Source organism: Coptis chinensis, chromosome 9, assembly GCF_015680905.1.
Source record: "Coptis chinensis isolate HL-2020 chromosome 9, ASM1568090v1, whole genome shotgun sequence".
NCBI lineage: Eukaryota > Viridiplantae > Streptophyta > Magnoliopsida > Ranunculales > Ranunculaceae > Coptis > Coptis chinensis.
The window spans coordinates 55,077,643-55,138,590 of NC_141464.1; the positions used below are offsets into that span (position 1 = coordinate 55,077,643).

Genomic DNA, 60,948 nt, shown 5'->3' on the forward strand with positions numbered 1-60,948 from the left:
TAAAATGACCCCACATTAAGTCTAGGGGAATCTGACTTTAAAAGACCCACATTTAAAACAAATTATTGTTTTCAGTTTATAACTCATGTTGAGGTGTTATGAACAATTATTTTTTATAACTCATGTTGAGGTGTTTATACCCCAAATAGGTATGAACAATCATTGTTCATACCCCAAATAGGTGTTCTTACTGATCATACGTTATGTTGAGGTATGAACAATGATTTTTCACAGCTCATGTTGAGGTATGAGCAGTGATTGTGCATAACTCATGTTAAAGTATGAACAATGATTATTCATATGAATAGTGATTATTCATAGCTCATGTTGAGGTATGAACAATTAATGTTCATATATATAACCCCAAATGGGTATGAACAATTAATGTTTGAAATGTTGATGTAATTCAATTGATTGTTCATACTATAAACATCATTGAGGTATGAACAATTCAATGATTGTTCATACTATAAACATCGGGTCGTTTCAGTTGGGCTCGGCTGTTTATTATTTTACGTTAGGGGTATACTTGACCTTTCATCTATCCAAATATGTATTTTTTATTTTGCGTCAAGGGTATACTTGACCTTTTATCTACCCGGTCCTTGTGAGTGATTAAAAAAAAAGTGGTGTTGAGAGTTATACTTTTTCGGCCATTTTGTCGTTGAGAGTCACTCCCTGAAGAAAAATTTGCAATACTATTGTTATGCCATTAGTAACTGTTCTTTTCCAATTTAGGTAGGGGGAATTGACCAGTGTATAAATTTTCAATATTTATTAGAGATTTGTGTACTATTTTGGGCAATCATGAATATATTCAAAATTTAGTTTTGGAGGGAGATGTTTTACAATAAGTGCGACATGCAATGGTGTGTTTATAAACATGGTTCATGGTCCAAAACATTTCTATAGATGTGTATTATCTCCACCACATTAAACAACCCCAAGATTGATTTTATAAATGCCTTAAGACCTTAAAATCAGCACAATACCGGGGGTTGTTCTTTTCTCTATGCCTTAATATCATTACAGTCCACAATGAGTTAGTCTCAAGTCCGTCTAATGGAAGTAATACCATGTCGAAGACAACCTTGTAGCCCTGCCTCAATGCCCTTCAACTCCAGGTAAAGAACATTTCTAGATTTGCAAGCACTACTAAAGGAAGGGCTTTTTGTGTCCCTTTTTAAGTGACACAAAAAGTCACTTGTGTCACTTTTGAAATGATTTCTCAAGTGACATAATAGTCCCCGACACATAAAGTTCAACTAAAAGTGACACAAAAGCCTTACTAAATATGTCACTTTCTGTTAACAAAACGACACTTAAGAATAGCCTCTTCTGTCACTTTTAAGGAAGAGTGTCACATGGTTTGTCAAAAACAATACATTACGTATACTAATTGGGCCACTTTTGGGCAAGAGCGTGACATAGGTACGTCAAAAGCGTCATGAAAGCCCCCCACTTCTTGTGTCACTTTTGAAAATTAGTTGCATGCAAATCGTATGAAAAAGAAAGCGTCGTATAAGAGTGGTTAGTTGTGTCAATTTTAACATATATTATGTTGCTTTTCCCAAAAGTGAGATTAATGTACATTTTATTTTTATTTTTTTTCTCATTTTTGTATTTAATCATATACATTCATTTCTCAACCTGCATCCTGTTACATCATAACCAAAATCTCATTAACTTGCTTTATGACATAAATAACATCCACATTATCAAAACATCACAACCAAAATCGCATTAACCAGCTTTATGATTGAAACATTCACTCGGGAAAAAAGAGACAACATTCAAAACAATTGACTTATATTGATTTCACCGATCAAACCAAGTATCTATCATCTAGTTTGACTCCCAACAAAATAAGTCATTCCAATACCAAAAGAATCACAATAAAGCAAACAAAAAATAAATTACATGACGCTAACGTTATCGTAGATATATCTTAGTTTGTTGTGCACACTTCCAGCTCCAAAAAACCTAGCTGCCATCTATTCATCTGTTAATCGATCCATGCATCCGCATTACGAATTCCTCATTTTACTATGACTATACAAAATTAAAGAGCAAGTGAATCAAGAAGGGTACGGTATATTGCACAAGTAAGAAAAAAAATCGATGAAAAAAGTATACGTGAGCAAGAGAGTCTAGTAGTAAGTAACTCTGGTTCTGCCATATCCTAATTATCACGTTAGCAAATAGCGCTATACATATTGTATTGGGACTTATAGATAGTGCATAGGAAGAGAGGTGAGAGCGTTAGTGAGGATGGTAAGGAATGTTCATATTCGTACTTTCTTCTATCAGTAGAGTTGTCTTCTTTCTGATAGTTAATTTTATACGTAATATATATGAAAACCGTCAAGTTCTAGAAAACCTGGTATATGTTCACATGCTTTTACCAAGATTGGGTGACCATTTGGTTTTTTTTTTATTGGATTTCCGCAAACATTGTTAATTGCATTGTCGTTGTCGGCAGAGCTTTCTATGACTGATGAACAAGTTAATCTGTCAACAATATTATTTCAATGAAATACTATTAATTACTTAAAGTAGGGTTTCAACTTGGGTGGAAATATAACAGATTCTATATTAATTGCAAGGGTTTTAGGGGAAGGAGAAATTAATTTACGATGACATGTCCACTAGAGAACACTGCTTTAGCTATAACAATTATATGGGTAACATACTACTGTAAATCTATATGTATATGCCTTTCAAAATGAACAGTTCTACCGCTCCATGAAATGTGCTAGTAACTACTAACTTCTAACAAGCTGAAAATATCTGAAACTGGATGACTTTTGGTATGTAACATTTCAGACTAGATACTATACCGATGAGCTAAATGAAAAAAGTAGGAGGTAAATTGATTTGAGTCTTTGGAAGATTGAAGAAGTTAGTAATCTCCTCGAGTAGAAAAACAGGTATGTGTCCTATCTTGAAGCAGGATCCACTTTTTATTGTTGTGACACCAGATTGTCGAAAAATTAAGGTTCGACTTATTAGTGAATATTATTTCTTAACCATGGTTGGGAATTGGGATGGAGGAAAAATTATATCTCTAAAGAAAGAGGGGAAAAAAAAGGAAAGAAATAAATAGAGAGACTTGTCGTTTCAAACAAAGTAAAGAGAAGAAAAAACACCAACAAATGAGTATAATAGCTGATTGTACGTCATAGAATTGATATATTCCCATATTGCATAGTTTAAAACAATATATACTGTAATGATGGCTCTACACTAGTGTCAAATGAGGGCTATCAACTGAAAAACTCAGGACCACCAGACAATAAAGAGTGATCAAGTAAGTCGATCTTACCGCATAGTAGATAACGTCTAGTACAGTATAGACACACACACACGCTCCCACACATATCCAATAAATACAGGAGGGCTATCTCTAGTCATGAAGAAAGTAGATAGGAATATATCAGTTGACTCTACCGAGCATTTACTGTAGGTTGACCCAAGTTGTTTAGCTTTTGATGATATATTGATCTATTAAATCCAAACACAGAACTCTAAGGGCGTGCTTGATATGGGATTTTCCCACTAGCAAATTGGTCTTTTCCCACTTAACAGGCTATTTTCCACTGCTTGGTACCATTTTAGGACTTGGCAAATTCTTTTCTCATTTGCTGGCAAACATATCACGTGACCCAATTTTCCCACTTCAAGAGGGAAAAAAAATCCAAGTTGGGGCTGGATATATTTTGCCATAGGAAATCGACCAAAATTTTCTCGCTCAACCCTACTTCCTGGCAAATCACAATCACTATCTCTCACACACAAAGAGAAACTAGGGTTTCATTATTTCCAAATAGACAACTCAATTCATCAAAAAAGAATCAAACTTTTTGGTTCCTCACACGATTCGATCCAAGGTAACTAACACCAATTATCTCATTTCATCTTTTTGTTATTTGTTTTGAATTATTTATTGTCTGTTTACTTAATTATAGTGAATGTTAGTTAGAAACTTGTTTTACTTAAAAGGGTACTTGGAATTTAATTAGTTCATCTTATTTCTTGCATATGTAGTTGGAAAATGTGAATGATTTAGTTGGTCTTTTCGGAATTTTGTTTTGCTTATTTTTTCATCTCATGAGAGTGTTAGTTAGTTAGCTAGTTAGAATACTTTCTTCTGCATTGTGTGGATTAAAATGTTCTAGTAAGTGATTTAGTGTAGGAACTTCAACTTAAATTTAGATATTTTTTACCCCATTTTAGTAATGTAGGGTTTTGCTTAGAGTATAGAAGATTAAGCTGTTTTCTTTTTGTTTACAAGTCCCATATGTTTGTAAAATTTTTGCTGAATTAACACTAGCTACAAGGTTATTTGGGTAAAAATGTGTGAGTTTTTGTGCTCTATATAAGTTAGCTAGTTTGTTAAAGCTGCATTTCTTTCTTTACCTTTGCTTTGGACAAGATGTTGTTGTCATTGACTTAATGTTATGCACTTAAGTGCTCAGGATTCACATTTTGCACCACCAGAGATTCCCACTCTCGGTATGTCGGTATATAATCTTAGAGGCTTAGGAAATAATTTGGTTGAATGGAAGCTTTCGCTGTTATTGTTGTAGTGTGTGTGTTCATGTGGCTGTGGTGTGTGTGTTCTTGTTGTTGTGGTTTCTATGCTTGCTTGTCTGTGGTCCCTTTGATATACATTGTTGGGCCTCTCTCCAGAAGCTCAGGCTTTTGGAGTGAAGGGGCTACTAGCAGTAAGAGGTTACAGGTTTGGGTCAAGGAGCATATACCGGTAGATGGTAGTGTTGAGGGGAAATATTCTGTGGAGCTTACTCTTTGTTACACCTGTGGATGCTTTCTTATTCCTTCTATTCTTCTTTAAGTCGTAAGTTTCATTATCTCTCACACACACTTTCTCTCTCTCAAGCGCCAACGGTGACTTCTCTCTCTCTCTCTCTCTCTCTCTCTCTCTCTCTCTCTCTCTCTCTCTCTCTTTCTTGAATTTTGTTTTCAGTTTAATCTGCCACTCCATGGTTTTAATCGACATCATGTTCCGTCCTTTTTCCTTTTAAGTGTAAACAATTGGTTTTATTCTCGAGAAAAGTATAAAGAGGTTTTCCAAGAGTATATTCGCACATCAGTGAGATATGAAGTCTATTATGTTGATTTGTTTGTTTGGTTTACTATAATGGTATTTAGAATATGTTTTTAGGAGCAGATTAAGTAGTGGTTTAGTTTCTGGAATGGTTTTTATTTGGTTTCGAGATGGCAAGAAATGGTAGCTTAATTGTTCTTTGTTGAGGTGAAATGGTTTCTCATGTATAATAATATGTTTCAGTATAAGAATTCTGGGACTCTCATCGTCAAGTTACGCACAAACAAAGCACATGAATATATAACTTTGGACTCACCATTGTTATTAGCTTATCTATGTAAATGCATGTTATGTGTTATTGTTTATGAACTTTAAGTGGTTTGTGCTTACTAGAAGCCTACAAGCATGATCCACAGTCAATATTTAGCATAAGATAGTTATAGTGTGTACAAGATGAACGAAAAAGGTGAGCAGTTCAGCACAATGTAGAACACTATCAAAAAATTGACTTGATTTGCATGTGATGTTTTTACATTTTTGGGTTTTGCTATAGAAGACTGAAATCGAGAAAATTGATTGTCTTTTAAAGTTTCATTGTGGGTTGTCAAGTTGAATGTATTCTAGTCGCAGACCGTTTTGAACCTGTGCTTTTGTTGAAAGAGAAAGGATTATAGACTTTACTTATAATAGTGAATACTGTTATCACAACAAAGAAATGTGTTGCTTATATCTAGCAAATAAAATTGTGTGTATATCATTGTGTATAATATCTTTTAATTGTTATTATTATCATGCCATAGGCGCATTACTACCCCTCCTTTAGTGAAGCGCAAGAGGTCTCGTCTTGGTCTTGAGGCCATGCCTCCACCTCCAGATTTCAAGGAGTTGACGGAGGCAGTGTGTCAACTAACTAGTGCCTTCAGTCCTGTTGAGCATACTAGTAAGTATAGATTATAGACCCCCCCCCTCTTAATTTGTTTCCAAAGATGAAACTGTTTGAATCAGTTATAGACTATAGAGAGTAAATGTTGATTATGTACAAATATTTTGCATTAAATATGAGAAGTGCTCTACTAAATGTAGACTTCTCTATGCAAAGTATATGAATGGCTTTATATTGCTAGTCATTTCGTATATATACTAGTTAATGCCCGTGCCTTCAGCACGTATTTCATGAAGTTATAATATATTGTAGCTGCCTAACAATCATTGATCTCAAAGTACAATAATTAGGCAAAGGAATAAATTTTTTTTCTTGGCTTTTACACTTACTTGCCTATGGATAGACTTCAACTTTGGAACAACATCCAAGAGCTACACCTCTTCCTCCGAACACGATAGTAATTAACTATTAGAAGTAATTAAAAAAATTGAATCAGCAAATACTTGAACATCACTGAGAACTATGTACTTTTCACAAAGTACTATGTTTTATAGCAGTATGTGAAAGACCATTATCTTCTTTAGTTTCGTTACTTTTTGCATCTTAATCAGTAACTCTTGGTGATTTTCCGAGTAATTCTTTGATGCTATATACTTGTAAGTTATGTTCATTTATGTCTAAATGGTAAAATCCAGCAAAATATTGTATAGTGATGAATTTGTGTAGAAGGCCCCAACACCTACAATGAATATCATTAGTGGTTGCTAGTTGCTGGTACTGGAGAAGTGTAGATACTCTTCATTGTTCCAACAATTGGTCTGTGTGACAGTAAAATACAGTAGCATGTAACAATTCAATTGCTTGACAACTTTTCACAGACTACAGATACATTCAAATCTTACGTAAAAAAAAAATCACAGAATAGATATTGCGCTGAGCACAAATTACATTGGATCTCACCTTTCTAACTCACAGTTTTACTATTAAGATTGTGTTAGTAGTATCTGTATAGATTACACTTTTTCTCACATTGTCAATCGTACTTTTACTCTATAAATCAATTTCAAAGAGGAAGCAGATTTTTAGGTAGCAACGGCAGTACAAGCCCCAACACCAACACTACTTCCAATGCCGATTCCAATACCTCCATCACTAACGACAATGTGAGAGGTGTAACAGTCCAGTGAATATATTTGATAATAGTATGCCAAAGTACCAAAGTCAGAACCAGCTACTACCAAAATCAAAGCAGACGACCCCTAAACATACGCAATAAATGCATCATTTTAGACTGTTAGATGAAAACAATATATGCACTAAGTAGCAATCAAAGGTGTAACATATATCAATTTATTAACTGTGCCTATATTGCTAGCAGCATAGCTATCAAGGATCGGGAACAAATGCAACAAAATATAAGTTATTTGGTCAAGCGGTTTGATCTACAAATCGTGTAACGTTTCACAACAGTGCAAGAATTTTTAAGCAATACACTATGCCCCAAAGAACAACGTATAATATGCCTCATTTCCATGAATAATTAAAATGAAAAAAGTGGGGAAAAAAAATAGTTGCCATGCAATACAATGTATCTAAACCTTAGCAAGAAAGAATAATAACAAAAACCCAACAATATACAAAAAAAAAAAACCCTATTAAAGACCATATATGATTCTTACTATGCAAAAATGGAATAAACATCCCTGTTAACCTACACAACTTTCATCTAATCGTTGCATGTGTAATGTACTTAGCTAAGATAGTATTCACTAAAAGAGCAATGAAATGCTTATAAATAGTCATGCCAAGTATACATAGATTAGTGTCTTGGCATCAATAATGTTAATTTGATGAACATAAAATCAGTGCACATTTGCAATTTGGTCGAATGGCTTTGCCATACCGCTATAAGTGTACATTTTTCCTAGGCATTACAACCTTTTTATGTATTTGCACCTCCATTTTAAAACACAACATGAAAATAAAATAAAATACCCTAATAAGGTGTACCTTTGTAGCACCTCCTTATTGCTTATAGAGCCTGCAATACAAACTCCATTCGCCGGTGAAAGAATTATAAAATACCATACAAATGGAAAAGAATAGTAATAGAAACAACAAACACAATAAATGCAAAACTTTAAACAAAAACAAAAATAGCGAAAACACACAAATACAAACAAACAACGGTTCCTAAGTTAGGAGGACAAAGAACTAAAATTAAGTACATAGAACTTAGATTACTTTTAGAATTAGTGTGGAATGATTGTTGGGTCCACTTGGGATTGACTAAAGAAGTTACACAATCGGATGTAACTAAATGAAAGAAACAAAAACAGATAAAAAACCTACAATGTAAAACTATTACAGTCTAAAAATGGAGATGAAGAAACATAGTGCAAGGTTATGATAAACAAAGTGCAGAGTTAAAAGAAAGGCACTGGAGCGTTAATAACGTGAAAAGGATATTACCTTGGTGCAGTTGACCCAAATGAAAGAGATGTGACTTCAAAGTTCTGCAATTGGCAATGAAATCATATTAACCTAAGTGGCCTAAAATGAGGGTACAATCCATTAAGCGCGTATAAATTTTAAAGGGATTACAGAAAGGTATAATACCTCAAGTGTAATCAATGTCTACCTCAATGACATAACTGAAAGCCAAACAAAAATATTGACCAAATTGGTATAAATCTTAACACACGATTATGCAATAAGAAATTCAGTTTATTACAGAGTCCAAGGAACAACATAGATTTACAAATTTCTTTTTTAGGAGGGGAAGGTATCAAAAGCTAAAAGAGAACAAAGTGATCGACATTGGTAGTTGGAGAATATTTCGATTCAATAGGAATGTATATGCAATATTAGTATAATAATACCACTTTGTAACGCCCCAAATCTCATGCAATTACATACCTAAGATACATGACTTTTCTAGTAAATTTTCGACAGAGTCTCCTTTGTATATTCGACATTTTATATAAATCTGTCATAACCTGAAAATTTAATAAGAATACATCCAAACCAAATATAAAACCTCATACCTCAGTCGTAAATTCAACTACAGAAAGATATACTAATTCGTAGAACCAGCTACTTAACCATCTCGACCAATGCCAGTTAAGTCAAGTAACCAATCCTCGAATAAGAATAAAACTATAAATATACAAACATCCTAGAAACCCTAATACACGACTTATACAGTGCAACTAGCATACATACATCTCCACGTTACAGATACATTCAAATCTCACCGAAGCAAAAAAAAAAAAAACATCACAGATTACAGATTACAGATCGCGATGAGCACAAATTACACTTGATCTCAGTCACTAACTCACAGTTTTACTATTAAGATTGTGCTAGCAGTATCTGTATAAATAACTCTATAAATCAATTTCAAAAAGGAAGCAAATTTTCAGGTATCAACGACAATACCAGCCCTAACACCAACACTACTTCCAACACCAATTCCAATACCTCCATCACCAACGGCAATGTGAGAGGTGTAACAATCCAGTGAATATATTTGATAATAGTATGCCAAAGTACTAAAATCAAAACCAGCGACCACCAAAATTAAAACAAACGACTCCTAAACACACACAATAAATGCATAATTTTAGACTATTAGATGAAAACAATATATGCACTAAGTAGCAGTCAAAGGTGTAACATATATCAATTTATTAACTATGCCTATATTGCTAGCAGCATAGCTATCGAGGATCGAGAACAAATGCCACAAAATATAAGTTACTTGGTCAAGCGGTTTGATCTACAAATCGTCTAAAACATAATAATTGTTTCTATGTATTTGTGGATCATAGAAAGAGTTTTTAATTTTATCAAATTGTGTGCAAATTTAAAGAATATAAATGGAATCTTAAGTTAGTTTGGCCTTCTTAAAATACATACACAATTCGAATGAACAACTAAGGCGACATCACAACAAAGAAAAGATGGAGTTTAAGGAAACAACATTCTTAGAAAGTTAGAATATATACTATATGGAGCTTGGATCTTTAAGTAGCTAGGCTTACAGATGGATGCCATTAAGCTTAGGAGAAGGTGGGCGAAGGAGAAACCAAACTAACAGAATTTTCTATGAATGACTTTATTTACCACCTATTCAACAAAATCCCTCCATTCAAACCAAGCGGCTCTATATATATAAGCATAAAGCCAGCATAACTCAATTTGAAAATCACTACAAAAAAAGAATTAAGAAAGATTGGGAAACATATATTCTTTTATATAATTCCATACAATGCAGATCAAAGTTAAAATTTTCAACACAACAGCTTAAAGATAACGTTGTCTTATTCTGATATAGATAAAGTGATAAACATGGTTACAAATAAACCTATTTCAAAAAATGTAAATAAACCCCAAAGTAAATCTTCAATGAAAAAAAACCCCAAATTATGTATGAAAAAAATAATAAAACAAAGGAAATAGAATGAAAAAGCTTACCAGCTTCGAGTACAATGGGCTGCGCTGTAACAAAAAAATGGTCAACCTGATACAACAGATTAGAAGAGATAGGACTATGGTATTCCAAACCATCAGAAGCTTTGTAGACATCTGATATTCCCCAATGAATTATAGGGGTATTGTTTTGTGGGTTTTGATTGAGCAAAAGGGTTTTTAACCCCTTACATCAAGCTGAATAAGTTGTTTTTAATCTACAATCTAAACGAAACAAAACTAATAAGAAAGCAATCAGAAACATTAACAAAATTGAGAGATGGTTACCGGATAGGCATGAAATGGGAGAGAGAGAGTGAAAAACAACATGTGTACAGGAACGCAAGTGCGATGATGTTAAAAGTACGAAAAAGCATCGAGTGTCTTACAACAAAGAAAAAAGATTACAATAATGGAACATGCATATACACTGTTCGTTTACTTACCAGAACAAACACTATTCGTTTACTTACAGATGATATTCATCAAACTACATGTGCAAACATTGATCTAGAGAATTACCAATAACATAATCTGATATTCAAGAGAAATTCATTTAGCCATGAGAAACACACAATTGAAAATAATTAGAAGATTAAAGAGAAATACTAACCTGTTATGTGAAACATGATTGCAGACGCAGCAAGAAGCACTATATTAGAAAAAAAAATGAAAACTATGAAGCCAATAGCCAATCCAATGAAAGCCGGTCAACCATAGGAATCTCAAAAGTTAATTTAATAGAATCCAAACAAATAAAAAAACATGCACAATTTCAACTCAACAAGTTTCGCAGTTTTAGCCAAATAAAAACGGCAATAATTTGGGAAAAAATAACAACTGAACAAAAGAAGTAAGGAAGATAAAAAATTTTACCTTGATATGTGTGTGTTGGCTTGGCGTGATAGAGAGTGTATATACACAGAGATCAGAAGTGGAATTGTTCAGGAGTAGTTTGGAGAAGACGAACAGAGAGAATTCTGGAAGCATATAGAATTTGAGGAAGAAGAAGAAATGGGAGGCGAAAGGAGAACATATTTATTATTTGTTGTTGTGAGGGTAGAGTGAAAGAGATAGGAAGAACTTTGGAGAATGAATGGTTTTGAGGTTTCCATTTTTTTTCTCATTTAATTTTAGTTTAAAACCTTTGAGAGTGAGAACAAAGGGTTTGCCAATTCTTTTCCCTTTTAACAATTAAGACCGCTAACTAACCTCTCTCATACTGTGGCGCATTGGAGACCCTCGATTTTTACTCCCTGAAAACGAATCCTAGCTGCGAGTCAGGAAATTGAGTTGTTTTGTTAAGTTGATGGGGATGCTACTATCTGTGTTGACTATGGCAAACCCGATCATATTAAAGCTAGACGTTTCAAGCTCTACTCACATTTTATCTGTTCTAACACTTCTAGATGATCCTCCTTACTTCTGCAATTGTTGAGTCTCCAGATTCCAAGTATACTTTTGCTCTTTCGTCTGATAAATTTCAAATAACTCCAAAACTGTATTAATGTGATACTCAGAGATCATCTTTGCCCCCAGGCTACTACCTCACCATAAGCTGTATATGTTATTACTTCATCAAGCATCGCATCTTCCTTACATATCAACTTAAGCTAGCAGTGTCTCCTACATTAATCAACAAAATGCATCACACCATATGAGGCGAGACTTGGTACTTCCCACCTATAGTATTGTCTTCTATACCTCGCCAGGTGTGCTTTACTGATGGTTCACTTACACCTATCACCAACAAGGGTAATGTCTGCTTGTCCCTTGATGTATCATTATATTTCATTAATCATGCTACTCGGCTTGCCTTAGCCCTTAAGCATTCTCTCTGATAGTTAAGTGATTTTTCCCAGACCATTGTTATGTTCTAAGTCCAACTTAGTCTATGTTTGATGTCGTTGCAAATTTTGTAAAATATTCCTACATAGAATTTGAAGAATAGAGGTGATTTGAGGACATAATAGCCAAAAGTGAGATTTGGAAGTTATCACTCATAAGCAAAGCTTAGACTGAATTAGCATCTTATTTGGTATGTAATTAATGGTGGAACTACCTACCATACCCTTGAATAAGTCCACTCTAATTCTAAAAGATTTTTGTTATCTATCCAATTTAAAATTCTTTGACAGAAAAATTTCAAAACACCTTCATTCTCAAATGATTCTAATTACCATGAATCTTTAGATTTATTTCACCCATATACTCTATCTATAGGAACACCTTTTGCATCACAATGCAGAGGAAAACTACTTGGTGTGGTACCCTCACCCACATTTTCGACATTGCCATATTTAATGAATGAGGATTTAAAAAATTTAAACTGGTTTAATGCAAAACATACCTTGCAAATGAGAACCACATGAAACATAAAGAGTTGTCCCAATGCCGCTGAGCAATATGACATCAACAACACCAATAAAACCTAACAATACATAACACAATCAATGAGAATAAGAAAAAGGATGAGACAATGCAGAATACCTTCTCACTTTTAGATGGAGAACAGAACATGTGTAAGTGAAACATAATCACAAAAAGGTTACCGATATTGCTGCAAGGACTCCTCTTGGAAACTCTACATTGAGTTTCCTAAACAGCTCCCCTCTTCTACCCCTTTCTTATCACCAAAACACCTTATAAATATGGCAACTGACGCTCCTCCTTCTATGATAAACTTCATGACATTAAAGGAGCACAATTAGAAAGTTGGGCCCTATTAATCATTTCAAGGACATTGCAAGTGAAAGAAATGAAAAGGACAGCACCAAATCAATGACCATTAACAGTACAAAAAATAATAGAAGAATAAAGTTGATGTAGCTGCTGCCCATAATTCCTTTGCAAATGGACTGTGATTCTTGCAGGCTTCGACAACTTCTAGGTGATTAATGACACAACTCTAACTCAATTTCAGGACAGATGCCACAGAACATCAGGATATGATGCCTAACTTGATGGCTTTATTACTCTTTGGTAATAATATCAGTGGTAGCATCCCTGCGTCCTTGATATCTCAGACTGGTCCTGGATATCTCAGACAATCATTTATCAGGAGAGCTCCCACAACACTGTTGGAGTGACTCAAGAGGTTTACGGATTATAAATCTCTCCATCAACAATCTGACAGGCGTGATTCCAAACTTGTTTGGTAATTTATCTCTTCTCAATTCATTGCACTTGAACAACAATAAAATTTACGGAGAGCTTCCTTTGTCATTGAATAAATGTGAGAAGTTGAGATTGAATAATGGATTCTCAGGCAACATACCTTCATAGATGGGAGGGCTACCATCTTTGAATATTTTGAGGATGAGATTGAATAAGTTTGATGGTAGTCTTATGATTCCTCAATTATGCCATGTAGCCAACCTTTGTATTCTCGACCTTGCGCAAAATCAGTTATCCGGAACAATCCCTGGATTGTTTTGCAAATTTCACTGGAATGAAGCTGGTCCCAATACAATTGTTTAACCACTGCATCGTCAAAAACCCCATTTCAAGAAACTCCTAATCCCTTCTACAAAAAATATATTACAATTTCCAAAAATAAAGAAAACTAAACACAGCCTCTGACCTTGCAATGATAATCAAACCCGCCAACACAACGGTTGCAAGTCCTACAATGCTTGTTGTTCTTTTTCACCTGCAAAAAAATTGCATGCTATCAATCAAGAAGAAGAAGAAGTGAAACTGGTTCGTACCACTTTAAAAAAAACAAAAAATGAAAAATTGAGAAACTTACATGTGAGTTGCAAGAGTACCAAGCGCGTAAGGAGAATTTTTTGTTAGATGAAGTTGTAGAGGGAGAGAGAACGAAGAGAACCAAAAGGTTTTCAATGGTTTTCTAATCCTACAAAACACGGTCTCCAAGTCTCCCAATTGTAGTTTAAGTCTGAGAAACGAAGGATTTTTTTGTTTAATTTCAGAATTAATGATCTAATTAATTTACGCGCTGCCATCGTGGCACTAGTCCCGACCGTCGATTTATACTTGCTGAAATCGAATCCCAGCTGCGAGTCAGGAAAGCGAGCTGTTTTGTTAAGTTGTTATATATATATATATATTTGTATCTTAACTTTGTGGATATTTTAGTTGTTACTTATTATTACACTTTATGAGTTTGTGTAGAATGAGGAGAACTACACATGAGCGTAGGGCTGTTGCGGCTTTGGTGCTTGTTATTATTGCTCAAGCTATGATGGCATACTACGATTGGTGGTATAGGATATATATGACTAAGCGTAGGGTTGTTAGAGCTATACCTACACCCATACCTAGGGCTCCATGTAGGAATATGGATCTGCAACAGAGTGTTGTGTTGAGGAGGTTTTATATGGACAGTGACCACTATTGTCATAACATGTTGTCATAACAAAAATGTTTCGTTGCTTCTGCCTCCGTTTGCGCGGACTTGGTCTAAATGACAGCCGGTATTTGTCAGTCGAGGAGCAAGTCGCGTATTTCTTGTACACAATCGGGCATGACATGGGACAATGAAATATTGAGTTGCAATTCTTCCGCTCATGTGGAACAGTTCATCGTTATTTCCATGTGGTATTGCAAGTGGTTTTGAGGTTATATAGAGTGTTACTGCTGCAAACTCTCCTCAGCAGTGCTCGAAAACAAAATAATGTCATCAATATTTTTAGGTTAGAGAGATGTCCATCCTATTAAACTTTTGACTTATAAAATTGCCGTTAACAAACGTTTTTGGTTTTAGGACGCTATGGGTCCTATTGATGGTACTCACATTGCTACCAAAGTAGATGTGGAAGACCAGGGTAGATATCGTAATAGGAAGGGTGTCGTCAGCCAAAATGTGTTGGTTGCCTGTACGTTTGACATGAAGTTTACTTATGTACTTGTTGGATGGGAGGGTTCTGCCCATGATGGTTGAGTCTTAAGGAGTGCTGTATCTCGCCCTGGGCACAAACTTACTCTACCCACTGGTATGTCAAGGTTTATAATTGCAATCTATCTTAGCACATGAAAATGTCATATACTAAACTTAACATGACATCGTCCCAGGATCGAAGTACTATCTTGCAGATGCTAGTTTCGCATTAGTCCCGGGATTCCTCACACCCTTTCGTGGCAGACGATATCATCTCCGTGACATAGGCACAGAGGATGCTCAAGATTACAAAGAGTTGTATAATTTTAGGCATTCGTCATTGCATATGGTTGTTGAGAGAACAATCGGGTTATTGAAGAAACATTTTTCATGTCTTAGGCATGCTCCTTATTATGATACGAGTGTACACACGAAAGTAATCTTTGCATGTTGTGCTATCCATAACTTCTTGAGGGAGGAAAACCCAGATAGTACGTTAACCGACGAAGAATCGAGCTCGGATGGGGAAAATGGGGATGCGGGCATTAATGAGGATGACACTAATGGTAATGAAGACCAAAAAGTTCAAATTAATATGGTACATGCCCGCGGTTGGACAAATTAGAGAGATGCTCTGGCTTTAATGATGTGGCAAGATACCATAGGACCACATTAAATATGTGATGGTGTTTTAATTATATTTTATAATGGTTCACGTTGTCTTTTTAATGTGAATTTTTATTAGTGAATTGGTGCTTGTATTAATTATGGTTTGTACTGGATAAAATTGAATGGTTATCTATGATTTTGTTTAATGAATATTTATTAGAGGTTGTTAGTTATTAATGAATGTGATATTACTTTTTTTAATTTATTTGTTTGTATTTTAATGATACTTCCAACAGATATGGATAGGCAAGGTCATAACTCATCCAAGGGTAAGCATGTGGTGACTGAGTGTGAGGTGACCAAACCACCTGCCGCGATGCAGAAACAAGTCACTTGGTATTCCTTGATGGATGAGATCTTAATTGAGGTCTTGTTAGAAAAGACTCTAAATGGTTTAGGTAAGAAGTCGAACAATGGGTGGAAGCCCGAGACTCTAAAAGAGGTTGCTAAAGCTATGAATCAACGATTGAATATGTCAATCGGGAGTGAGAATGTACGTTCTTGGCTGAAAACAATGAAGAAAGATTACCTCGCTGCCAAGGCGGTTGTCGAGGATAGTGGTTTTGATTTTTCGTACAACCAACAAACCAAAGGTATAGATGCTGATCATATGGCATGGAAAGAGTATTGCAAGGTAATATATTTTACTATCTTGTAACTCTAAATTACTACGTATTATTATTATATCTTGTAAGTAATTGCTTATTGTTATAGGCCCATCCTATAACAAAGCCCCTATGAAAGAAGATGTTTCCTCATTTTGAGGAAGCTTGTGTTGTATTTGAGAGTGATGTGGCAACTGGGGAAGGGGGCAAAGCTGGACACGACAATGAGAAAGTAGTGATTCTAGATGAAGAAGTTGGAGATGAAAGGGCAGATAATATAAAAGAAGAGTCAAGTCAGCCTCCAAGTCCACATCCTAATGAAAATGATGTTGATAGTTCACAAGGTGGTGAAAGCTTGGTAGCTGGTTGTACCTCACAAGCTGGGAGTCATCACATTACTACCCCTCCTTTAGTGAAGCGCAAGAGGTCTCGTCTTGGCCTTGAGGCCATGCCTCCACCCCCATATTTCAAGGAGTTGACAGAGGCAGTGCGTCAACTAACTAGTGCCTTCAATCTTGTTGAGCCTACCACCTTGTTACTTGATGTTTTAGGAGCACTTCCTAACATGGAACCTGATATCATGTTGAGGGCCTTTGATTTGTTGGGAGAGAATGAGCAGTTGCTGAAGGTCCTTTTGGGGATCAGTAATCCTCAGTTTCAGTATGCATGGCTTATGAGAAAGCTTCAGCAGTAAGGGAACTAGATCGAGCAGTAGAATGTAGGACTTGAACTTGTGTCTTTTGGATATTAGAATGATATTTTGAATTAGAATTCGCTATATGTATGAATGCATGTCTTTTATATAGTAGAACTTGGTATAGATTAACGTTGGTTATTTTCACTCATTTCAAAATATGCTTAGCAGGAGGGTAGACTATACTAATTTTCACGAGCTGAGGACATGTCTCTACTAGCTCACTAGGAAAACTCTTCTAACACGTGGATTGAGTGACGGTGCTTTTAGCACAAGAACTGGGAATCGTGTTAGTAGAGTTAGGAGCAAAGATAGTAAACTTATGATTGAGTAGTTGGTTTTTTGAATTAGTATATTTTTTAGTAGTTGGGTTTACGACTGAGGTCTAAAGTTTTATATAAGCCTTGGATGTATATTTATTGGATTTTTAGGTTATGATAGGATGTGCGTATATGAAATGTCGAATATACAAAGGACATTCTGCATAATTTTTTCTAGAATGTGATGTTTTATAGTTGGTTTTAGTAAATAGAATATAGTTGGTTGGTCTATATCACGTCTCAAGTTTTGAATATAGTGTGTAGTGTATGATTGTTTGAATTAGAACTTGGTATATGTATGAATGTATGTGGCTTTTGGATACTAGAACTTGGTATTTTATCCATTCTTAATAGAATGTTGTTATACATGTGTATTTGTTTTAATGTTTAAATTCAATTATTATATGCTTTTGTGTGTGTGAATGTTGTGTGAGTGTTTGTGGTGGTATCTGTTTGTGTGTAGGCTGTGTAAGTGTAGGTGAGTGCTCAATGTGTGAGTGGTCTGTGTGTGTGTGCGCTGCTGGTGTGTGTGTTAAGGTGGTGTGTGTGTGTTTGTGCTGCTGGTGTGTGTGTGTGTGTCTGGTGTGTGTGTGTGCTGCTGGTGTATGTGTGTGTGTTGCTGCTGTTGTGTGTGTGTGTGTTGCTGTTGGACTAGTCTTCAATGTTTTAGAGGTACCATGCCAACAACTCAGGTAGTTAGATGCAATATGGTCTACAACCAATTATGAAAGCGATTCTTTACTTGTCCATCAAGCATCTTGTTTAGAAACAATTTCTCGAAGGTCTCTTATGGTTTTGTGTGTGCAGGCTGTGTTAGTGTCTGTGGTGGTCTGTGTGTGTGTGTAGGCTGTGTGAGTGTAGGTGAGTGCTCAGTGTATGAGTGGTCTGTGTGTGTGTGTGCTGCTGGTGTGTGTGTTCAAGTGGTGTGCGTGTGCGTGTGCATGTGCTGGTGTGTTCAAGTGCTTAATGTGTGCGTTCATTTGCTTAATTTGTTCAGTAGGCATGTTGTGAAAAAGTATGTAAGAAGTTAAACCATAAGTTAGCATGCGATACTGACTATTCTATTTGTTTTCGCAAGGACTAGAGTATTAGACTAGAGTAGAGAAAGGAAAATCAACCAAACAAACAGAGTGAATTGTTAGAAGAAGATTGAAACATTTCCCTTTGTTGGTTCACACTTCCAAGAGTTGTTTATATTTGACAGAGATAGCTCGAAATACATATTTGACAGTGGATAGATGATGCTAAGCAAAATGTTTACAAAACATGTTGTGTGTGTGTGAGTGCTCTGTCCTGAGAAAGCTTTGGGTCTGGCTAATGTTAAACTCTAATGCGAGTGGAGTGACATGTGGTGGGACTAGCTTGTGTTCAAGAATGAATCAAAGCTTTGGACATGCTTTGGTTAAATATGTACATATGTTTAGTTTCAAATTTAACATTAGATTTTACAGATATGGGGAAGCATTTTTGCTATGTAGTCCTCGAAGGCAAAACTCATGGAGTTTACATAGATTGGGAAGACTGTAAAGCTCAAGTAAATGGCTACAAAGATGCGAAGTTCTATGGATGTCAGTCCATAAAAGAAGCTGAAGAAAAGTTGGCCGCTCACCTTAGGTGTAGAATGTCTACTACATCTATTCTAAGTAGGTGCATTCGACCCGTCAAAGAGACCCAGACGATGATTGCAACTCCCCAAATTGCTATGAAACCTTCTGACATTCCAAATGCACCAATAGAGAAGATGGGACATAATGTGGTTGAGCAACTTGATGATTGGGTGTACATCCGGTATTTGATAGTTGTGTTTTTAATTGTTTTAATTGCTGTTATGATTAAGTTACTTTTTGTGTTGTAGTCGAATGCGTTGTAATTTAAAGACTTTGAACCAAGTATTAAGTTATCTTTGTTCATGTAAGGATGTACTTATATATTTTCATCTTTGTTGATGTAAGGATATTTGACTTCGTATTCGTCTTTGTTCATGTGTTGTAATTTATTAATTAAAGCTACATTTGAACCAAGTCTTGTTATTTGCATCGTATTCAAATGGTTTGCATCAGTTTTGCAGGTAAGTTCTCTGTAGGAGGTCTTGTTCAAGCTCATCTAGGAAGTTCTCTGTAGTGACTTCTCAGTGCACAATAGGGATATGGTCTGAAGTTGAGGGGGTAATACTTCAAGACAAGGTGGTTGATTTAGCTCAGTGTGAAGTGAAAGATGCAAATCCTAATGCCTCAAATGGTCGGCTGATGCTCATTGATGGTACATCAATAATATACAGAGCATATTATAAGCTTCTTTCCAAATTGCACCATGGTTACCTACCAGATGCTGATGGAAATGGGGACTAGGTTTTGACCATATTTACGGATTTATCTCTTGTTTTGATGTACTTGAGTTTGCTCCTTCTCATCTTTGCAGGTGGTGTTTGACCATGATGGAGTTTCTTTTGGTTGTACTCTTGTTCCATCCACGGAAGTTATAAGGCCAAAGGTTTGAATTTCCGACACACTTTGTATCCCCAGTATAAGAGTCAGCGAGATCCTACACCAGATACTGTAGTTCAGGGTCTTTAATATTTGAAAGTGTAGAGAAAAAAGGGATTTTTTTTTGCATTTCACGGTCGAGCGGCCAGCGCTTCGAGTGAAGCGACCAGCTCATGGTCCGATGATTTGGCGCGACCCCTTCGAAGAAGGCGCCAGCGCTCACTTTCTTGCTTCGAAGAAGGGCGCCAGGCGCTTCAGTCATTTTATTGTGGGCCGCTTCTGAAGAACCGCGATTTTGGTTTTTTTGGTATAAAAACAAAATCAGTTTTTTGGAAAACCTAACTTTTCCAAAAAGAAAGAAAGAGAGAGATTGTAAGAGAGAAATTCTTAGTGAGTTGAGTGTTCATTCTTTGTGAGTGAATTGAGAGCTCTTGTAATCTGTTACTCTGGACTTCTAGTAAAGCTTGGATCTCGCCAGTGTGGACGTAGGCAAATTGCCGAACCACGATATATCCTTGTCTTGTGGTTGGTTCTCTTTTGCATTATTGTTTTACTTTATATGCTTGTTATTCGATATTGAGAAGTGTTGGGATATTGCTTGGAGGGTGTTGAAGTCTTGTCTAGTGTGAAGGATCGATCTTTGTGTAGGATTGATCCTTTTGTTGTGGGTAACGTTGTTTCCGCACTTATATATTTACAACAGAAAGCATCTATCAAAGCTATGTCTGTCAAAGTAATAGAGGTTCCAGGTGTTAAAGCTGATGATGTAATAGGGACTTTAGCTGCAAGCAGTGTTGCTGATGGATTTAAGGTCCGAGTTGTTTCTCCTGACAAAGATTTCTTTCAGATTTTGTCTCCTTCATTACGTCTTCTGAGAATTTCTTCACGTGAATCTGATATGGTTTCATTTGGATTGGAGAACTTTGCTTGAAGATATGGAACCTTGGAACCGACTCAGTTTGTCCATATGATTGCGCTTACTGGTGACAAAGCTGATAATATTCTAGGAGTTGAGGGTATAGGAGATGTACATGCTTTTGAAGTTAATCATGAAATTTGGTACTGTTGAAAATTTGCTACAGTGTGTTGATCAAGTTAAGGAAGAGCGCATAAGAAAGGCATTAATAGCAAATGCTGATCAGGCTATATAAAGCAAGAATTTAGCCATGTTGCGTTCCGATCATCAGAAGAGCATCTACTTTGTGGAAGAAGCTTTGAGTATCACTTTTTGTGCAAGATTTTGTCATACAGTGGCTGAAATGGACGAGATTATTAACTACATTTTTCACAGAAACATCTATTCTGTTCCTGTTTCTAGCTCTGTTTTGTTTCTAGCAAAATGTAGACTTTGTTAACAAGGTTAACAGCATAACCTTCATAAACAAACTAACGACTTTTACATGTACACATCAGAGGGATGCAATAGGAGCTTAGTTGTTCAAATAAAAAAAAAAAAAAAAAAAATAAAAAATAAAAAATAATGTTTCTCCTTTGTCATTGTTCATTTGAGAATTGAATGCCTAGTTTTTTTACTTTTTTCATACTGGACTAACAAGTACGAAGAGAGGAAAAAAAAAGAAACTCTTTGTTTTCCTTTTCATTGTTTGGTTCAAAAGAGTTCCAACATATTTTTTTTTTCACCTACTCGGCTACTCATAGTTAATACTGTGATTCAAATATAAATTACATAAAAGAACAAGAAATACCGAGGTTTTCAAATTTTTTTAAGTCCATGTGAAGGGTGTGATGGGGAGAATGCAATGTATGTATGACTGCCAAAGTTTCATGTTCAGTTAGCTGTCAGGAGTCCAAGAGTGCATTTTGAGTAGATGAGCTAGAGGATGCTCAGTACTAGGGTATCTAGCTTATGAAACCTTATGACTTGTCTATTATTATTTTCGCTAAATCCTCAAGACTTGTCCAGTATAACTTCTGAAATTGATTTTTTTGGTTAAATTTCTACACTCTAGGATCAGGAAAGTGACTTCGCCATTAGAATGGGATTGTGCTGAAATTCAGCATGATGAGATGATCATGACCATCTCATTTAACTTAAGTTTTCTCCCTCAAAGTACTGATCCTAGATTCAGTTAAGTACACAAAATGATAGGTGGTTTGGCGTGAAAAATATCTAATAAAGGTATAAACAATCTAAAACAAAGCTCACTTCCTCTGCATATAGGACAAGAGTCTAAATTCATAAGCTCACTTCCTCTGCATATAGATATCTCAACAACCACCTCTGCAGAGCAGTGAAAATAAATTACTATACATTCAAAATGTATTTAAGATATAAAGTAGTTATACCTGCTCAAGAAGATCCTTCAGGCAGTTTCTTTACCATCTGAGGTCTAAGGACCATACTCAGAGAAAGTGTTATACCAATTAATCTGTTTAGGGGCTCAATAATACAAAGATCGATCGAGGGAAAAAAAATGGCACATTTGGAATTTGGCTTGGGTCCTCAAAATCTTAGGACTACCCTATCGAGGACCATACTCAAAGAAAGTGTTATCCCGGTAGTGTATCAATAATACAAAAACAATAAATCTTGCACAACAAGATGATCGATAATCGATATAATACTGATGGATGTATCATATAACAGAGCATCTCAGGAGCATATCCAAAGTTGCAAGGCTAGGTTGTTTTCTTTACACAATGTTTTAACTACGTATAAAATATAGATCACAATTACTATAAACAACAAATTATTTTTCATGAAGTCAGAAAGATTAATTATCTCCATTGGTCTAAATGATTAGGAAGAACATTAAAAGAGTGTAATCTCATATTAACCTTCAAAGCATAAGTGAGAGTTAAGAACTTCATTACATGTACTTGAATCCATACTCGGCACACTAGCAGCAGCCCACACACTTCATTACATGTACTTCATGAACATCATTACATGTACTTCATTACACACTTCACACATTAGCAACATACAACAGTAGCACACACACTTGCCTACACTTCACACAGCAGCAACACACCGCAGCACACACATAAGCACACGTCAACCCTCACAGTTACATAGCAGAAGCCCACACGTTAGCAGCACATACTTCACACACCGCAGCACACACATAAGCACACGTCAACCCTCACAGTTACACAGCAGCAGCCCACACACTAGCAGAACACACCAATAGCACACACAACAACATCACACATCAGCAACACACTGCAGCCTACACTTCACCAACACGACACACACCTACACGATACACCACACACATCCCAACAACCCCACCAGCCACCACTAACGGATTGCATCTCATTCTAAAATATATAAAACACATACAAAATTCACAAAATAACAAGTAACTTCAACAACTACGAAGTCTACTGCCATGAATACTCCACTGAAGGGAATAAATACTCAACTGAAGGGGGGGAGGGGGTAGTATCATCAACGACACTAGAACTTTCACCATATCCACCAAAGCTTTCACCACTCTCAACTTCCGTATTACCGAAGCTTTCACCAAGTACACTCTCAGCTTGTGAAGTCTCACCAAGAACTGGGCCAAAGCTTTCACCAACATTGACAGTATGATCTAAATAATCATAGCCAAAAATGACACAAGCTTGAGGAAAATAAGGAAAGATCCTCCTTCTTAGGTGCCTCGCTTTGGGATGTGCCTATAACAATAAACAATTTCTTACAAACACGCTATGGTTATAAAACATAGTAATCATTTGTTACAAGATAGTCAAATAAATTACTCTGAAATACACATCCCATGCTTGACGATCAGCAACAATACATTTGGTTTCTTGGTTGTATTCAAAACCAAATTCAGTAGCGTCGACAAGTTCCTTCACAGCTTCGTAATCCATCTTCATAGTTTTAATCCTAGAATGTACATGGTCAACCCCAATTGACAAGTTCAGCCATTGATTCAAAATCGCAGCCACCTCTATTAAGGTCCCGGTTTCCCACCCATTCTTTGACGTTCTACCACTAACATTTAGAGTCTTCTCCAACAACAATTCAATTAGGATCTTATCCATCATGGGAGACCAACGGTTATGCTGATGCCGACTTGCCATAACTATAAAAAGAAACTTTGAAGGTGAACTAATCAAAGTACGATTTAACAAGTAATCAAGCTAACACTTATTAAAGCAATTTTATATATAAACTAAAGAACATTGTGTATACAGAATGGTAATTACTCTTACAACAAACACTTCTTCGTTCTAGTTAGATAACGATGCACCAAACTTAGTTAGACAACGATGCAACAAGCAAACTTACTCATACAACAAACATTGATTTATCGTTATAGTTAGATACATCAGGGATCTTTCTGTTTCGGCCAATGCACCAAACTTAGCCATACATATTAAGAGATGAATAAAATTAAATTGAAAACCATTTTGTTTCGGCCAATGCTCTTGAAAAAATTAATCCCTAGTTCATTTTTTGTGATGTTTGATGAATACATGATTCAATGTATTCGATGAAAAAGACAATCAAAGCAATTTAGTCAAATGTCTTTTTCTCTCAAAAGGAGGTGTTCATATCATTAACAAAACAATTGGTGGCGCTTGAAATGTATGTGTGACTACCAAGTGTGAAGACGACACTCTTGAGTGCAAAAAAATGATTAAGCTATGGAACATAAACCTTCATTTCATATTGATATATGAGATGCACTAGTGAGTAGTGATCACATGTGGAGGATTTGGACTTTCCACCCTGCACAGTGGAACATTTTCGATAATTTTCAAAGAGTTGGCTCAAATCCATGAGTCTAAAGTTCAAGTAGCTTAAGTTTTATTAAACAACGAAATATTTCTTTAGATCGAGTTTATATAGGATAGATCTATACTTAGAAGTTTCTACACAAGAGGGAAACAATTTTGTTGACATTCTTGAATTCTTGTTCGGAAAACATGTACGTGGCAGTGTGCAAGTATGTTCCCTATTAGCAATTTACTATGAACCTTGACTTTAAAAAACCAAAATGGAAATAAAGATTCAGGATATAGAGGAATATGCATGTTACATTCGTTCATCATTTTCATTTTGTGAGAAAAACTACGAATTATTGTAATTAGATTATCTAGATCCCTCAAAAGTTGTTGGGGTTCGGATGGGAGCTGAGGATGTAAAAGAGGTATGTATTCTATAATTAATTAATGTTCTCAACATCATGCTCGCAGTGTGCTTGCACATGCAGTTCCAATCACCTTAAATATATACATGAACCAATCTATCTATTATAAATTGAAAACCATTAAAATTTTCACCTTGATTCGAATTAATAAAAGAAGTATCGAGATGAATCCTGCTTCCCCAAATCTGTCAAATATAATTGACATTGCCAATCATAGTTAAAATGGATTTATATATATATGAAAAAAATTAAAGAGATGGATAGAGTTTTTTAGTTGAGGCGGCTAACCTTGAGAGAGAGTGAGTGAGAGAAGTAAAGGAGTTGCAACTAGGGTTGAAGAAAATTATTTGCCGAATTTGCCGATGGCAAATTTTTTGTGATATCAAGCACTAATAAACCTGACAAATGACATTTGCCAACATTTGTCTGTTGATGAAACAAGCAGCGGCAAAACTCGATTTTCCTACTAGGTAGTTTGTCCGTAAATTTTTAAGCGGGAAAATGTTTTCCCATGACATATTTGCCCATCATGTGGGAAAATTTAACAAGCACACCCTAAAAGTAAATATTTTTCGTTCTCAACAAGTATGAATGTGGAGTGTTTATGCTAAAGTACGCTAACTTGCTTAGCAAGGCTAGATATCAACACATGGCAGCACTTGAGCAAAGGAAAAATAAGTAGACAATGAACTACTTGAAATATAACATCAACATCATATAAATATTCCTATTAACTCTCTTTTATGTGTAGCAGATGATGGAGTCAGATGCATGATTTCAACACAAACATCATCAAACTATACAATTCTTGATACTCTTTGAGATAAAGTACATAGCTAACTCATAAGTGCCTAGTTAAGGAGATAGTAAACAATGATAAGGCTCCTCGTATAAAAAGCCTAAGCAACCTCAATTCATGTTGTATTATATCCGATGAGAAAATCAGACCCTAGCCAACATGAAAACAAAGTTACATCCTAAACTTGCAAGAAATTGCACTTCTAAAAAAAAATAAAAAAAGGAGCAGATGAGGATGTGGGGCAGGACAATAGGAGACTCGAGTCAATGAACATTTATGAGCTTCTAGGAAAGTGATGGTCATTGGGTAGGAATTATGTCCAGGAGTAGGACTAGTATACAAACTAACATTTTATAAGATAGGGTGCCCAACATCTAACAACCCACAGGACAACTGAACGAAAGAGCATGATCAGGTGAGTTGAACTTGAGCCACCTGAAAAACAAACAACCCCAAAAAATGAATAAACAAAATAAATTAAACAACAAGATCACATAAAATATATAGAACAAGGATGTCATCTACACATACTAGTTGTGTTTTCAAACACCGTACCACACTGGATTTCCAATTCCAGCAGCATCTCTAATGCATTCATCCTCTTCTAGGTATAGTAATTCTTCACAAGTCAATCAGCTCAATGGAAAACAAAAATATACTTAAATAAGTAAAATGACATTTAAATAAGATATAACAGACAATCAAACAGCAATTACCAAGTAGAAGTGTGGGAGAAGAAAGACAAGAGCGCGGATCGCGCCCTTGGACAGGCAAAGCCGAGGGCGGGGCTCTCTCAATCGCCTGGAGGTTCGTCAAGGCAAGAGCGTGGGTCGCGCCTTGAGCAAGACTAATATGAGCGCGGGGCGCTCCCTAGTCAGTTTTGACAGAGATTTGTCAGATTCGTATGTTTTCTATAAAGGAAAGTCTCTGATTCTTTTAAAAATAATAGACATGAATATGCACTCATGTTGTGCTATAAACACCTCTGTAACACAAAACCAATATCAATCAAGCAATATAAAACTTTTCTTCTCCCGTGGACGTAGGTCGCCGCATTGGCACTAAACCACTATAAATCATTTTGTTTTGTCTCTTTAATTAGGTGTTAAATTCTACATGGTATCAGAGCAGAGTGCTTAATCTCTCTCTAAATCAATCTAGATAAACACAATACACTATGTCATATCCAAAACCAAACCTTAAGTCTGCTGTTACAACGGAGACCGATTATAATCCTGGTTGGAAGCTATCATCAATTCTCTTGAATGGAACAAACTATATACCTTGGTCTAGGGCTATTTCGTTATCGCTTGGTGGTAAGAGGAAATTAGGGTTCATTAATGGTGCAAATGTATGTCCTGCCATTGATGATGTCGAATATGAGAATTGGGTTTCCAATGATCAGCTTGTTCGATCTTGGTTACTCAATTCTATGGAGTCTACTATTGTTGGAATTTTTACTTTCTCTAATTCTGCAAAGAAGATGTGGGATTCAATTGAAGATTTATACGGAAACCAAAACAATTCTGCCCGTGTGTTTGAACTTCAACTCACAATTGGTGCTTTACAACAAGGTGAGAAGACTTTTACAGAACACCTTGGGAATTTGAAGAAATTATGGGATGAGTTAAACATATATCGTCCACACACCACAGATGCTAAGACTCTTTTGAAATGGGCTGAAGAGGATAAAATCTTCATAGTATTTCATAGTCTTAAACCAAAATATGAAAATCTGGACAGAAATATTCTAATGGAAAGTGTTCTTCCATCACTTGCTGCTGTTTGTGCAACTATTCAGAGAGAGGAAACAAGGAAGAAAACCATAAACTCTGAGGTAAAGTCCTCAACCTCTGAATCTACTGTATTACTTGCAGAAAACGATTTTCGAAAGAAGTCACAGGGGTTTGAAAAAGGTAATGGAAAAAGGGAATCGTCTCACTGTGATCATTGTGGAAAGAACTAGCACACCAAGGATCCCTGTTGGGAATTATATCCGCATCTTAAAAAGGAAAAGGAACTGTCCAAGAAAGATTATGCCGCTGTTGCCGAGACATCAATGTCCAACTCAGATATTAGTCATCAGTTGAGTTAAATTCTCCAACAACTCACTAAGTCCATGTCATCTAACAAAGGTCAGTTTGCCTAAACTCATGTGTCAGGTAATTTACATGCCTATTTTACTATGCTAGAAAGTAGTAACTCCTGGATAATTGATTCGGGGGCTACAGATCATATGACTAATTGCCTTGCCTCTGTCCATAATTTTGTGTCCAAAACCGAAAAACATAATATTTCCATAGCCAATGGCTCCACCGTTCCCATTCTAGGTAGTGGTCAAGTGGATTTTTTTTATCAAAGTCTCAAGAGTGATGCTCTAGTTGTTCCTTCATTCCCTGTTCAACTTCTATCTGTTGGAAAACTTACCAATTCTTTAAATTGTGATGTCATTTTTTCTCCTAACTCTGTCATCTTTCAGGATCGAAAGTCGAAGAGGATAATTGGTGAAGGAATTTATTCCAATGGACTCTATTTGTTGAAGTTGCATAAGAAGGCGTGTCAAGCTAGTGATTTACTTGAGAGTCAAATTTTGCATAAAAGACTTGGGCATCCATCTAGTCATGTCCTGTCAAATTTGTTTCCGTATGTTTCTTTAAACTCTGATGATGTTTGTGATGTTTGTCAATTTTCTAAACAAACTCGTTTATCTTTTCCAAACTCGAATTCTGTGTCAAATAAGTTGTTTGAGTTAATTCACTCTGATTTATCGGGACCTGCTCCCGTTAATTCTTATGATGACTATAAGTATTTTGTGTTGTTTATTGATGATAAATCTCGTGCTACATGATTATATTTGTTGAAATTGAAAACTGAGGTTGTGACTGTATTCAAGGATTTTCATACTATAATTACTAATCAGTTTGGTGCACACATCAAGATGTTTAGATCTGACAATGGCACTGAGCTTTGTAAAGGTCAGTTACCTGAGTATCTTCATAGCCAGGGGATAATTCATCAAACTAGTTGTGTTGGCACACCTCAGCAGAATGGCGTGGCTGAAAGAAAGAACATACACCTTTTGGAGACCACTCGTGCTCTTATGTTGGGCATGAATGTTCCTAAGCAATACAAGTCTTATGGCATCTTAACTGCTGCCTATTTGATTAATCGTCTTCCCAGTCGGGTTCTTGGTTTCAAATCCCCATTGCAAGTGCTCAAATCTAGGCCGCTGGATCTCTCTCATCTGCGAGTGTTTGGGTGTGTTTGTTATATGCATCAGCAAGCTCTTCATCAAGATAAATTTGATGCTCGGGCTACTCGATGTGTATTTGTTAGTTATTCTACCACACAGAAAGGCTATATATGTTACAATCCGGCGACAAGGAAACTGGTTGTCTCTTGTGATGTCCGATTTGTGGAATCTGAAACTTTCTTTCATGATTCAGCTGTGCCTGGGAATTGGTCCTAGGGGGAGTGTTTGGAAGATTTGGCACCTCTCCCAGCTGTTACGACTGATTTGGCTCCTCTCCCAGCAGTTGGTGAAGGCATTGTTCCTGTTCCAATAGTTGGTGAAGGTATAATTCCTGCCACTAAAGAATTGGGCTCTACTAAACTAAGGGCGCAGACGCGCCCCCAGCCTGAGCAAACTGAGGGTGGGGTGCGCTCTAGTGCTCCTCTAGCTCCTCCAGTTTCTAGACAATCTGAATGAGAGAGACGACCTCCAGCAACTCTCAAGGATTACTATAAATCTGATAGAGAACTGCATCCTCCAGTGACTCACAGGAACTTTTATTCTTTGCATGATGTTTCATATCCTCTACAGGAGTATATATGTATACTAATATCACTTCATCTCATCATGCTTTCTTAAGTACAGTCGATGAAGTGTAAGAACCCATGAACTTTAGAGAAGCTAACTCTCGTCCAGTATGGAGAAAGGCGATGCAAGAAGAACTTCGTGCTCTAGACGAGAATAAAACTTGGGATATTGTTATGCAACCATATGGAAAGAAAACTATTGATTGTCGGTGGGTGTTCATAAACAAGTTCAACAGCGATGGTTCCTTAGAGAGGTCTAAAGCTCGACTGGTTGCAAGGGGATTCAACCAAACTTATGGTCAGGACTACAAGGAGACTTTTGCACCAGTTGCAAAGATGAACACGTTTAGAGTTCTTGTATCTCTAGCTGTAAATCAAGACTGGAAATTATTTCAGATGGATGTGAAAAATGCATTCTTATACGGAGATCTTAAAGAAAAAGTGTATATGAGCATCCCACCTGGACATTCGAAGGAGACTAAGGTTGGATTAGTATGCAAGTTAAAAAAGGCTATCTATGGACTTAAACAATCTCCACGAGCGTGGTATGCCAAGCTCAGTTCTGTTCTAGCTATGACCGGCCTTAAGTGAAGTGATGCTGATCCTTCCTTATTTGTTAAATCTAGCAGGTCAGGCTTGGTTATTGTTCTTATTTATGTTGATGACATAGTTATCACAGGTGATGACCATATCGAGATTTCTAAGCTCAAGGAGTTACTACACAAGAAATTTGCCATCAAGGATCTGGGTATTATGAAGTACTTTCTTGGGATCGAAATTGCTTATTCAAAAAGGGGTATATTTCTAAATCAAAGAAAGCGTGTGTTGGATATTTTGAGTGAAGCAGGAAAGCTAGGGGTAAAACCATCTGATTCTCCAACTGACAGTGGAGCCAAGTTGGACAACACCGGTGATCTTCTTACTGACATTGGTCAGTATCAGCGATTAGTTGGTAAACTAATATATTTAACTATTACCCGACCATATATTTCTTATTCAGTGAGCTTGGTTAGTCGTTTTATGCATGCTCCAAGGACTCCACATATGAATACAGTTTCTAGAATACTGCAGTATCTGGAAGGGTCACCAGGCAGAGGTATTTGGATGCGGAAAAATGGGCATACTTCTATTACTGCTTATACAGATGCTGATTGGGCAGGATGTCCAGTTGATCGGAGGTCTACTTCCTGTTATTGTACCTTTGTGGGAGGTAATTTAGTCACATGGAAGAGCAAGAAACATAATGTAGTGGCTCGTTCTAGTGTAGAAGCTGAGTACTGGGCTATGGCTTCCACCACCAATGAAATCATATGGCTTTGCGCTCTTCTGAAAGATTTGTGTTTTGGGTTGCATCTGCCAACTACACTTTACTGTGATAATCAAGCTACTATGCACATTGCTGCAAATCCAGTGTTTCATGAGAGAACTAAGCATATTGAAGTTGATTGTCATTTTGTGCGTGAAAAAGTACAGTCTAACATTGTCACTACCTCTTTTGTTCGAAGTGACCAACAGCTTGCAGACATTTTTACCAAGGGACTTCCAGCTTCCAAGTTCCATGATATTCTCTCCAAGTTGGGTTTGCTGGATATCTTCGCACCAACTTGAGAGGGAGTGTGGGAGAAGAAAGACAAGAGTGCGGATCGCACCCTTGGACAGACAAAGTCGAGGGCGGGGCGCGCTCAATCGCCTAGAGGTTCGTCAAGGCAAGAGGGCGGGTCACGCCTCAAGCAAGACTAATATGAGCACGGGCCCCTAGTCGGTTTTGACAGAGATTTGTTAGATTTGTATGTTTTCTATAAAGAAAAGTCTCCAATCCTTTTAGAAACAAGAGACACGAATATACACTCATGTTGTGCTATATAAACACCTCTGTAACACAAAACCAATATCAATCAAGCAATATAAAACCTTTCTTCTCCTGTGGACGTAGGTCACCGTATTGGCACCGAACCATTATAAATCATTGTGTTTTGTTTCTTTAATTAGGTGTTAAATTCTACAAGAAGCATGATGGAAAACTTCCTTCACTGCTGACTACCCTTAAGATGAATTCAAAAGCTATAAGCTACAAAGGTCAAGTGTAGAAAGAGATATCATATAAATGAAAATGTGGAAGTAACTCGATCAAGGTGCGCAGTTAGTTGATGTCTCTTCTAACATAGACATAGGATTCTGGGTCTCATGAAATTTTGGTGCCTAGAATAGTATACTTAACAAGATGTTTCAAACTTTGGATTAAAGTTTCAATTTCTAAGAATGGTGGTGGTTTGAAGCAGCCGTTACATACTCTGCTGTTGCTTAGAGTTATAGTACGTCTGACAGAAAAATAATATCGCTACATTAAGCATAGTCTAGTCTAACTGGGGTGTAAGCTAAGCTAGTAATATAGATCAAACCACATTAGTGTTTGTTTAACCATCTCAGTTGGAGGAATTACAGCAAAATGCATCACAATAAGTAGTCCAGGAAAGTAGAAACCTCAAGAGATAATGTGCATACTAGGTTCTGCGTAGGGGAGAGGAGAATTTCCAAGTTCTCAAAGTATAGAAATACAAAGCGAAGTGCAAATTCTCTTCCGTGGCAACATAATGCAAATTTTTCTAATAGATTCCATCTATCCTTTAAACAATTTTCTAATTGGAGATATATGCTTAAATCATCAAAGTGAATCACTTTACCAAAAAAAAAATCAAAGTGAATCACAACTTAGTCATAATCAAAATCAAGAAAAACCTTTATTTCTATTGTTTTTTAGTTACTTAAAATACGAGCTAGGTGATTAATGCAAATGCTCGTCTAAGTAAGCAAACTTTGTATGAGCAAGAAGGATAATAAAATCTTTAAAATAAACAAGATTCCCGTAGCGCATGTCCAAGACTCCAAACACCACTTCCAAGTCTAAACTACACTACTAACGAACCATATAGTTTAATAGTTGTAACATATCCCATAGTACAAAAGGCCGGTAAGACTAAAAGATGTAGCAGAGCGGAGACATATGTACTGCAAAAGCATACTAGTGCATGTTTTCAGAAAATCAAGTGTTATATCCTTGCTTTCATATTCATACATCCAAATTCATGCTTGGCAGTGACAAGAACAATGCATATGCTGGAAATTATATACTCACTCGTTCACACATTTGGCTAGTGTCACTAGTATAAAGCTACTTTGTTTTTTCTTATTATTAACACTATACTCCTACCCCCACACACCCTCTAATAGTAAATAAGGTGGACATACCATACATGGGAAAAGAGAAAATGCCAAACTTGTCACTTCTAGCTGAAAAGCAGCCACCACCTTCATCTACAGACCAACATCGAGTAGCCTCCTTGAAAAAACTGTCAAAGATGTGTTAATGGATATTTCTGATAATGTTTATTGATGTTTCTAGTAGTATATATACATGAATGCAGAGATCTCCTAGATCCACATATCTAGGAGAAGATAATCCTTACTAAATACACAAGATATTTCTAAATACATAAGATACTTCCTAATACTAAATATAGTAACAAATATTCTAACACCCCCCCCCCCCCCTTAAGTTGGTGCGTGGATATGCACATGCCCAACTTGAAAAGAGTAAGCGCACCCCACGCTTGGATATGCCTGGACAAGGGCGCGCCCCGCACTCTTGTCTTGACGAACCTCTAGGAGAGTAAGCGCGCCACGCGGTTGGATATGCCTGGACAAGGGCATGCCCCACGCTTTTGTCTTAGCGAACCTCCAGGAGAGTAAGCGACCTCACGCTTGGATATGCCTCGACAAGGGCGCGCCCCATGCCCTACCTTATTTCAGCACCCCCTCAAGTTAGTGCGTAGATATCGCACATACCCAACTTGACAAGAAACTCATTAAACACCTTGCTAGCCACTGCCTTAGTAAGGACATCTGCTAGTTGGGCTTAAGACTTTACAAATGGAAAAGTAATAATTCCAACTTCAAGTTTCTCTTTGATAAAATGTCTATCAATCTCCACATGCTTCGTCCGATCATGTTGAACAGGATTATGAGCTATCTCTATAGCTGGCGTATTATCACAATACAGGTTCATTTCCACTTTTGGTTTAACACCCAAGTCCGTCAACAAGTTTCTCAACCACAGCAACTCACATACCCCATATGTCATACCTCTATATTCAGCTTCAGCACTTGATCTCGATACTACTGGTTGTTTTTTACTCCTCCAAGTCAGAAGGTTTCCACCTACAAAAGTGATGTATCCTAAGGTAGACCTTTTGTTGTCGGCTGAACCTGCCCAATCTGCATCAGTGTAGCCTTTTACTTTTAGGTGATCATGTTTTGAGAACAATAAGCCTTTACCCAGAGCAGATTTCAAATATCTCAATATGCGCTCTATAGCATCCATATGAGGTTTACGTGGGTCATGCATGAATTGACTCACGACACTAACCGTATACGCAATATCTGGCCTAGTATGCGATAAATAGATCAGTTTCCCTACAAGCTTCTGATATCTACCCTTATCGGTAGGAGTTGCATTCAAACACAGAAACAACTTGTGGTTCTGGTCAATGGGAGTATCAACTGGCTTACATCCGAGCATTCCAGTCTCAGATAATAAATCAAGAATATATTTCCGCTGGGATAAGAAAATACCATTTTTTGATCGGGCTACCTCAATCCCAATGAAATATTTAAGGTCTCCGAGCTGTTTCATTTCAAACTCAGAAGCCAGATACTGTTGTAAACTAGAAATCTCCTCATGATCATCACTACTCACCACCATATCATCAACATAGATAATCAAAGTAGTAATTTTACATCTTCTGTGTTTTAAAAACAAAGTGTGATCCAAGTTGCTTTGTTTGTAGCTGAACTTTTTCATAGACTTGGTGAACCTGCCGAACCAAGCTCTTGGAGACTATTTTAACCCATACAATGCCTTCTTTAGTTTACAGATCATTGTTGTATCTGAGTATTCTAGTATACCTGGGGGAGGATCCATATATACTTCTTCAGTAAGATCTCCATGCAGGAAAGCATTTTTTACATCAAACAGAAGAAGAGGCCAATCTTTGTTAGCTGCTAATGATAGAAGTACTCTCACAGTATTGAGTTTAGCAACCGGTGCAAAAGTTGCTTGATAATCTACACCATAAGATTGTGTATACCCTTTCGCAACCAACCGAGCTTTGTATCTCTCAATAGCCCCATCTGCTTTAAGCTTGAATGTAAATACCCATCTGCACCCCACTGTCTTCTTTCCCTTTGGTAAGATTACAAGTTCCCAAGTGACATTCTTTTCGTCTTTGCCATTTCTTACGCCATAGCTTTTCGTCCATCTCGAATCGCTAAAGCTTCCTGCATTTTACTAGGAATAGAGACAGATGATAATTGGAGTACATAAGATGCATATGACTTGGACAACTTGTGGGATGACACATGATTCCTTTTGGGATATTTCACTTTAGCTTTAGGATCAGGTTCATATTTAATTGGTGGTTGGCCATGGTTAGATCAAGGTGGAAGATGATATTGAACTCGTTCAGAATTAAGACTAGGTAGGTTAACATCATGAATATTATAATCAACAATAAGACTAGGTAGGTTAACATCATGAATATTAAAATCAGCAATAAGACTATGTAGGTTAACATCATGAATATTAGAATCAGCAATAAGACTAGGTAGGTTAACATCATAGATATTAGAATCAACAATAGAGTCAGGTGATACCTCTAATGGGTCTTCTAGAGAAGATTGTTCTGGAAAAGATTGGATTATTGGATCCGTTGTAGGAGGTAATGTACTACCATGGATTTGATCTTCACATCATTCATTTGAACACTTAGTGGAGGTTGCATCGATGACTTATTCTATTGAGTTTGTATCACTAGGTGATTGTGGTCTCGATAAATCAAAGACCATTATATCATCATGATTCTGCATTTCATATCTATTCCCCCCCTGAAGGGAAGAATTAGTGATCTCTGTATAAAAAAGGTCGTGTTCATGAAAACTGACATCTATTGAGACAAAAAAAAATTTAGACGATGGATGATAACACTTATAACCCTTCTGAGTTGAGCCATACCCAACAAAGACACACTTCAATGCACGTGGATCAAGTTTGGTGCGTTGTTGTGTATGTTAGTGAACATACACAACACACCCGTAGATATAGGGTGCTAAATGAACAATGGGTGGAAGCGTATAGTGATCAGAAAGCACATCTAAGGGTCTCCGAAATTGGACAACACTAGAGGGTGTATGATTCATTAAGTAAACAGCAAAGTTCAAAGCCTCGCCCCATAAGTGAGATGGGACATGACCACCAATTAATAAAGACTGAGTAATCTCTAAAAGATGTATGTTTTTTCGTTCTACAACCCCAATTTGCTGAGGGGAATAAGAGCAAGAGGTTTGGTGTATAATACCAGCCGAATGCAGAAAGCCAGTCAATTCCTTTTTGAAATACTCACCCCATTATCAGAGCGAACAACCTTTATAGAGATGCCAAACTGTGTGAGCACCATCGATGGAAAAGGGAAAAACTATCTGAGACATCACTTTTTATGTTTTAAAAAATATACCCAGGTCATCCGAGTGCAGTCATCGACAAAAGTAATAAACCATTTCATCCCGTTATGTGTAGGACGTGGGGCAGGACCCCAAACATCTGAATGAACTAAAGAAAAAGGAGCAACATATTTATTATCACTTGAAGGGAAAATAGTGCGATGGCTTTTCGCCATTACAATGTTTTCACAAACAAAATTAGAAAGACTACAACCATTAAATAAAGAGGGAAATAATCTCCTAAGATAACCAAATGAGGGATGTCCTAGTCGTCTATGCCAAAGCCAAATCTCTTTTTTATTTTTATTAACCTTATCGTCACTCATAACATGAGCTTTTACTCCTTGATTGGATCATTGAAAACCATCCTCCAGATAGTACAATCCTCCACTTTGTTTACCACTGCCAATCCTCTCCTTGGTATGGGTGTTCTGAAAAATACAGTGAGTGGGAAAGAACAAGGCAACACAATTATTAGATTTGGTTAATTGGCTAACAAAGAGAAGGTTACAATTTAGTGACGGAACAAATAAAACATCATGAATAGATAAAGAAGGGGACAAAGGTACAATGTCAATACCAACAACTGGAGATGACACACCATTAGCATTAGTAATGATTGATTTTGGACAACTAGAGGAGAAATGGTTAAATTTATATTGATCGCAAGTCATATGATCAGTGGCACCCGTGTCAATTATCCAATCACTATTTCCAGTAAAAGCAATAAGAGCAGAGTTAGATATACCTGACTGGACAACAAATCCGGCAGCAGTGACTAAGTGACTCTTCGAACTTGAAACCTCTGCCTTATAGTTAGAAGACATGGGAGACGCCTTACCCTTTGGATGCCAATCTGGATAACCATGTAGCTTAAAGCAGGTGTCAACTACATGGTTATCACCATTACAATGGGTACATTTACGAACTCCTTTCTTTGAATCAGGACGAGCAAATGATTTTTGAGCCGTTATAGCAGTCCCTTCATTAGATGTCCCACCAAACATGGCATCCTGATGATTCGCCTCAGCACAAACCATGGCATAAACGGACTATATGTCTGGAAGTGGCTTAATAGCAAGAACTTGACCACGAACCCCATCCAAATGAGAATCAAGACCGGCAAAGAAAATATACACACACTGAGAATTAACCTTTGTGGTATATTTCTTAATGTCATTGGGACACTCCATAGTCGCGATCTTTCAATAAGCGCCCAATTTCACGCCATATTTTTTTCGGTTTTCCAAAATAAGGAATAAAGAACCTCTATTTTGGTGGGTGAAATTCCCTCACAATATAGCCGATAACCGCCCGATGCATCTTGGCTAACATGAGTAAGTTTGTTAAAGATATCATTTGCTTGGCCGTAGATAAGCGAAGGAAAATTGACTGATGTCCTTGGTCATTGATCAAGAAGCTAAGGCTTGACCGCATGGTTCGCCCCTCCCAAGCTTCATATTCCTCCGAATTTATGTTTGTTGGAGCAGCCTTAGTACCAGAGATAAAGTCCCAAAGTTTTCTGCCCTTGATCTTGTTCTGCGCATTCAATGACCACTCGATGTATTTAGTACCATTAAGTCGTTCTGGAGTAATTAGTGAGGACATCTTTTTCATATAAAGATTAGACATGACCGCGAAATCGTTATTGGAATGCATATATAACGGAATTATTATTGGTAGTTAAGTCTGTCATTATGATATAGAACACAAATAATGAACTAGATAAAAAAAGACAAGAACGATAAGTAGGAGAAGGTAATAAATAGTATGATATGACCAGAAAAAGAAACCAAACACCAAAAAACTCCGATTCCTATAGTAATGGGGTAGTGGAAAGGAAATCGGAGTTGGCTCTTGATATCATGTCAAAGATGTATTAATGGATATTTCTGATAATGTTTATTGATATTTCTAGTAGTATATATATATAAATACAGAGATCTCCTAGATCCACATATCTAAGAGAAGATAATCCTCTTACTAAATACACAAAATACTTCTAAATACACAAAATACTTTCTAATACTAAATATAATAACAAATATTCTAACAAAAACAAGTAAAAGACTATTAAGACAATGGATTTTCATGTTGCTGTAATTATATTAGGCTGAGTCCAATGGCCCCATATCCCCATAAAAGTGGAGTAGGAAGTGGTATGGTGGTTTTTTACTCCTCATCCGGATTTCACTCTATATATAGAGAGTTATTTTGAGGAATGCAAAGTGCATTCTACACGCGATCAATTAGAGTGATTTGGAAAAACACAAATGAGAAAAGCAATAATATGCCATTTGGCTCCATTTGAAGTGGAGTAGTATTGTTTGTGTTCCAACCAAATTTGGAATGTATCAAACTACTCCAGTTATTGTGAAGTAGAATGTTTCACACTATTGGTTGAACAATTACTACTTTGTATCCTCGTAACACTGTTTTTTAGAGGAATATGGATAGTGTTTTTTAGAGGAATATGGATAGGGAGTTCTCAACCATTGAACTCAGCATTAGTCAGACAATGGGATGTCCATTTTTGACTTTTTGTCCATTTCTACATATTTAATCTTATATATGTGGTTGTCATTGCTGATGAGAGATCGCTAATTCACTATAGGCATCTTCTACTGGAGTCAAACAAAAATATGATTAAGATTATTAAGATAAGATGATCACTCATCAACACCTGGTAATTATATTCTGATAAAGAAACAAGGAGAAATTTTTCACTCAAATGCTATCTGTAGGACTTGAGTCGTACAATATTTGCGCAAGTTATCATCTGCACATCACATCTTCCTAATAATGGAAGCTGATTCATGGGTGTTGTTGGCTGCAGCAATATTTGCAACTTCATTTCTGTTCTTATTGAAGGGATTCATTAGTCGCTCTCATTTAAAACTACCACCTGGTCCAAAACCATGGCCTATCCTCGGAAACCTGAACCTTATTGGTTCCCTACCCCATCAATCCATCCATGATCTATCCCAGACATATGGACCAATGATGCAACTCCAGTTCGGTTCATTTCCAGTGGTAATTGGCTCATCGGTTGAGATGGCCAGAGAGTTCCTCAAGATCCATGATCTGAACTTTGCCTCTCGACCATATACCTCTGCTGCCAAGTACACCAACTACGACCAGAACGATATGTCATTTGCTCCTTATGGTCCACATTGGCGTCATGCGCGTAAGATATGCGTTGCGGAGTTGTTTAGCATGAAAAGACTTGATTCTTTTCAGTACATAAGGACTGAAGAGTTACATTTATTCCTCTCTGATGTCTACGCTTCATGCGGTAACCCAGCGACGCTAAAAGACCACTTCTCAAACTTCACTCTCAACAATATATCCAGAATGGTTTTGGGTAAGAAGGTCTTGGACGAATCCGAGGAATTGAAGAAGATAATAGAGGAGTGGTTTGTGCTTAACGGGGTGTTCAACATTGGCGATTATATACCAGGGATCAACTTCTTAGACTTGCAGGGTTACGTGAAACGGATGAAGGCATTGAGAAAAAAAATTGATCATTTTCTTGAGCTTGCAATAGATGAACACATTGCAAGAAAAGAAGATAAGTTGAGTAAGTTCATGACGAAGGATATGTTGGACGTGCTATTGCAGTTAGCTGATGATCCGAATCCTGATCTTAAACTCTCTCGGCTTAGAATCAAAGGCCTTACCATGGTATACTATACTAATTTGTCTTAAATATTTTTTATAAAAGTTGGCATAATTGCCTAGGTCTTTTAACTTTTAATTTTCAGAAGAAATGCTATGGATTCACGTACACCGTTTGAGAGTTGCACCATAATGAATTATTTACAACAATAGCTTGGGAATAAAAAACGTGTCACTGATAAACCCATTTAATCTTAGGAACGCGCAGAACCTTATTGTCTTTTAACAGAGGCGAGTTTACCAAAAGAACATGGGGGTGCAATTTTTCGAGGGTGAAAACTGCGCTCTCATGTTTTTCAGGGAAACTACTGCGGCTGAACCCCAACTCACAACTACCACGACTCATTTTAACCACCTGGGATGCCTCTTTTTATTTTCAACTTTCATAGAAGAAGCTTTATACTATTCTTTGTTCGTTTTAGGACCTATTAGCAGGTGGGACTGACACCTCAACAACCGCAATAGAATGGGCAATGTCAGAACTATTGAAACATCCTGAGATATTTGAACAAGCAACTGAAGAGCTAGATAGGGTAATTGGGAGAAATAGATGGGTAGAGGAGACAGACATACCAAACTTACCATACATAAAAAGTATAATGCTTGAGACAATGAGAATGCACCCAGTGGCACCATTACTAGCACCGCACTTGGCTCGTGAAAATTGCAAAGTTCACGGCTGCGACATTCTACGAGGAACGCGAGTATTTGTAAATACATGGAGCATAGGGCGTGACCCGACATTGTGGGATGCACCAAATGAATTCCGACCTGAGAGATTCAAGGGAAGAGAAATTGATGTCGTAAAGGGTCAAAATTTCGAGCTACTGCCTTTTGGATCTGGGAGGAGGATGTGTCCAGGCTATACTCTTGGGCTAAAGTTGATTGAGTCTGGTTTGGCTAATCTTTTACATGGATTCACTTGGGAATTGCCTAATCAAATGGAACCTCAGGATTTGAATATGGAAGAAGTTTTTGGACTCTCTGTACCGAAAAAAGTTCCATTGGTCGTTGTAGCAGAACCTCGTCTACCACATAACCTCTATTCAGCCGTGTAATTTAATGTGTGCCGGTTGTTGTTGTGTTGTTATTTACAAAATAATCTGGACAAGCCTTCATCTGTTTTTTGTTTCTATTATGCCAAATGGGATCTTGAAAACAACACGAGGAAGTTCGGAAATAAGTGCTCAACCAGAATATAATAGAGCTTGATTTAGTTGGCTGCAGAGCATGACACCCGAATCTCTTTGTATAGGCAGAGCACATTATCCCGTAGAAGGTAGAATTGTCTATAGAAATCAGGGCTGGCCCTGACTTCTATGAGGTCCTATGCGGGTTCACTTAAAAGAGACCTTTTTTCTCTTATTCTTTTATTTGGGAATGGGCTTTTGTAATAGATCTTTTTTTTATTTCGGCTTTGAAACATCATAATGGGCTTTTAAAAACAGAACGGGGCTTTTTTTTTTTTGGATTAGATATGGGGCCCTATGCAAGGCATTAGACAGCATAGAAATAGTAGTGGTGACTTTATGCTTGTAATATGGAGGAAGTTGGGAATCAACACCAACTACTTAGCTAAATGTCTGGCCATACATAAGGGTATAGAATGTGCAGTACAAAGGGGGTGGTGCAGATTATGGGTTGAATCTGACTGGGAAGCCGCCATAGCTGCATTTGGAACTGGGAACCTACCATGACACTTGTGGAACAGATGGAACGTTTGCAAGAGAAAACTTTTGAACCTGAAAATTACGTACACCTATATGGAGGGAAGTGAACTTCTCGACTGATCAGGCGGCAAACCATGCAACAACCATAGACTAACAATAGAACCTTTGTATGTGAAGGCAAGCCCCCGTGGTTATCCAAGTGGGAGGTCCCTAGTTTGAATTACTTTATATTTGTACACTAGAGTGAGAACTGATGTCTCAAGTCTCCCTAGTTTCCATTGTACTTTTTCTTTTCCCTACAACTGCATTTGTTTACTCACTAACTTATGGATAGAAAAGGAAAACAATGGAATGGTCCACTATGGAATATAATAGAGAGGAAAGGAGTGGGAGTAGCTTTTCCAGTGTTTCTATTTGGAAAACTATATATGGAAAGGAATGGAAAAGTAAGAAATGGAATCGGTTGTGTTTGTTATGCAAACTTTAGGGAAAAGAAAGGAAATCTAAGAATTTTTTTGACAAAGTGCAATTTGTTTAATCAACATATGACAACATGTAATAGATCGACCTGCAAAATCAATCATATCCATAAGATCACAAACTAATTATTTTTATTCCTCATTCATCACAAAAGTAGCATAGCTAGGTGTGGTAAACCATTCAACGTCGTTTACATCAATATATCTAGCCTCAACTTAGACGCTTGTGAGGAGGAACAGTCAGAAAGTACATTTTTAGGTCCTCATCACCCGATGCAAACAACCCCATTGCATCCACCTTCTCGTCCTCGTTCAACTCTTCAATCTCCTCAATAACAATAGAAATCTTACCCCAGATAATAGCATTTGCATTGTTCTTCTCAATCAAAGCATTTGCCACATTTTGAAGAGGACCACGCATTCCACAAATGTCTTCCTTATATGTGAACTTGCGCTTCCTCGTGGGAAATTTGCCAATTTGGATAGGTTAGTGGTTGCTTGGGAAGTTCCAACGTTGTAGCCCCCTGCTCTGTCTCCAGTAGCTAGTGAATCCTCCAAGTTTATATGCATGCCTTCTCCAAGAAACGGGTCATGGGATTGGGATGACATATTCATGTCCATAGGACCACTTCCATTGTCATCCGTTGCAACAACCGTCTTTTGTATATTACCTGTAAAACCCAAATTTTTTGGGCTTTGGGCTTTTGACTTCAGGGATTTATTTTGTGGGCTGAAAAATAGAAAAGGGGAAAAGTCTTTTCTCTCTCTCACGCATGCTCTCATAGGTCGAGTTCGACCACCTCTCTCTCGAGGGTTTGGCGTCCCTCTCTCCATCTCGAGTGAGACATTCGGCTCTTTCTCTTGAATCTCTTATAATCTACGGTTTCACCGCTATTCTCTCTCAGAAAGGAAAACCAGTACTTCTATTTCTTTTAATTCTAAATATAATTGGTTTTATTTGTTGTTGCAAAGTTAGTTCAATTCCCAATTTTATTAGTCTATGAATCTTGGATTCTAGATGTTCTATTGCTTATTGTTTGTGAGTTTGATTTCTATTTTGTGGTGAACTTTTACGTAAAAGAATTATATCTATGGCTATGGAGGGAGTTGCTGGAATTTCTTTCATTGCTAATCTTTAATGTAAATATTAGGTATTTATTTATGTTTTTGGTTTGTGGGTTACTGGACGCAAGGGAGTCTAATGTTGGGTATACATTCTTAGTCAGTGAAGTGGTAGGTTGGCCAGTGAAGTGGTAGGTTGTATTCCTTTATCATTTGTTATAATAATGACTAATGGGTAGTACTTACAAGTTAAATTAAGTGAATTAGGGACTGTATATAGAATGATTATATCCCTTCTTGTTGATTTGTCCATGTTAGTTTGTTCTTAAGTGACCTGCATCCTCTTCTATTGGAGTACGACTCTTTTGCATGAGTTTTCTATCCCTTGTGAATCACGTGTACAAGTAGTATTCTAATGTTGTACCATTGAGTTCTAATATTGAACTGTCGAGGTTGAAGTGTTGAGTTCTAAGGAAGAACTACGTATGGCTTGATCCCTAGAAGGGTATGTAGGCAGCCACCTGGCACAACTGCTTCCATAGGTAGATGCCCTCCCCATAGAGTTATTTGTTTATGATGTTTGATCGTTATTTTATATCGTAACCATATATATATATATATATATATATATATATATATATATATATATATATATATATATGTGTGTGTGTGTGTGTGTGATGGGAGAGCACGCTATCTTTGTAGCCACATTGTGGACCTGACCAATCCACACCCATTGATCTCGTGCATCAACACAACTGATCCTATGGACATAGTCCATTCTTCTCCAAAAAATGAAATTCCAGAAAAACAAAATTTCAGAAATCAGAAAAACAAAAAACACGAAATATACAAAAATCATTGTTTACCTTCTTCTCAAAAAAAGTGTTTAACACTTTTCGATGTCGGTGTTTAACACTTCTCGACAAAAACAAAAAAAACAAATAAACAAAAATCAGTGTTTACCTTCTCTCTTTTAATCTTCTCTCCAAAAAATCAGTGTTTCACTCGAAAACAATTAGCTAATTAACCATTGTTGAATTAAGGTGTTCATTGACGAATCAATCTTCGTTTCATGCTTGGTTTTCTTAAGTCGGAGCAACCTTTATTTTCACAGGTTTGTTTCTTCCATTCAATCAAGATTTTGTTATTCATAAATTGGGATGTTACTTCTTTTTTATGGAACTAATTGGCGTTGCTATGGGTTTGTTTGATATTTGTTTGCTTTATAAACATTTAAGTGGGATTGAATTATTAATTGAAGATATTTTGTTTGTTTACTTGATTTGATTTATAAGAGATGAATGATTCAAAATAAATAAATCATTAAATCAAGCAATGAAGTTATGAACTTATTGTCTCTCCTGTTGATATCACTAGATTTTTATTTGAGGCCATTTGAACTCTGTCAGCGTTTTGAATTCTGTCAGAGTTCGGTGAACTCTATCAGAGTTTTGAACTCTTTCAGAGTTTTGAACTCTGTCAGAGTTCGGGAACTTTATCAGAGTTTTGAACTCTGTCAGAGTTCGGTGAAGTAGCATATTCGGTGAACTCTGTCAGAGTTTTGAATTATGTTAGAGTTCGGTGAATTAGCATATTCGGTGAACTCTGTCAGAGTTCGGTGAAGTAGCATATTCGGTGAACTCTGTCAGAGTTTTGAATTCTGTCAGAGTTTGGTGAATTAGCATATTCGGTGAACTCTGTCAGAGTTCGGTGAAGTAGCATATTCGGTGAACTCTGTCAGAGTTTTGAATTCTATCAGAGTTCGATTTTTGAATTCTATTGATTTGGGTACTGTTTTCTCTATTAATTTGGGTACCGTTTTCTCTATTAATTTGGGTACAATTAACGTACTGTTTTCTTTTGAGGCGTTACAATTTCTTTTGAGGGTACAATTTCTCTATTGTACCATTAGCTGAAACGTTAATTGTACTGGATAGACTTTGAAAATTCAAAATGAGTGATAAGAAAATTAATTTCTGTTTTTGAATGGTTTTTGAGGCAACAACAGATATGGTTTTTGAATTTCCTTATGCATTTTCTTGACTACCCTTATTATACATTTACACTTGTGACTTGCTTAAATGGACAACAATTTGTTTGAGTTGTAGTTGCTACTATACTTTGTTCACAATGCCCTTGTTTCCACAATTTTGACATTTTTGTTATCGTAGATGGGACGACTCAATATTGATTGATGAAGTCGGAGAGAAAGAAGAATACGGTTCAGGTGAGTTAATGTTTCAATTTTATTTTCGATTTCTACCAACGAATTCAATACTGTATTATTGTACCGTGTTAGTTTATTTGTTTTTTTTTGACGTTGACACATTTATTTGCAGTACCCGAGTCTTTTGTGGCACCTTCTGTGGCATTTTCTTCCTCTGTTCAACCTCCGGAGTTTGAAGTGGAAGTGGAAATTGTGAAGCCACCATGTTTGGGAATGTGTTTTGAAACTCTTGAGGCTGCAAAACAATTCTATATAGATTACGGAAAATCGTTTGGATTTAGTCCCGTAATTCGAAGCTCTGAAAAATCAGTTTCTCGTTCGGATGAAGTTAGTAGTGCGTTGGGGTTTATAGAGATCGAGGAGGCAAAAATAAGAATGTGGATGGAACTGAGAAAGAAGTGAGAAAAAGAAACACAAATACAGTTAAATATGGGTGCCTTGCTTCAATGAGGGTGACAAAGCAAAATAGTGGAATCTGGAAAGTGATGAAATTTAGTTGCGAGCACAATCACAACCTGGTTAGTCCGCAAAAAGAATCGTATGCTGTTAATAGAAATATGCCTGCTGCAGCTAAGGTGTTGATTGACTCATTTCGTGATGGTGGTGTACCTGTGAATAAAGTTGTTGATATACTTGACGGAGTACAAATTGGTTTTGATGATAGGGATTGTTGGAACCATTTGGGCCCCTCGAAAGAATACAAGAAACCGGTGAGAGGTGATGCTACCGCGGTGCTTCATTTTTTCAAGAAGCAAAGTATAGAGGATCCTAATTTCTTTTATGCAATACAGATGGATCATGAAGCAAGGGCCATTAATTTTTTCTTGGTAGATGGTCGGTATTACATTACAGCGGTTTCAATATTTTGGTGGCGTGGTTTTCTTTGATACCACATATCGTGAAGAATGTATATGAAATGCCATTAAGCCCCATTTTTTGGAGTTAACCACCATATGCAATCAATCCAATTTGGTTGTGCACTACTTTTGGATGAAACAGAAGATTCTTTTCAGTGGGTTTTTGAGACTTGGCTTGGAGCTATGGGCGGACGTGCCCCATCTGCAATTATCACAGATCAAGATAGAGCTATGACTCTAGCTGTTGGTACGGTATTCCCTAATACTCTACACAGATTCTGCCTATGGCATATTATGAAGAAGTTCCCTGAAAAACTTCCAAATTATTATTATCTAAGTCAAAATTCAAAAAGAATTCAAACATTGTATTCAGCAAATATTTATTCCTGATGTGTTTGAAAGGAGGTGGGCAGAATTGATGTCTAGTTTTAAGTTGGAGGAGAATGAATGGCTTCAAGAGATGTACAAGATTCGACACAAATGGGCTCCAGTTTATCACTTGGATACTTTTTATGCCGGCACTTCGACTACCGGGCGTTCTGAAAGCATGAATTCTGTTTACAAGAACTTTTTCACATCTACGACAACTCTTAGAGAGTTTGTAGTGAAGAATGATAAGTGTTTGATGAGGATTGTTGAAAGAGAAAAAAAAGAGGATTATATTACTGAACACTCGAATCGGATTGTAGGCGGTAATTCATTTCTCTTGAAGAGTGCAGCAAGTGTATATACAAGGAATGCGTATGATAGATTCAACCAAGAATTCGAGTTAGCTGAAACTGAGTATGTCTTGCATGATGATGAAAAAGGTACTGACGGCAACAGAACCTACACTTATAAGTCGCGAGTTACAGGTGACGAGTGTGAATGGAAGGTGAAGTTCAACCCAGTGACAAAAGAAGGTAATTGTGAATGCAAAACTTTTGAGTTTCTGGGGATACCTTGTGGACACCTCATAAAGGTATTTCAGAGTCGTGATATTGAGATTCCCGAGCTCTTTATTCTTAAGAGGTGGATGAAAGGGGCAAATAAGTATAGAGCTGAGTATGACCGTGGACTGGTAAGTGGCCATGAGAACTGTGAGGTACTGAGAATTACTCGACTTCAAATGGTTGCTAATCAATTGGTTTATGAAGCTGCGGAAACTGATTCAGCTTACCAATTAATGCTACAAAGACTGCAAGAACTGTTAGTGGAGCTCAAGAAACAGAAGGAAGTTGACCCTGGTGTTTCAGTTGTTAATTCATGCACTATTGCTGATAGTTCAGCACCGCCACTTGACGACCCATCCCAAGTTTTACTTTTGAATCCTAACATCTCTCAAACAAAAGGAAGAAAAAAAGTCGTAAAGATTTATAAGAAAACTAAGGACAGTGGTAGAATAAAAGGGGGTCTTGAACAAGCATGCGCAAAAGCCAAAGCAAAGACAGAGATGAGATGTACATGTTGTAACAAAGTTGGTGTTAACCATGACAGATGAAATTGTCCTGAAAATCCAAACAGAAAGAAGGGCCCAAGTAAGTATAATATTGTTTCCTTAAGCTTAATTCGTAGTATCCTATCTTACACAATTGCCTTTAAAACTTAACGTTTTCCATTCTTTTTGATTTACAGTATTGGATGTAGAGATAGAGGACAGAGACGACGACGATGAGGAGAACGAAGACGAGGATGGGGAGGAGAACGAAGACGAGGGCACAAATGATGACGAATATGATTGAAGCTTGTATTTGGCGCGAAAGGTTTTGCAAGTTGCATAGCTGTTGCTGCTTTGCAAGAAGCTGCTGAAGCTCTAACATATGATAACATTTCCGTTTATCCAGTTTTATCCTGCTCGTATGGACCCTAGCAAGGAGTGGTGGTGGGTTTGTTTGAGGACATGAATATCTGTGCCATTCATGTCATCAACTTTATTTGGTGGGGCTATCAGAGTTATGGAATTGTGAAAAGTTTTAGTGATTTGAGTTTTATTTGGGTTTTAGTTATTTGGGTGAATTGTCAGAGTTTTAGTTATCATAGTTTTAGTAAACTATTTATTCATTTTGGAACCAATCAGAAGTTTTAGTAAATTATATGAACTTGATTATATGTCAGAACTTGATTACCTTTCAGAAGTTTTACCTGTCAGAAGTTTTAGTAAATTATATGAACCTGATTTTATTAGAGGTTGCATGTTAGAGGGAAGGGCTCAGTGAACATCCATTTTCATGATTTGTCGAATCACGAAGATATAAACAGTTGATTTAACATGTATGGATGGATGGATGGATGCATTCTCCACATATAAAGTACACATGTATAACAGTTGATTTAAACGTAATTATGCATGTAGTAATTATTGATGTGTACAGTGATTGGACTGGACTGAAAGACAAAATTCGAGGCTAAAACAACCTGGCTAGGTGATTTATGAAGAGAAGAAATCCAGTTTTTCGGATATTTGCTTTCTCACCAGGAGAGCCATCATCAGAGCTTACCACTGTTCATCAGGTACTATGAACAATTGCATGACGGACATGAAAGCTCTGCACAGATTCAATCTTCCACATAAAGCGAGAAGAGCCCCCCAAATTATTGAATGCTATTGGCTTCCTCCAACCCCGGGGATTCTAAAAGTGAACGCAGACGGGAGCTCAAGGGGAAATCCAGGTATGGTAGGATGGGGCATAGTTCTAAGGGACTACAAAGGAGATTTCTTGGGGGCAGCAGCAGGGGGGTTGGGCATTGCAACTAACTACATGGCGAAAACCGTGGCAGTTGTTGAAGGTATTGAGAGAGCCTTGGAATTGACCTGAAATACATTTGGGTTGAATCAGATTCTTCCTCGATGGTTAAAGCTTTTCAAGAGGACACAAATTACATTGGAAAGTTAGAGCTAAATGGAGGTGAAGGAGAAAGCCACATGGATTAATGTCACCGCAACATGGCGAAACTAACTTAGGAGCCGGTTGTTCGAGGCATGGAGCAGCGTTACAAAGGGGGGAAAGTAAATGGTGGGACAAGGCCCCCTTTCATGAGAAACCTGGAGAACCAGTTCACTACCTACTTTCGTTTCTCTTATTAATTTTGGGCTGTAATAGGTGGGTACACATATGATGATACTCACACTAGGCAACTTTTACTCTACTTATTCTTTTTCTTTGTAACTTTCATTTTATTATTTTAATCAATTACCTTTTAGCGGAAAAAAATAGGTAGTCTGTATTGCACACCAAACGGTGTGGCCATGCCGTTTAGGATTTGAACTTGGATAAAAATGGTGTTGTCTATTATTTTTGCCTTCCGAACGGTGTGACCACACCGTTTGGACTTAGTCCCAAACGGCATGGCCACACCGTTTGGGATTTGAACTTGGATAAAAATGGTGTTGTCTGTTTTTTTTTGCCTCTTGAACGGTGTGACCACACCGTTTGGACTTAGTCCCAAACGGCATGGCCACACCGTTTGGACTAGGTCCCAAACGGTGTGGCCATGCCGTTTGGAATTTGAACTTGGATGAAAATGGTGTTGTCTGTTTTTTTTGCCTCTTGAACGGTGTGACCACACCATTTGGACTTAGTCCCAAAGTCCCAAACGGCATGGCCACACCGTTTGCCTTAGTCCCAAACGGTGGATGGCCATGCCGTTTGTCTATTTTTTTGAACTTGGATAAAAATGGTGTTGTCTGTTTTTTTTTGCCTCTTGAACGGTGTGACCATACCGTTTGGACTTAGTCCCAAACAGCATGGCCACACCGTTTGGACTTAGTCCCAAACGGTGTGGCCATGTCGTTTGGGATTTGAGCTTGCATAAAAATAGTGTTGTCTATTTTTTCCCTCTTGAACGGTGTGACCATACCGTTTGGACTTAGTCCCAAACAGCATGGCCACACCGTTCAAGAGGCAAAAAAACAGATGTTTAGTGTTTTGGCAAAAACATTAAGTTCTGCAATGACAAGCTGTGACAAACTAAAATGCGTAAGTTTTCGGAGTGTAAAACTAGTACGGACTTGGTTTAAACACAACGAAGCTATACTATGATTGCAGCTGATTTTTCTGTCTAGCGTAAAAAAAAAAACAAGTAGTATCGACAACGGATCAATACATGAAACAATCAATTCCACAAAAATGACGCGCAGCCCGGTAAGTAGTATAACTGTTTACTAATCGACAACAGGCGCCCTATTAAATTCAATGCACGCTAATAGCGTAAACATAACCAAAGGCCATTCTTTGGCATTCCGTTTTACTAGATCTTGCACCAAAAAACCCTAAGATCTTAGGTGAACATCAAAAGAATGACAAGTCCAAAGCAAGATCACTATCATTTCATATTTCAACAATGTGACACCATGTGAAATACATTGTCCGAATTGCGAACATAAAGCTAAGTTGCTACATATCAACAACTTGCACTTAAAAAAGAGTCCTAACATAACATTTTTTGACTACAAAGAGATTTCCAATCTAACTTTCTGACTTTAGTTGTATATCTAACTCTTTGTTCTTTATCTCCTTCCTGCAAAACAAAAAAATTGAATAAACAGATTAGTCAATCAAAGTTAAATCAAACTGCTTTATTAAGGTATGACAGAAAAACTAACATCTCCACTTGCTTCCTCATGTTCACCATCTTCCTCCACCACCATTTGCCTAATTACCCCCCAATAAAAACACATGAATCAGTATAAATACTACCACATATGTCAAATCCAACACCAAATCTAGAAACCTCATTGATTGGAAAACTCTTGAACTTAAGTCATGATCAACTCTCAAAAGAACAAAGAAAGACAAATGCCAATAAACACTCCCCACATCATCTCAAACAAAAAGTATACAACTCTGTAGCACTCCCCGCATCATCTCAACTAATCCAAACTGAAAAGTAAAGCAAAACCCGCATCATCTCAAATGCCAATAAACACTCCCCGCATCATCTCAACTAACAAAAACTGAAAAGTAAAGCAAAACCCACCAAAAAACAAACACAAATTCCAACTAAAATGATCTCCTAACTCTTTCTTTAGCTCCAAGACACACAGTACACTTACAACTCTCGGTCGCTAAATAATCGAGAGTTAAGAAAGAAAGAATCTTGGAATCAATACCCTCATTTCGGTCGCAAGACAATAACTCAGAAGCATTGCACAATGCATGAGCATTTTTTATCTACCGGACAAAAACAAAACCACCCTCACTTCCCACTTCCCCACTTAAAACTCTAAAAAAATAATACAAGAACCGATAAACACTATTGAGAACCCGATAAACACTATTGAGAACCGATAAACCATTGAGAACCGACAAACAAACCATTTCCATTTCCAACACTCGTCCCCAACACAAGATAAAAGGAGGTAAACTAACCAAACTAACCACTAAACCCTAAACTAACCAAACTCAACATACCTAAATCCTATGCTCCTTCACGATATCGTCCGCCAATGAACTTGCACCGGTCAAATTGTATGCCTCCATGAACTCAAATTGCATCGTCACGGAATCGCATCCCACCCAATTGCAGGCCTTAATTGAGCAAGCGAGAAATTTCATCGACGACGGGGTGCTGTCAAAATTAAAAAGAAAAACTACATTAGTATATAAATTTACATTTATAAAATACCAAAACAAAACAAAACAAAAATTAACATTGTAAGATATTAACTCACCAGATTATGATATGGATGACTCTATAGGGAGTAGTGACTAAGATGATCAGGGTTTATCATTCGAATATGACTATTGTTTTCATACCAACTCATGTATCTACTAATACACTCCCATGGATAAGACGGAATGGGTCCTCGTTGTTTAAGTTGAATCAAGTGATTCTGCCATTTACTCTAGTAGGAAGACGTAATATTAAATTTCACATCATACCCACGTCCGGAAGTAGTTAAGGCCGAGGTCTTTTTGGTCTTGGGGATCTCGAGGGTACAAACCGCATATGACCTAACCGACGCGACAACCCTCGAAACATTTATCGCTTTCGACATTATCAAGAAAGCATATAAATCCCTCGAAAAATGTTATTTCATCCACCGGCCGTGTAGCTCGGACTTCAACATAGGGATACCATTCAACCTGTCAAATAGCATATGATCGAGGAAATTAATCTTTAACCACATACTAATAATATCAATTAATAAATAAAACTATTTACATACAAAAATGCTTACATCGGTACAAGTCATATTATCAATGGTGGTTCGGGTATGCTTCAATGCAGCTGTTGTGTTAGCATAAAAAGAGTGAGTAACTGAGTACTTATTAGCACGGGACATGCTCAACTGATAGTCCTCATTTGGGTATGGCCTGAACACCGGGAAGTACTCATAAATCCATGCCTACATTAATATAGACACCCAGTTAATATTGTAATAGATAGATAAAATTGACATTGAAAAGAAAAACAAAAAAATTAATACCTGTAGGAGAGTGAAATAGCCTGAAACACCCTTCACCTTGGCACTTGTGGCAGTCCTAAGACCTTCGCACAAGTAAGCCGGAAGGTCGCACCCCACGCCGTAGTCTCTCGATCTCGGCAAATTTTGAAAGCGCCTCGGATAACAAACGAGAACTGCAGTTCCAGACGTGTCGGTGAAGGCGGTACATCCAAATAAAAATAACAAATAAGCTCTCACAGCAAACTGCACCTCTTTTTGGGTTGACACCTTCTTCACAACAACCCCATTTTCATCACGTAAATCTTCATCTCGTTACCTTCCCAAAGAACTGCTTCATCAAGAAATCCATCCTAACTTTGGAAGTGAACTTATTGGATTTCATCTCCAAGATCTATCTTATCCATGGGTATGCCAAGATCTTTGTGGAGGAGTCTTTTTGTTCTGTTCCAAAGGTCAAATCGGTGTCCCTACCACGCTTTGCCTCCGATCGAACTCCTAAGAGTTGGGAAACATCGCCCAACGTGATTGTCATCTCGCCCACGGCATATGAAACGTGTTGGTCTCTCGGATGCCACCTCTCCACAAACGCAGAGAGACCAACACGGGATCCCGATGCATGTATACACCTAAGACCAGAGCACATAAGCCGGTCCTTTGAAGCTCCACGTGAAAAGTAGAACAATCTGAACACTCTCCGGTGATATCCCATTGTACCAACTTGTTTAGGTGCCCATGGCACTTCAACACCCCTCGCTCCGCCTAAAACAACAAAAACTTAGTATTAATGTATGCACAAGTTTCGTAATACAAAATTTAAATACTAATAGACACTATATGATAATATTACCGCCCCTCCCAAACATCGCGAGCCACGCGTGCCTTTGCATAGTTATACAACAGATGTGACACACAAGGGCCACCTCTATAAACACCTCTCTTGAACTCCAAGTCATTGTTAGACTTTCTCACAATATTCACTGGAGGTACAGGTACATGGACTTCCTCGTCATCCTCGTCATCCTCCTCCTCCTCCTCTGCGTCCTCTTCCTCCTCGTCAGTCTCCTGTTCTGCATCATCAATACCCTCTTCTTCACTATCAACATGACTTAAAACTACACTCTTCCCACGATCCATATTTACGTCATCGTCATCTACATCTACATCTAAATCTAAATCTAAATCTACATCTACATCTACATCTACATCTACATCTATATCTACATCACTCAGAACTGTCCCCTTTCTTCTTTTTTGATTTCCTAACTCTACACCACTTACAACATTACTGGGATCATCCGCTTTCCGATCCCCTCTACGAACTGATGCCAAAGTGGTTGTTCTCCTTCATCTCTTTTTCTCAGGCTCCTCATCGCAACCCGAACTACTACTCCCCCCACCTAACAACTTCTTAGCACCCGTGAAAACACTTTTTGCTGCATTCTTCACATTCACATTCTTTGTTCGAGGCATTGCTATAAAATAAATAGGAGTTAAAAATAAGACATTCAACTAATTCAAATTGTTGCAATACCAACGTGAAAAAACAAAGAACGAAATAAGGCGGTGTGCATGCCAATCTATATCTAAGGTGTGCATGCTATCTAGGCAAACTATACTCCTCTATTAAATCCCCCCTCCACACACTAACAAAAAAAACCCAATCTAATTCAAGCATACGAAATCGACTAGGAAAACTTTGCGAGAACGACTCATGTAAAACTTTAAAGCCGCCATGGAGATAATGAACATCGAAAAAAGAAGCACATTTGTAAAACGAAAATAGTCGACGCGGCATAAGAGAAAGACAATATAAGAGCTGAAGCTCGATGGGGAAAATGAAAGGGCCATAATCTCACGAGTGGAGGAACGAAGAAAGACCAACATCAAAGGGGAACAACTATCGATACTCGATCTTAAGTCTCTAACTAAAAAACTAATGAATATGAATTGAGTGTAGAAGCTATTAAAGTCATAGTTGTATACATAGCACATCAAGATGAAGAAGCCAAATAAAACTGTAGAGTCGAATGCATCTACTTTGCACATATATATATATATATATATATATATAGGAGGCATTATAGAAAAATTGCTATCAGTTATTAAGTTGGATTCGAGCATATGGCATAGATGCAAGTTAAATGCAGCCACGTGGTCTTGAGTTTGAGAGGCAACGTTGTCGGTCGGCGATATACATTAATGAATTTTTGGCGTCTCTCTTGCTAGTTTGGGACGTCCAACATAAACTAAAATGTCAAAAACTTTTAATCTTTTGTACTTGCATGATCTTCATGGCAAATTCTTAGCTGGAAAGAAGCCTTACGACCATGCACGAGAGAACCAGGGTAGGACGGTAAGTAGTCGGGACCTTAATTAGTTTAGTTAAGCGTCACACTCCTACTATGATTTGCATGTACAAAATGGGTGTCTAGAATTCAAAAGAATTGAATCAAACATAACATTATATAAAAAAATATATATATATATATAGAAAGATAGAACAGTTACCTGAAACAGAGCTATATATTTATTTTGAATCAAGCAAGCCATACTCCAGTCGATATGGCCTCAAATAAAAATCTAGTGATATCAACAGGAGAGACAATAAGTTCATAAGTTCATTGCTTGATTTAATGATTTATTTATTTTGAACTTGGATAAACATAACATTGATGTCTCTGTCTCCATTTCTATAAATCGAAAAAAATAAAAATATAAATAACTTAAACAATCAAAAATCTCAATGTACATAAACAGTGTAAATAACTTAAACATCAAAACTTTGACAGAGTTCAAAACTCTGACAGAGTTCAAAACTCTGATAGAGTTTACCGAATATGCTAATTCACCGAACTTTGACAGAGTTCACCGAATATGCTACTTTACCGAACTCTGACAGAGTTCAAAACTCTGAAAGAGTTCAAAACTATGACAGAGTTCACGAACTCTGATAGAGTTCACCGAATATGCTAATTCACCGAACTCTGACAGAGTTCACCGAATATGCTACTTCACCGAACTCTGACAGAGTTCAAAACTCTGAAAGAGTTCAAAACTCTGATAGAGTTCACCGAACTCTGACAGAGTTCAAAACTCTGACAGAGTTCACTGAATATGCTAATTCACCGAACTCTGACAGAGTTCACCGAACTCTGACAGAATTCAAAACTCTGACAGAGTTCACCGAATATGCTACTTCACCAAACTCTGACAGAGTTCACCAAATATGCTAATTCACCGAACTCTGACAGAATTCAAAACTCTGACAGAGTTCACCGAATATGCTACTTCACCGAACTCTGACAGAGTTCAAAACTCTGATAGAGTTCACCGAACTTTGACATAGTTCAAAACTCTGACAGAGTTCAAATGGCCTCAAATAAAAATCTAGTGATATCAACAGGAGAGACAATAAGTTCTAATTTCATTGCTTGATTTAATGATTTATTTATTTTGAATCATTCATCTCTTATAAATCCAATCAAGTAAACAAACAAAATATCTTCAATTAATAATTCAATCCCACTTAAATGTTTATAAAGCAAACAAATATAAAACAAACCCATAGCAATGCCAATTAGTTCCATAAAAAAGAAGTAACATCCCAATTTATGAACAACAAAATCTTGTTTGAATGGAAGAAACAAACCTGTGAAAATAAAGGTTGCTCCGACTTAAGAAAACCAAGCATGAAACGAAGATTGATTCGTCAATGAACACCTTAATTCAACAATGGTTAATTAGCTAATTGTTTTCGAGTGAAACACTGATTTTTTGGAGAGAAGATTAAAAGAGAGAAGGTAAACACTGATTTTTTGTATATTTCGTGTTTTTTGTCGAAAGTGTTAAACACTGATTTTTTTGGAGAAGAAGGTAAACACTGATTTTTTGTATATTTCGTGTTTTTTGTTTTTCTGATTTATGAAATTTTGTTTTTCTGGAATTTCATTTTTTGGAGAAGAATGGACTATGTCCGTAGGATCAGTTGTGTTGATGCATGAGATCAATGGTGTGGATTGGCTGTGTCCACAATGTGGCTACAGTAACTGTGTCCACAATGTGTGTGTGTTAGAGCGTGCTTAGTGTGATCTGTCTAATATTGGGTCCTTATGTATTTTTGCTTGAAAGAACTGATATTAAGTGATTTAGGTTTAATGTTTTACGTATATCATTTGGTTACAAATAGATAGATGCGGTAATGGCACTGAGAGTAGTTTTACCATAATTTAAATATCTATTGCTATGGGTGTCATAATTTCTAGTTGTGTTTGTATCCACCCGATTGCCATATTAGAGTTATCTTTATTTGTTTAGTTTGTTTAGTCGATATTAATTTGGTATTCAAGTGATCTGGCATTTGTCAATCCTTCATTTATGGGTGTATTTGGAATATGTAGGGTTAGATGGTTTTGTTGAGGTTGTTTTGGTAACGTGGAGATGTATGTATGTTAGTTGCATTGAATAAGTCTTGTACGTATTAGGGTTTCTAGGATGTTGTTTGTATATTTATAGTTTTCTTCTTATTCGAGAATTGGTTACTTGACTTAACTTGCATTAGTCGAGATGGTTAAGCAGCTGGTTCTATGAATCAATATATCTTCTAGTAGTTGAATTTACGACTGAGGTATGAGGTTTTATATTTAGTTTGGATGTATTTCTATTAAATTTTTAGGTTATGACAGGTTTTATATTTATGAAATGTTGAAAATACAGAGGAGACTCTGCCCAATTTTTTTTCTAGAAAAGTCACGTATCTTAGATATATAATTGTTTGAGATTTGGGGCGTTACATTACCACATGCAACGTTGTCCCCAAGCACCTCGATCGGCCCATTCCAATAACCTTGGTAGTGGCTTGTCCTTGTACATCTTGAGCACGTTGTTGGCCTGCAAAATTTGTTGTGAATGGCTAACTGTTAAGAGACCAATTAAACAAGCACCGACTCGGACAACAAAGTAAAATACTGTTGGGAACTGGTGTTAGAAAACATGAAACAATGCTTAGTAAAAAAACACGTAATTACCTTTATTGCTTCCTCCCACACTGCTGGATCATTTTCTATCATGTTAGTATCGGAGTTCCAACCAAAACCACTAAAGTTTCCTCTAATATCCTTGTAATGATTTGCCATATTCCCCATTGTTTTCATTCTATTTCAACGTGTTTAATACTAATTTCCTTCAATTTCTCTTTCATTGCATCCTTCACACCCACATACATGGTTTCCTTTCTCCACCCGCGTGCACCTTTAAGACCCCGCGCAAGATGTTCCACGAAAACATCTAACATGACACTATCCATATCAGGTGTCTAGTTAATTCTTTCAGTAACACTAGTTGGTGGTTGGGGTGTCTGTTGTGTAGGTGACATCCCTGCTAACACCATTAAATGATTAGAAACACCCATATACATAAGCATACATATGCATATATACACAAACATATACTTCACCAACATAAACAATAACCCATAAAAGAATATCAATCACAATTTACATAGTTAAATGACACATAGAAATTTAAAACAAAACATAACACTTTGTCATCCTTGACTATTAAAATTCATATGGCGCTCATTCCATATAGTGTTGGCAAGAGTGGTCTTGAACATAGTCCACTCAGAAGTCGGGGTGAGAGTACTAACACCTTGAGCTTGGGTACCGGTATTCCCGTTTCCACCTTCAGGTCCTCCCATCCATTACCAACATCATCTAGATCTATGTCTTGTATAAAATTGTGTAGTATACAACAAACTACTATCAAAGCAACCTGTGTATGTAGTATGTACAATATAGAAAGGGGATGTCCTCAGATAAGCAATTCTCTTCTTCAATAGACCAAATAAAGTACACTCAATCACGTTACATAATTGTGAATGCCTAAAATTAAATAACTCTTTATAGTTTTGTGCTTCACCTGTTTGGTCAGATAAGTGATATCTAGTTCCACAAAAAGGAACTAAGAAGCCTGCTGGGACAAGTGGAAATCCAGTATCACCAAGGTAATATTTACCCGGTGGAATGATTAACTTGTCTTTTTGGTGATTCATAGCAGCTCTCAACAACTTACTATCATGAGCGGAACCCTCCCATCCAGCTAATATGTATGTTATCTTCATATCAAAGGAACAAGCCATGAGGACATGGGTCAGGTCACCTTTCCGGTTGCCATACCTCGGTTGATCTTCTATGGTACCATTGCTGGTATGTGAATACCATCAATCACACCAACACAATCCCATAAGACGAAAAAATAATTTAGAAAAAAAAAAAGTAAATAACGATCACCACCTAATTTAAATAAATAAGTAAACAAAGTTCAAAAGCAACTAGCTCGGCTTTACCTTAAAGTATCTCATGGCCTAAGCTTTCAGATTACCGCCGGTTTACAGGGAATTTGTTTGACGTGCCTGCTTTACATATTCTCTCCCAAGCTTTAATATAGTTCGTAATACCGTATGTATAATGCGGTGCACTGTTTCTGATGACCTTACCACAGTAAAAGCGCCATGCCTTATGCGTGTGTCATGGCCCACAACAAGAAGAAACATAGCGACCTTTTCTCTCAAAGATACCCACCTACTATCAGCCAATCGTTTCTCTTTAAGTTTTTCGCACAATCTACCAAAACCATATCTATTCATGCGAAGCATATCGTGACAATGGCTATCTTTCTTTGAGTATAGCCTCTCAAGAATACTTTTCTCTCAATATCTCTATGAGGGAGTAATATTCACATCCAATGAATATCAAGCATGTGTCCAGCACAAACATAGAGACAGGTCGACTCTCGATCCTCGTCCTCATAACTTGCTCCATAGTGTCTCAACTATGGCAATCGATCTGACTAATCAGTAGTCAACCGACCTGAAGTCTTCGTCACACGAGCTCGCTTCATAGTAACTTGTTACACACGAACGACCTCTCTCAACAACGATCCCAAGACTATCGCCCACTTCAACGGTTACTAATGTAAGTTTTAAATACCATCATCAAGACCGTATCTCAGGCAGGCTTCACCATAAATGTCCCTAACTTGTTATCATGGCGCAAGTGACCTAAAGATCTGGATCTGACCTGACGTGTGAGAACAGGAGGCGCGAACCCTTGCCTATATAAAGAGGATAAGGAACTACGTCTGACCTGATTTAAGTTTCCCCCAGGAGAGATAACTTGATACGTAGGCAGTTCATCCATACGAACTCGATCAATTCAATCTAATCACCCCAACCCTTGATCAGGCCTACGTTTGTAAGGTTAATCCAAATCTAACATTTACATTGACGCTGTCTATGACTCAATTTCTTGAGTTCACAAAACCCTAAATCAATCTCAAAACAAAAACTCAAGCCCACGAAGCATGGAAAGCCTCCAAGAACAAGTCAAGACCCTAGTTTCCCAAATGGGAACGATGTCCGACAGCATCACTCTGCTCCGCCAGGAGAATGCTATACTCAAGGAACATATCGCTACCCCAAATGTTGCCATAGCAGATGACGACATCAACAAGGTGAACCAGCAGATCAACAGCCTCTCCCAGCTAATCGACCTCAGTATAGCGAAGAAGGACGCCACAAATATCGTCCAGAAAATGCTCCAAACCTACCAAGCGTCCCCGTTCACAGTGGAGATACTCGGTAAGGCTGCCCCCCAAGACTTCATGCAACCAAGATTCGTGATGTATGATGGTAGTGCGTGTCCTGGGCAACACGTAGCTCACTATAGCCAGAGCCTTGCACTATACAGTGCACATGAATTCGACTTCCTACAATGCTGCTTGTTCCCTGCAAGCCTGAAGGAAGGAGCTCTCGATTGGTTCTACTCACTAGAACCAAACTCTATCGACAACTTCGAGAAGCTAACGGATACGTTTGCCAACCACTACATCCACAATAGGCGCAAGAAAGCCGACCTGGCCTCACTTTTCCTATTATCCCAAGATAAGGAAGAATCACTCAAATCTTTCTTAGGACGGTTCAAAACTGAACTGCTGTCCTTGGACAACGACATCCATGAGTCTTTCGCCACATTAGCCTTCACCAGGGCTATCAACAAGCACAGCTGGTTATACAAGACGCTTATGAAGGAGCGACCTGAGAAATTGGACGACCTGTACAACAAAGTGGACAAGCACATCAAGTTACAGGAGTTACTAGCGAAAGATAACATCCAAATAGAGGAAGTTGCAGCTATCACAAACGCTGAACCTCCCTCCAATAAGCGCCCCAAACAGGAAGGACATAAG

The 60,948-nt window shown here is 37.3% G+C and overlaps 2 protein-coding genes and 1 long non-coding RNA gene across 5 annotated transcripts; 2 read left to right on the forward strand and 1 right to left on the reverse strand.

Moving 5' to 3' along the window:
• Positions 1 to 6,820: 6,820 nt before the first annotated feature.
• LOC147476764 (uncharacterized) lies at positions 6,821 to 14,401 on the reverse strand. 3 transcript variants are annotated; one of them, XR_015207936.1, is made up of 10 exons: positions 14,176 to 14,401; positions 14,008 to 14,076; positions 13,702 to 13,907; positions 12,977 to 13,107; positions 12,775 to 12,855; positions 11,038 to 11,076; positions 8,571 to 8,605; positions 8,424 to 8,467; positions 7,962 to 7,992; positions 6,821 to 7,210 (listed from the first exon to the last, which is right to left on the reverse strand). It is a non-coding gene; the product is annotated as an uncharacterized LOC147476764 (long non-coding RNA). The 3 variants fall into 3 exon arrangements; XR_015207935.1 differs by having other exon boundaries at positions 8,571 to 11,076; XR_015207934.1 differs by having other exon boundaries at positions 8,424 to 11,076.
• A 24,527-nt stretch (positions 14,402 to 38,928) lies between these two features.
• On the forward strand, positions 38,929 to 41,180 carry LOC147476765 (trimethyltridecatetraene synthase-like). The gene is made up of 2 exons (XM_086582678.1): positions 38,929 to 40,024; positions 40,441 to 41,180. Exons 1-2 carry the CDS (start codon positions 39,143 to 39,145, stop codon positions 41,074 to 41,076), a joined length of 1,518 nt encoding a protein of 505 aa, XP_086438804.1. The 5' UTR covers positions 38,929 to 39,142; the 3' UTR covers positions 41,077 to 41,180.
• Positions 41,181 to 46,016: 4,836 nt separating this feature from the next.
• On the forward strand, positions 46,017 to 48,037 carry LOC147476766 (protein FAR1-RELATED SEQUENCE 5-like). Its single transcript, XM_086585821.1, has 4 exons — positions 46,017 to 46,293; positions 46,459 to 46,568; positions 46,690 to 47,755; positions 47,931 to 48,037. Exons 1-4 carry the CDS (start codon positions 46,017 to 46,019, stop codon positions 48,035 to 48,037), a joined length of 1,560 nt encoding a protein of 519 aa, XP_086441947.1.
• Positions 48,038 to 60,948: the final 12,911 nt, after the last annotated feature.

What these genes read in the sequence shown, in the direction of transcription:
- LOC147476765 (XM_086582678.1), top strand. Translation starts at nt 39,143, where the DNA reads ATGGAAGCTGATTCATGGGTGTTGTTGGCTGCAGCAATATTTGCAACT. An exon ending in GAATCAAAGGCCTTACCATG is followed by an intron (nt 40,025 to 40,440) that starts GTATACTATACT and finishes TGTTCGTTTTAG; the next exon opens with GACCTATTAGCAGGTGGGAC.
- LOC147476766 (XM_086585821.1), top strand. Translation starts at nt 46,017, where the DNA reads ATGCCTGCTGCAGCTAAGGTGTTGATTGACTCATTTCGTGATGGTGGT. An exon ending in TAATTTTTTCTTGGTAGATG is followed by an intron (nt 46,294 to 46,458) that starts GTCGGTATTACA and finishes TGGATGAAACAG; the next exon opens with AAGATTCTTTTCAGTGGGTT. An exon ending in AGCAAAGACAGAGATGAGAT is followed by an intron (nt 47,756 to 47,930) that starts GTACATGTTGTA and finishes TTTGATTTACAG; the next exon opens with TATTGGATGTAGAGATAGAG.